The sequence below is a fragment of the Rutidosis leptorrhynchoides genome, chromosome 4 (assembly GCF_046630445.1).
Source record: "Rutidosis leptorrhynchoides isolate AG116_Rl617_1_P2 chromosome 4, CSIRO_AGI_Rlap_v1, whole genome shotgun sequence".
Classification (NCBI taxonomy): domain Eukaryota; kingdom Viridiplantae; phylum Streptophyta; class Magnoliopsida; order Asterales; family Asteraceae; genus Rutidosis; species Rutidosis leptorrhynchoides.
In genome coordinates, this window is record NC_092336.1 from 322,716,315 (window position 1) to 322,788,403 (window position 72,089).

A 72,089-nucleotide genomic window follows, 5' to 3' on the forward strand; every position below is an offset into this window, starting at 1 on the left:
TACCTATCTAGAGCAAGTGGGACAAGACGATGCGTACGCACTACCGTGGCCAGCATTCAAGCACTTGATGAACGAGAAGTACCGTCCCAGAACCGAGGTCAATAAGCTCAAGACAGAACTTAGAGGGTTACGAACCCAAGGATTTGATATTACCACGTACGAAAGACGATTCACAGAATTGTGCTTATTGTGTCCGGGAGCATTCGAAGATGAGGAAGAGAAGATCGACGCGTTTGTGAAAGGATTACCGGAAAGAATCCAAGAAGATATAAGTTCACACGAGCCCGCCTCCATACAACAGGCATGTAGAATGGCTCACAAACTAGTGAACCAGATTGAAGAAAGAATTAAAGAACAGACTGCTGAAGAGACCAATGTGAAGCAAGTCAAAAGAAAGTGGGAGGAAAACGGTGATAAGAATCACCAATACAACAACAACAGCAATTACAACAATAATCGCAACAATTACCCCAACAATCGCAACATCAATCGCAACTACAACAAACGGCCCAACAACAACAACAACAACAACAACAACAACAACAACAACAGCAACTACAACAATCATCCCAACAACAATAATAACCGCAACAACAACAACAATCAAAAGCAGCTATGCCAAAGGTGTGAAAAGTATCACTCGGGGTTCTGCACCAAATTTTGCAACAAGTGTAAAAGAAATGGTCATAGCGCGGCGAAGTGTGAGGTCTACGGACCAGGGGTTAATAGAACGAAAGGAACAAATGGTGTCGGAATGAGTAATGGCGGAGCAAGTAGTGTCGGAGCAAGTTATGCCAATGTAGTTTGTTATAAATGTGGAAAACCGGGCCACATTATTAGAAATTGCCCGAACCAGGAGAACACGAATGGACAAGGCCGCGGAAGAGTTTTCAATATTAATGCGGCAGAGGCACAGGAAGACCCGGAGCTTGTTACGGGTACATTTCTTATTGACAATAAATCTGCTTACGTTTTATTTGATTCGGGTGCGGATAGAAGCTATATGAGTAGAGATTTTTGTGCTAAATTAAGTTGTCCATTGACGCCTTTGGATAGTAAATTTTTACTCGAATTAGCAAATGGTAAATTAATTTCAGCAGATAATATATGTCGGAATCGAAAAATTAAACTGGTTAGCGAAACATTTAAGATTGATTTGATACCAGTAGAGTTAGGGAGTTTTGATGTGATAATCGGTATGGACTGGTTGAAAGAAGTGAAAGCAGAGATCGTTTGTTACAAAAATGCAATTCGCATTATACGAGAAAAAGGAAAACCCTTAATGGTGTACGGAGAAAAGGGTAACACGAAGCTACATCTTATTAGTAATTTGAAGGCACAAAAACTAATAAGAAAAGGTTGCTATGCTGTTCTAGCACACGTCGAGAAAGTACAAACTGAAGAAAAGAGCATCAATGATGTTCCCATTGCAAAAGAATTTCCTGATGTATTTCCGAAAGAATTACCGGGATTACCCCCACATCGATCCGTTGAATTTCAAATAGATCTTGTACCAGGAGCTGCACCAATAGCTCGTGCTCCTTACAGACTCGCACCCAGCGAGATGAAAGAACTGCAAAGCCAATTACAAGAACTTTTAGAGCGTGGTTTCATTCGACCAAGCACATCACCGTGGGGAGTTCCTGTTTTGTTTGTCAAGAAGAAAGATGGTACATTCAGGTTGTGTATCGACTACCGAGAGTTGAACAAACTTACCATCAAGAACCGCTACCCACTACCGAGAATCGACGACTTATTTGATCAACTACAAGGCTCGTCTGTTTATTCAAAGATTGACTTACGTTCCGGGTATCATCAAATGCGGGTGAAAGAAGATGATATTCCAAAGACTGCTTTCAGAACACGTTACGGTCATTACGAGTTTATGGTCATGCCGTTTGGTTTAACTAATGCACCAGCTGTGTTCATGGACCTTATGAACCGAGTGTGTGGACCATACCTTGACAAGTTTGTCATTGTTTTTATTGATGACATACTTATTTACTCAAAGAATGACCAAGAACACGGTGAACATTTGAGAAAGGTGTTAGAAGTATTGAGGAAGGAAGAATTGTACGCTAAGTTTTCAAAGTGTGCATTTTGGTTGGAAGAAGTTCAATTCCTCGGTCACATAGTGAACAAAGAAGGTATTAAGGTGGATCCGGCAAAGATAGAAACTGTTGAAAAGTGGGAAACCCCGAAAACTCCGAAACACATACGCTAGTTTTTAGGACTAGCTGGTTACTACAGAAGGTTCATCCAAGACTTTTCCAGAATAGCAAAACCCTTGACTGCATTAACGCATAAAGGGAAGAAATTTGAATGGAATGATGAACAATAGAAAGCGTTTCAGTTATTGAAGAAAAAGCTAACTACGGCACCTATATTGTCATTGCCTGAAGGGAGTGATGATTTTGTGATTTATTGTGACGCATCAAAGCAAGGTCTTGGTTGTGTATTAATGCAACGAACGAAGGTGATTGCTTATGCGTCTAGACAATTGAAGATTCACGAATAAAATTATACGACGCATGATTTGGAATTAGGCGCGGTTGTTTTTGCATTAAAGACTTGGAGGCACTACTTATATGGGGTCAAAAGTATTATATATACCGGCCACAAAAGTCTTCAACACATATTTAATCAGAAACAACTGAATATGAGGCAGCGTAGGTGGATTGAATTATTGAATGATTACGACTTTGAGATTCGTTACCACCCGGGGAAGGCAAATGTGGTAGCCGATGCCTTGAGCAGGAAGGACAGAGAACCCATTCGAGTAAAATCTATGAATATAATGATTCATAATAACCTTACTACTCAAATAAAGGAGGCGCAACACGGAGTTTTAAAGGAGGGAAATTTAAAGGATGAAATACCCAAAGGATCGGAGAAGCATCTTAATATTCAGGAAGACGGAACCCGGTATAGGGCTGAAAGGATTTGGGTACCAAAATTTGGAGATATGAGAGAAATGGTACTTAGAGAAGCTCATAAAACCAGATACTCAATACATCCTGGAACGGGGAAGATGTACAAGGATCTCAAGAAACATTTTTGGTGGCTGGGTATGAAAGCCGATGTTGCTAAATATGTAGGAGAATGTTTGACGTGTTCTAAGGTCAAAGCTGAGCATCAGAAACCATCAGGTCTACTTCAACAACCCGAAATCCCGGAATGGAAATGGGAAAACATTACCATGGATTTCATCACTAAATTGCCAAGGACTACAAGTGGTTTTGATACTATTTGGGTAATAGTTGATCGTCTCACCAAATCAGCACACTTCCTACCAATAAGAGAAGATGACAAGATGGAGAACTTAGCACGACTGTATTTGAAGGAAGTCGTCTCCAGACATGGAATACCAATCTCTATTATCTCTGATAGGGATGGCAGATTTATTTCAAGATTCTGGCAGACATTACAGCAAGCATTAGGAACTCGTCTAGACATGAGTACTGCCTATCATCCACAAACTGATGGGCAGAGCGAAAGGACGATACAAACGCTTGAAGACATGCTACGAGCATGTGTTATTGATTTCGGAAACAGTTGGGATCGACATCTACCGTTAGCAGAATTTTCCTACAACAACAGCTACCATTCAAGCATTGAGATGGCGCCGTTTGAAGCACTTTATGGTAGAAAGTGCAGGTCTCCGATTTGTTGGAATGAAGTGGGGGATAGACAGATTACAGGTCCAGAGATTATACAAGAAACTACCGAGAAGATCATCCAAATTCAACAACGGTTGAAAACCGCCCAAAGTCGACAAAAGAGCTACGCTGACATTAAAAGAAAAGATATAGAATTTGAAATTGGAGAGATGGTCATGCTTAAAGTTGCACCTTGGAAAGGCGTTGTTCGATTTGGTAAACGAGGGAAATTAAATCCAAGGTATATTGGACCATTCAAGATTATTGATCGTGTCGGACCAGTAGCTTACCGACTTGAGTTACCTCAACAACTCGCGGCTGTACATAACACTTTCCACGTCTCGAATTTGAAGAAATGTTTTGCTAAAGAAGATCTCACTATTCCGTTAGATGAAATCCAAATCAACGAAAAACTTCAATTCATCGAAGAACCCGTCGAAATAATGGATCGTGAGGTTAAAAGACTTAAGCAAAACAAGATACCAATTGTTAAGGTTCGATGGAATGCTCGTAGAGGACCCGAGTTCACCTGGGAGCGTGAAGATCAGATGAAGAAGAAATACCCGCATCTATTTCTAGAAGATTCGTCAACACCTTCAACAGCTTAAAATTTCGGGACGAAATTTATTTAACGGGTAGGTACTGTAGTGACCCGAACTTTTCCATGTTTATATATATTAATTGAGATTGATATTTACATGATTAAATGTTTCCAACATGTTAAGCAATCAAACTTGTTAAGACTTGATTAATTGAAATATGTTTCATATAGACAATTGACCACCCAAGTTGACCGGTGATTCACGAACGTTAAAACTTGTAAAAACTATATGATGACATATATATGGATATATATATATAGTTAACATGATACTATGATAAGTAAACATATCATTAAGTATATTAACAATGAACTACATATGTAAAAACAAGACTACTAACTTAATGATTTTTAAACGAGACATATATGTAACGATTATCGTTGTAAAGACATTTAATGTATATATATCATATTAAGAGATATTCATACATGATAATATCATGATAATATAATAATTTAAAATCTCATTTGATATTATAAACATTGGGTTAACAATATTTAACAAGATCGTTAACCTAAAGGTTTCAAAACAACACTTACATGTAACGACTAACGATGACTTAACGACTCAGTTAAAATGTATATACATGTAGTGCTTTAATATGTATTTATACACTTTTGAAAGACTTCAATACACTTATCAAAATACTTCTACTTAACAAAAATGCTTACAATTACATCCTCGTTCAGTTTCATCAACAATTCTACTCGTATGCACCCGTATTCGTACTCGTACAATACACAGCTTTTAGATGTATGTACTATTGGTATATACACTCCAATGATCAGCTCTTAGCAGCCCATGTGAGTCACCTAACACATGTGGGAACCATCATTTGGCAACTAGCATGAAATATCTCATAAAATTACAAAAATATGAGTAATCATTCATGACTTATTTACATGAAAACAAAATTACATATCCTTTATATCTAATCCATACACCAACGACCAAAAACACCTACAAACACTTTCATTCTTCAATTTTCTTCATCTAATTGATCTCTCTCAAGTTCTATCTTCAAGTTCTAAGTGTTCTTCATATATTCTACAAGTTCTAGTTACATAAAATCAAGAATACTTTCAAGTTTGCTAGCTCACTTCCAATCTTGTAAGGTGATCATCCAACATCAAGAAATCTTTGTTTCTTACAGTAGGTTATCATTCTAATACAAGGTAATAATCATATTCAAACTTTGGTTCAATTTCTATAACTATAACAATCTTATTTCAAGTGATGATCTTACTTGAACTTGTTTTCGTGTCATGATTCTGCTTCAAGAACTTCGAGCCATCCAAGGATCCATTGAAGCTAGATCCATTTTCCTCTTTTCCAGTAGGTTTATCCAAGGAACTTAAGGTAGTAATGATGTTCATAACATCATTCGATTCATATATATAAAGCTATCTTATTCGAAGGTTTAAACTTGTAATCACTAGAACATAGTTTAGTTAATTCTAAACTTGTTCGCAAACAAAAGTTAATCCTTCTAACTTGACTTTTAAAATCAACTAAACACATGTTCTATATCTATATGATATGCTAACTTAATGATTTAAAACCCAGAAACACGAAAAACACCGTAAAACCGGATTTACGCCGTCGTAGTAACACCGCGGGCTGTTTTGGGTTAGTTAATTAAAAACTATGATAAACTTTGATTTAAAAGTTGTTATTCTGAGAAAATGATTTTTATTATGAACATGAAACTATATCCAAAAATTATGGTTAAACTCAAAGTGGAAGTATGTTTTCTAAAATGGTCATCTAGACGTCGTTCTTTCGACTGAAATGACTACCTTTACAAAAATGACTTGTAACTTCTTTTTCCGACTATAAACCTGTACATTTTCTATTTAGATTCATAAAATAGAGTTCAATATGAAACCATAGCAATTTGATTCACTCAAAACGGATTTAAAATGAAGAAGTTATGGGTAAAACAAGATTGGATAATTTTTCTCATTTTAGCTACGTGAAAATTGGTAACAAATCTATTCCAACCATAACTTAATCAACTTGTATTGTATATTATGTAATCTTGAGATACCATAGACACGTATACAATGTTTCGACCTATCATGTCGACACATCTATATATATTTCGGAACAACCATAGACACTCTATATGTGAATGTTGGAGTTAGCTATACAGGGTTGAGGTTGATTCCAAAATATATATAGTTTGAGTTGTGATCAATACTGAGATACGTATACACTGGGTCGTGGATTGATTCAAGATAATATTTATCGATTTATTTCTGTACATCTAACTGTGGACAACTAGTTGTAGGTTACTAACGAGGACAGCTGACTTAATAAACTTAAAACATCAAAATATATTAAAAGTGTTGTAAATATATTTTGAACATACTTTGATATATATGTATATATTGTTATAGGTTCGTGAATCAACCAGTGGCCAAGTCTTACTTCCCGACGAAGTAAAAATCTGTGAAAGTGAGTTATAGTCCCACTTTTAAAATCTAATATTTTTGGGATGAGAATACATGCAGGTTTTATAAATGATTTACAAAATAGACACAAGTACGTGAAACTACATTCTATGGTTGAATTATCGAAATCGAATATGCCCCTTTTTATTAAGTCTGGTAATCTAAGAATTAGGGAACAGACACCCTAATTGACGCGAATCCTAAAGATAGATCTATCGGGCCCAACAAGCCCCATCCAAAGTACCGGATGCTTTAGTACTTCGAAATTTATATCATATCCGAAGGGTGTCCCGGAATGATGGGGATATTCTTATATATGCATCTTGTTAATGTCGGTTACCAGGTGTTCACCATATGAATGATTTTTTATCTCTATGTATGGGATGTGTATTGAAATATGAAATCTTGTGGTCTATTATTATGATTTGATATATATAGGTTAAACCTATAACTCACCAACATTTTTGTTGACGTTTTAAGCATGTTTATTCTCAGGTGATTATTAAGAGCTTCCGCTGTCGCATACTTAAATAAGGACGAGATTTGGAGTCCATGCTTGTATGATATTGTGTAAAAACTGCATTCAAGAAACTTATTTTGTTGTAACATATTTGTATTGTAAACCATTATGTAATGGTCGTGTGTAAACAGGATATTTTAGATTATCATTATTTGATAATCTACGTAAAGCTTTTTAAAACCTTTATCTATGAAATAAAGGTTATGGTTTGTTTTAAAAATGAATGCAGTCTTTGAAAAACGTCTCATATAGAGGTCAAAACCTCGCAACGAAATCAATTAATATGGAACGTTTTTAATCAATAAGAACGGGACATTTCAACCTGCACCGCCGGCACCGCCTGCCCCACCATCTCCCACAGTCGAGGAATTGACAAGGGAGGTGGGAATCCTCCGAGCTCGGGTTACTGAGCTTGAGGAGCAGTTGGCTCAGGTTTTGGACATCCTACACCCACTTCCACCGTAGGACTTTTGTATTAGATTTCATGATGTAATCCAGTTGTAGTTTATTGTATTCCTCATGTATTGTACAGACTTATTCGGATGTATGAAACTTATTATTATTAATGAATGGAACTTTGCGTTATTTAACTTTTGCACGATGTTCTATTTACATTATTGTACGATGATCCTGTGGTATTTGTACCTAGATGCGTTATTTAATCGCATGTGATGTTTTGATTCCATGTTGGTTACTATATACTATATTATTACATATTGAATGCTGAATTTTGACTTGAGTCAAAATGTTTGTTTAGAATACCATGGCCAACGGAAGATCCACCCCTACCGCAGCCCAGATTGAGGACATGATCAACGAACGGGTAGCCGCAGCCCTAGCAGAAAGAAATCTCCAAGCTCCACCGCCGCCACCACCAGTTATCCCACCCGTTCGAAATGGGTGTACTTACAAGGAATTCCAGAGCTGTAAACCACATAACTTCAGTGGAACCGAGGGACCGGTTGGTCTCACCAGATGGTTCGAGAAACTTGAATCAGTATTCCGAGTTAGCAACTGTTCGGAGGACAACATAACCAAGTTTGCATCTTGCACGCTATCTGACGGCGCGCTAACGTGGTGGAGCACGTTAGCTCAAGCGAAAGGTATCGATGAGGCGTATGCTACGCCATGGGAGGAATTCAAAGCGGCAATGATTGATGAGTATTGTCCGAGAACCGAAATTCAGAAGATGGAAATTGAATTTATGCAGTTAAAGGCCGTTGGGAACGACCTTGATGGTTACAACAGGAGATTTTTGGAACTAGCCCTGATGTGTCCGACCATGGTCACCCCGGAATTCAAGCGTATGGAGAGATACTTTTGGGGACTCCCTAAGTCCATCAAAGGAAACGTCACATCGTCCAAACCACCGAATGTTCCCGAAGCAATGCGCATGGCGCATACCCTCATGAATCAGATTCTCATTGATGAGCCGGAGAAGGCTAAGTTTGAAGCTGGAAGTAGTGAAAAGCGAAAGTGGGATAATAACAACAACAACAACAACAACAACAACAACAACAGGGGGAGAACCTATGATCAGACCCCCGCTAAGAGACACAACAACGGTGGAAATCCCAACCCCGGCACAAGCTCCAACCCGAACTACAAAGGTATCCTACCGCAATGCAAGAGGTATTACAAACACCACACTGGGTATTGTAATGTGGTTTGTGAGAAGTGCCAACGGTCTGGACATATAGGCAAGGATTGCAAGGTCACAACTTTGAATGCAAGGGCAAACCCCACCGGGCCGAAGAAGTGCTACGGATGCGGAAAGACAGGTCACTTCAGAAATGAGTGTCCCGACAAGCGAAAAGACGGCGGACCACCGCGAGGTAGAGCTTTTAATGTTAATGCAAGGGATGCAAGCGAGAACCCCGACTTGGTGACAGGTATATTCACTATCAACAATCTTTTAGCTTCTGTCCTATTTGATACTGGTGCCGATAGAAGTTATGTATGTAGACACTTTTGTGATAAGATAAATTGGTCGTTAGTCCCTTTAAAAGAAAGTATGCTTGTCGAGGTAGCCAACGGTAAACTTGAAAAGGTTGACCAAATTGGCCGAGGAGCTATTATTAATATAGCTGGTGCGAATTTCGAAATTGACTTGATACCTATCAAACTGGGAAGTTTTGACGTGATCGTCGGTATGGATTGGTTGACCAAAGTAAGGGCCGATATTATTTGTGGAGATAAAGCTCTTCGTATACCACAAGGAGATGGCGAGCTGCTGGTTATTTATGGAGAGAGATGTACCTCGAAGTTGAACCTCATCAGTTGCGTAAAAGCGCAAAAGATCATGAAGAAGGGACGTCTTGCTGTTCTAGCACATGTGAAAACAGCAGAAACCGAGGTGAAGAGTGTGAATGACGTACGGACTGTGAACGAGTTTCCCGATGTCTTTCCAGAGGAGTTACCTGGATTACCACCACCGAGGGTAGTGGAATTTCAGATCGATTTAGTGCCAGGAGCTGCACCTGTAGCTCGCGCACCGTACCGACTTGCACCTTCCGAGATGCAAGAGTTACAAAGCCAACTACAGGAACTCCTAGATCGAGGGTTTATTCAACCAAGTTCTTCGCCGTGGGGCGCACCTGTTTTGTTTGTGGAGAAGAAGGATGGATCCTTCCGTATGTGTATCGACTACCGTGAACTCAACAAATTGACAATCAAGAATCGGTATCCACTACCACGAATTGATGATCTTTTCGATCAGCTGCAAGGATCGAGCGTTTACTCAAAGATCGATTTGCGATCCGATTATCACCAGTTGAGGGTGAAAGAGAGTGACGTGATGAAGACTGCATTTAGGACTCGCAATGGTCATTATGAGTTTCTCGTGATGCCATTCGGATTAACAAATGCACCTGCCGTGTTCATGGACCTCATGAATCGTGTCTGCAAGCCGTACTTGGATAAGTTTGTTATTGTCTTCATAGATGATATCCTCATCTACTCTAAGAGCGAAGAAGAGCATGAGCAACACCTCCGATTAGTGCTTGAACTCTTGAGACAAGAGCAACTATACGCCAAATTCTCCAAGTGTGAATTTTAGTTGAAGGAAGTCCAGTTTCTGGGTCATGTTGTGAGCGACCAGGGTATCAAAGTCGATCCCGCCAAGATTGAAGCCATCAGCAAGTGGGAAACCCCCACTACTCCAACTCATATTCGCCAATTCCTAGGTCTCGCCGGGTACTACCAAAGATTCATCGAAGGATTTTCTCTGATTGCGCTTCCTTTGACCGCGCTGACTCACAAGGGCAAGAAGTTCATTTGGGAACCCACACACGAATCATCATTTCAAACTTTGAAGAAGAAGTTGACCACCGCACCTATCCTATCACTTCCTGAAGGCAGTGACGACTTTGTTGTTTATTGTGATGCATCGAAGAGTGGTTTTGGTTGTGTACTGATGCAACGATCAAAGGTTATTGCCTATGCCTCCCGCCAATTAAAGATTCATGAATGGAACTACACTACTCATGATCTCGAACTTAGAGCCGTTGTCTTTGCGCTTAAATTATGGAGACACTATTTGTGTGGAACTAAGAGCACTATCTTCACCGATCACAAGAGTCTCCAGCACATCTTCGATCAGAAGCAACTAAATATGAGACAGTGTCGATGGATCGAGACACTCAACGACTACGATTGTGAACTCCGTTATCACCCTGGCAAGGCCAATGTTGTAGCTGACGCTTTGAGTCGAAAGGAGAGGACGGTACCTCTTCGCGTTCGGGCTCTGAACATCACCATCCATTCGAACCTCAACAATAAGATCCGAGTAGCCCAAGATGAGGCTCTCAAGGAGGAGAATATATCTCATGAACATTTGAACATATTTATCTCTTGATTCGAGGTTAGAGATACTGGACTCCGATGTTACGCCGGAAGAATTTGGGTACCTCTTTATCGGGATCTACGGAACCTTATACTTGATGAAGCACACAAATCGAGATATTCGATTCATCCCGGAGCGGGCAAAATGTATCACGACCTTAAAGAACAGTATTGGTGGCCGAATCTTAAGAAAGATGTTGCAACTTATGTTGGTAAATGTTTAACCTACTCGAAAGTTAAGGCCGAGCATCAGAGACCTTCTGGTTTGCTTCAACAGCTAGAAATCCCACAATGGAAATGGGAAGGGATCACAATGGATTTCATTACCAAGCTACCAAAGACGGTGGACAGATACGATACCCTTTGGGTTATCATTGATCGCCTTACTAAATCTGCACACTTTCTAGCGATGAAGGAAACGTATACGATGGAGAGACTTGCTCAATTATACATCAAGGAGGTTGTATCTCGTCATGGTGTACCTTTATTGATCATCTCAGATCGCGATCCCCTTTTTGCTTCTAGATTTTGGCGTTCTTTGCAAGAAGTCATGGGAACTCGTCTCGACATGAGCACTGCTTATCATCCTCAGACTGACGGGAAAAGTGAACGAATGATTCAGACCTTGGAGGACATGTTGCGGGCATGTGTCATTGATTTTGGAAAGGCTTGGGAAAGGCATTTGCCACTCGCCGAATTTTCTTACAACAACTGAAAGGACCCGTTCATATACATTATAAACGATTCACAATAGTTGATTACATTGCAAGGTATTTGACCTCTATATGATACATTTTACAAACATTGCATTCGTTTTTAAAAGACAATCTTTGTTTACATCAAAAATTGACAGGCATGCATACCATTTCATAATATCCACTATCCAACTATAAATTGATTTAATAATAATCTCTATTGAACTCAACGACTTGAATGGAACGTCTTTTGAAATATGCCATGAATGACTCCAAGTAATATCTTTAAAATGAGTAAATGTACAGCGGAAGATTTATTTAACACCTGAGAATAAACATACTTTAAAGTGTCAACCAAAAGGTTGGTGAGTTCATTAGTTTATCATAGTCATTTATTTCCATCATTTGAAAAGACCACAAGAATTTCATTTCCAGTTCTCATAAATATACATCCCATGCATAGAGACAAAAAATAATCATTCATATGGTGAACACCTGGTAACCGACATTAACTAGATACATATAAGAATATCCCCTATCATTCCGGGATCCTCCTTCAGACATGATATAATTTCGAAGTACTAAAGCATCCAGTACTTTGGATGGGGTTTGTTAGGCCCAATAGATCTATCTTTAGGATTCACGTCAATTAGGGTGTCTGTTCCCTAATTCTTAGATTACCAGACTTTAATAAAAAGGGGCATATTCGATTTCGATAATTCAACCATAGAATATAGTTTCAATTACTTGTGTCTATTTCGTCAAACATTTATAAAAATGCATGTATTCTCAGTCCCAAAAATATAAAGGGTAAAAAGGTAAATAAAACTCACCATACTGTATTTCGTAGTAAAAATACATATAACGTCATTGAACAAGTGCAAGGTTGGCCTCGGATTCACGAACCTAAATTAATTATATATATTTATGTGTTGGTCAATATTTGTCTAACAAATTAGGTCAAGTCATAGTGTACCGCAATCCTAATGCTCGAGACTAATATGCAAAAGTCAACAAAAGTAAATTTGACTCAAAATAATTTCCAAAAATCTATACATGATTAATATATAGTTTAAATATCGTCGTTTTATATTTTTAAATATTTTTAAAAGATTTATTAGAGTAAATAATATAATTTATTTATTAATAAATAAAATTTTATATTATATTTATATAATAAAATATACTTTTATATATATTAAGTAATAAAATTTATAGGGTTCATTTAATATTATAAAGATAATATGATAGGTATTATTAAAGTAAGTTATTACACGTAGTAAAATATGTTTGTATCAAATATTTATTTGATAAAATAATATCTATAATGATAGTAAGTAAAAGTTGTATTATTTTGTAATAATAATTATTATTATAAAAATATCAATATTTATAATTACTAAGATGACATTATGATAAAACGATAATTCTAATTATGATAACTTTAATATTTATGATAATTTTTAATATTATCTTTAAAATAATAATTCTATTTAAAATAATAATAATAATGATATTTTATAGTAACAATGACATTTCTATTAAAATGATAATTTTTGTTAAAATGATAGTTTTAATACTAACGATAATTTTAATAATAATAGTAATGATAAAAATAATAAGAACGATAATTTTATCTAAATCAATATCTTATAATATTTTAATTTCATCATGATACTCTTACCCATTATTTACTAATCGTTTCGTTTAATTGCTTTTAATCGTCTTTTATATCGTGTTCGTAATAATGATAATAATAGTAATCAAAATAATTAGGTGTTACAAATATTTATTTTAATTACACTAATATTAATAATGATAGTTACTATAACATTATTAACGATAATACTAATAATTATCTTAATGATAATATAGTAATAATAATATTAACAATAACAATAACCATTTTTAAATAATGATATATATATATATATATATATATATATATATATATATATATTAATAATGATAATAATAATAATAATACCAATAATAATAATAATAATAATAATAATAATAATAATAATAATAATAATAATAATTGGATAATAATAATAATACTAATTATAACTTTAACGATAATAACGATAGTAATAATAAAAAAATAACAATTTTTTAATGATAAATCCTTTTATTGATAAAGATAATAATAATAATAATAAGATAAAACTAGAACGACGATAATAACGACGATAATAATAATCATTTTTAATAATAATACAAAAATTCGATGGACTATAACTTCAAATCCGTTCATCGAAATCATTCGATATCTAAATGAAAAGTTCTTAATTTTTCGCTAGCTTTCCAACGACATGCATATCTTATACCTTATCTCAGTCGCATATATAACTAATTCAGGACTCAACATAACCTAACTAAAGGCAATATCAAAAGTACAAACATGCATAATCCTATATACTCGAGCACTAGTCAGGGATACACTATTAGTATGTAAAAGTTAAATTATGAGTACTCACGTATCAATATTGAGATTCAATATTGCAGGAAAGGTATGTAGACGCAACGGAGATGATAAACACTATATTGACCTCACGAGCATACCAATGAACCATACCCAATCACGTCCATAGCTATAACAAATAATTTTCTTAATCCAATCCCACTCGAAAAACAATTTCGAAATCACTTGGACAGCACTCTGACGTAATATTTTATGTATACTAATAATATCTTGAAATAATACGGAGTAAATATATATATGTAAATCGATTGAGAGAGTTTAGAGAAAAATATTTTCAAGTTTCTATGAAATAATGAAACCTATTGAATTCTATTTATAATAGATTTTTGAATTATTAAAGTGAATTATTAAAGTATGAATTATTAAAGTGAATTATTAAAGTATGAATTATTAAAGTGAATTATTAAAGTATGAATTATTAAAGTGAATTATTAAAGTATAAATTATTAAAGTGAATTATTAAAGTATGAATTATTAAAGTGAATTATTAAAGTATGAATTATTAAAGTATGAATTATTAAAGTGAATTATTAAAGTTAAAGTAAAGTAAAAATAAAGTAAAGGTAAAGTTTAAGTATAGTAAAAGTATAAAATTATGTACGTATAATACGCATATAAATATATATAATATTAATTTAAATCGTTATATATATTTAATAAAATAAAATATAAATATCGTTATCTTTATCATACTGGTTAAGTAATGAGTTGTCAAAAGTGGTTCTAGATATTTATAAAATTATATACGTTTTAATAATAAAGTTCTTTTTAAACTGAAAACATTTTTGTACGTTTGAAACTAAATCAAATAAATATAATAATTTTGTTTTCCAAAACCAAATATATTTTTAATAATCATTTTGTTTAAAGGTTAAAATAATGGAAATCGTTATATCATAAAATGTTTTAGAAAAGTAGAATCATATATATTCATAATAGGTTTCAAGTTTTTAAATTACAGTTTGTTGGTGAAGCATGGGATAAAGTTCAAAGGTTAAATAAACGTATGAAATCATCTTAATGAAAAATGTCGAGTTACTTAACTTGTCAATATCCAACATCTAAGTTATTTACACTTCACGTTCTTACTTATAAACCACTTTACCATTTTCCGAATGTTGTCAAAAAGAATAGATTTCTTAAATCACAGTGGACCTCATAACATAGACCCGTAATGATATCATAATGTATCTGATAAATCAATCATTTGATATTATCTTCTAATTCCATCGATAAACATATTGAAACAAATACGTTCATGTAAAGTATTATACGTTTAATACTTTATTAATATTCTCAAGTTATAATATATATATACATATATATACATATTTATTTATATATAACGGTTCATGAATCGTTGGAATTTGGTCGAGGTTATAATGAATGTATGAACACAATTTAAATTTCTTGAGATTTAACTTAACAAACTTTGCTTATCGTGTCGGAATAATATAAAGATAAAGTTTAAATTTGGTTGGAAATTTCCGGGTTGTCACAACAACAGTTATCACTCGAGCATTAATGCTGCACCTTTTGAAGCATTGTATGGTCGCAAGTGCCGATCTCCTATTTGTTGGGCCGAAGTAGGCGAAAAGCAAATCACCGAACCCGAGGTAGTCCACGAAACCACGGAGAAGATTGCTCAGATCCAAGCTAGACTTAAGACTGCCCGTGATCGTCAAAAGAGTTATGCTGATCTTAAACGTAAAGACTTTGAATTCAACGTTGGTGATCGTGTAATGTTGAAGGTTACACCTTGGAAGGGTGTGATTCGCTTTGGAAAACGTGGAAAGTTAAACCCACGATACATTGGTCCTTTTGAAATCTTGGAACGTGTTGGACCCGTTGCATACCGTTTGGATCTACCAGCACAATTGAGCTCAGTTCATCCTACCTTCCACGTGTCGAACTTGAAGAAGTGTCTTGCTGCACCTGAACTTATCATACCTCTTGAAGAACTTACGATTGATGACAAACTCCACTTTGTGGAGGAACCTGTTGAAATTATGGATCGTGAGATCAAAACTTTGAAACGCAATAAGATTCTGATCGTCCGAGTGCGATGGAATGCCAAATGAGGACCTGAGTTTACTTGGGAGCGGGAGGATCAAATGATGCGGAAGTATCCTCACCTTTTCCCGACTCCTCCATCTACCTCAGCTTAAATTTCGGGACGAAATTTTCTTTAACAGGTGGGTAATGTAACGACCCTGGATTTTCCAATGTTTATTTATTAATAATCATTATTATTAATACGAGTGATTAAACGAATGTATGTCATTACATTTGCATGTTGCCATGATTGCCCGAACTTGACTTTAATTGCCCGAAACGTCTTTGTGACACCCGGAACTTACCCAAATAATATTTTCAAGTATTATATATATTCATGATTAATTTTATTAATCATTTTAATTAACTATGGTGATTAGTTAGTTACTTGGGCTTTAATTGGATTTATTTGTTAAATACTTGAACTTGGGCTTGACAAAGTTAATGGACTCATGATATTGGACATATAAGCCCACCCTACATCTAAATGGATTACTAGAAGCCCAACTTTAGGCTAGTAACTTGTTAATATAAACCTTGGAATAACTAGATTAAACTAAAAACAAAATACTTACAAGCATGCTAGTAACCTTTTCCCCCATGCATTTACTTTTACCATTCAACACTTACACCATGCTCAACACAAGAATTTAGGTAGTTGACCACCCCCATTGGATGGCCTAAAAACCGTCCACTTTACATGGGGAGGGGGGAGGTTCAATTTTTTTTTTTATGTTACTTATTACTTGCATTCATCTCACTCTTGCACACACTTCACTTTGCTACGTCTCTTTCTCACATTTTTCTCTCTACTTGGTAAGTAACAAGGCTTATTTTCTCTTCTTTTTCTTCATCTAAAACCGCCACCATCATCATTCTTTTACTTGGTTGTGTTGTTGTTTAATTACTTGTTCTTGTTGTTGATTACCTTTTTGAAGTTGTTTGTTGTTTTAAAGAATCAAACTTCCTAGTTTGTTCTTCATATTATCTTGTTATTCAAGAACAAGTAAGAACCTAAACTCTCTAGTTTATGGTTCTACAATTGATGTTTTAAAGATTTAAAGTTCATAAGTTCTAAAAATCATACATGCATTCATGTTTGTAAACTTGAGGTTTACTTTCCTTAAGAATCAAAGCCTTGGCTTGAATCTTTAAAGTATGAATAACCATGAACTTATTACTTGTAAATTTATTCATACACTTTTAATTTCGTGACTCTTGTTATAATGGTCAAAGTGTTACTAGTTAACCTTGACCTCATTTATCTTGAACTAAATTTAAAAGTTCAAGAACATGCAAATAAAACTTTTAAATTATAACTTTGTACACTTATGTTTGATCTAGACTTTTGGGTCTTGGATCTTCAAGATCAAACTAACCACTTAAGATCTTGATTAGTTAGTTTATTTTCAAGTTTGTAGTACAATATTACTTTTCTAATTCATGCATGTGTTGAATCTATGATCTTGATGCAACTTTGGTTCATCTAACTTCATACAACTCTTAAGTGAGTTGTGCTTCATATCATAGACTTACACTAGTGTTATGATGGTCAAATCTTGGTTAAGATGATGCAAACACATCAACGAGTTATACACTTGAAGTTATATGCATCAAGGATGAGAACCGTGATAAGCATCAAGTACCAAGACCACCGGAACTCACTTTTAACTTCCTGTTTTCTGTTTACAGCCCTCTGTCCTACTGTTTCTGTAACAGACCAGTAGACCTAGGCTACTGAGACCTTGATTTTCAAATAGATCTTTTCGAATAGATAACTTTTCATATAGGACTCGTCTTAATCCGAGTTACGGTTTAGAACCTATGGCCCTCCGAGCGTCACCATGTCCATTTACTTTCCTGTTTTCTGTTTACAGTTTCTGTTTTTCTGGTTTCTGTAATAGACCATTACACCTGGGCTACTGTAACCATGATTTTCAGATAGCCCAGTTCGTGTAGATAACTTTTCATATAGGACTCGTCTTAATCCGAGTTACAGTTTAGGATTTATGGCCCTCCGATCGTCACTATGTCCTTTAACGTTGTGCAGAAATTTCTGACCTACTCGCACTTAGACCGTCGCCACAGTCAAACGATGATGAGTTCGCTTCTGTAAATTTTACCACACTTAAAGGACTCATATACGGATCCATGGACACTAGTCTCACCTTAATTGAGTAAGGGTAGAGGCCGTGGTGACTGATCAAAGTCAGCCTTTGTTTTAAACTACTTTCATGAACGAAACTTACTTTACGCCTTTTGTTTGTTGATGAATGATGATGACCCTTAAGACCTTAATAACATACTTATAAACCTTTTGAGACGAATTACTGACTTAGTACTATTTAACTTAGGTTGAGGACTTTCGGACCGATTACTTGCACACTTTTTCCGAACCGACTTTACGACTACATTATCATTGTGAGTTATAGCATCCCTTTTTACTTTAACTATTTGGGACTGAGAATACATGCACGTTTTATGTTTTACATACTAGGCACGAGTACTTAAAAACTTATATATGTGTGGGTTATACAGCGGCACAAACATTCCCTTTAGCTCGGTAACGTTTAATCATTGGTTTTTGAACCGTGAACGCGAATCTTAGATATGGATCCATAGAGTTTGACATCCCCACTCGGGCTAGTCGCGCTAGCATTTAACGAGTGATTAATACTTCGAAATCATACGCACTTGCCAAGTGTACTTTCAGGGGGTATAAACGTTAAGTTAGTTACCAAGTGCCCACGGTTAAGCATATACTTTATCATATCGTTTTGAAACGCTCTTTGTAGCACTGAAATCTCATGGCCTACCTTATATTACTATTATACTTAAACTATAGCTCACCAACCATTGTGTTGACATTTTAAGCATGTTTTTCTCAGGTGCCTAAGGTTTGCTTCCGCTGTGTTACTAGACTTGCTGTAGACACCCGCTGCTCTAGAGATGTCAACTGCATGAAACACTTTATTTTGCATTTAAACTTTAATACTTTTAAACTATGTTGTGTAACGACCTAAGGGTCACATTCATTTATTCATGCTTGCTATTTGTAGAAGCATACTGTTGGTGTAAAACATTTGATGTCGGTTATGACGTCACCTTTTTAATCGTGAATGCAACTTCTTTTATTACAGCATATAGTACTTAACCTTGTAATGATCATGTTGTTGATGATTCGTACACGATGGTTTTGTACGGGGCATCACAGAAATGTTGGGAACGCTCGATAGAAAATTTGGTACACTTAAACAGATTGAGCTAACTATGAAGTAGACCAAGGACAAATACAAGGACCAAATCCTATATTCAAAGAATCCAGGAAATTCTGGATCCTATGAAATCTTTAGAGAATATCTTATTCCTAGGTCATGTTAAAATCTTGCGGAAAATTTTTCTTCATCAATCTTCGAACTTAGAAATTCCAAAATATTATCATAAATATCTTCGATATTTCTGAGAATATTTCCATAAATATTCTCGTCCGAAATTATATACCTCTTCGTGCTATCTTTAATACATTATATTGGAAATTGTGTAAAATCTAAGTATAAACTATGAATGAATTTTGAAGTAGTGTTGGAAATTGATGCATGAGTTAGTATAATATAATGACACTTGATCAACGTGATTATATTACAGTAAGTCATGCTGAGTTTCTAATGAAACGTGATGATTCACAGATCATAACGTCATCATGTGCCATGTTACACGACTCTTACATTCTATCTAATCTATAAACATATCAAGAACATATTTTCTTGATAGTTCTATCTTTCTCGAATATTCTGGTAATTTGACAAATCAAGATCGTGCTATTACAATCTCTTTCTTAGAACATTGGCCATGTTAATTCGAAACTCCAAATCTACGAGTTGTGGACCATTACTTGCGAAAAGAAAACAAAAGCATGAAACTCCGAAGTAGAAAGGGAGTATAAATCGCAACAAACAGAAAAGATCATTAACTGTAAAAGTCAATAGTTATAGAAAGACAGAAGCAGAGACTTCCAAAAATAAGGAAAGATATAAAGCTCAACAGCAACACATAAATTACAAACCGTGTATATCAATACGTATTGCAACGTAAAGACACGGGAGAATTAAAAACACTATAACTCCAAGGGCGAAGTAGAAGAAAACATATTCCTCCGGTTGAAGTTGGAAAAGGATAATGATGGTTGCGATAGTCAGGATAAGGACAACGATCAGAATTGGATTAAGCATTTTCACAATCTTTTGAATTTGGAAATTGAGTTTAGGAATGGTGAGAATAATGGAACGAAAGAGTTAAATTTATAATGGAAATATCAGACAGAGTAATCAAGGCAGATCACCGTATTTAATTATAGAGATCCTAATTTCCTTATTCGCCGAAGAATCAAATCTTTTAGATTTTGAATCCCTTGAATTCCGGAAATCCACCATGACTACGTCAAAAGTTAATTCTCTATCTCAATATGTTGTGACAACTTCACTCGTACGCTTCACATAATCGAATCGTTTTATCTATATTAGTCAATAATGATAAAACTCTATATATCAACTCATATCCGTCAGAAAAACATTCTTATTGTTAGCCATGATGATCTCACTCAAATTTCGGGACGAAATTTCTTTAACGGGTAGGTACTGTGACGACCCGGAAATTTCCAATCAAATTTAAACTTAATCTTTATATGATTTCGACATGATAAGCAAAGATTGTAAAGATGAATCTCAAAATTTTTGAACTACTTTCATGTAATCAAATTACCCTTTGACTGTGCTCGACGATTCACGAACAATTGTGTATAACAAATAAGTAAATATATATATATATATATATATATATATATATATATATATATATATATATATATATATATATATAAAATATATTTTGATTTAATAAAATACCTTTAGTCAATTAGAAATAAAAGTGTAAGATAATAAATAGAATAATTAAGTTACTATTAAAAGGAAAATATATATATATATATATATATATATATATATATATATATATATATATATATATATATATATATATATATATATATATATATATATATATATAGTGGTAGGATCAAGAGGGAAGTAACCATTCGGGGGGAAGCAAACACATTTTTTTTCTTTTTCGTTTTTTGAAAAAACTTTATTCACGAACATTATAGATGAGATGAAAATATGAACATTTAGTAGAGACACTTTGTGATAAATGTTTTTATTTTGGCGGAAAAAAGCTCGAAGACGTAATATATAACAATTATCGTGTTTTTCGAGCGTATTTTGAGGTTTTAGCTATTGGGGTTTAGATATTAGGGTTTATAGGGTTTAGATATTAGGGTTTAGAAATTTAGGGTTTAGGGTTTAGATTTAGGATTTAGATTGAGTTTTTAACACGAACGGTTTAGAGTTTAGGGTTTAGGGTTTAGGGTTTAGGGTTTGGTGTTTTGGGTTTATGGAATAAACCCAAAACACCAAACCCTAAACCCTAAACCCTAAACCCTAAACTCTAAATCGGGCTAAATTTTACTTCACAAAACATGAAAAAAAAACGTTCATATTCTTCACGAACAATATTATCTTGAATGTTATTTTTGTCGATCGTTTTCCCGCCTAAATAATAACATTCATCACAAAGTGTCTCTTCTAAATGTTCATACTTTCGTGTGATCTTGATGCCGAAAAAAAAAATTTCAAAAAAAACGATTTTTTTTTTGCTTCCCCCCGATTGGTTACTTCCCCATTGATCCTGCCCATATATATATATATATATATATATATATATATATATATATATATATATATATATATATATATATATATATACATATGATTTCTATCAATAGTTGTTATATTGTAATTAAATAATTAATAAATGTTTTCATTTGTTAATATCATTATAACTAGTAGTAAAATTATAATCTTAGTTATTCAGATTAAATTAGTATTATTATTAGATATTATTATTACCATTATCATTAAGAATTATTATTATTATTATAAATTATTATTAATAATATTATAATTATTAGAAAATAATACAAAATATTATTATCAATAAAATAATTTTTATAATTACTATTACTCTTATTATTATTTATTATTATCAATATAATTATTAATTATATTAGAAATTGTAATATTATTAAAATAATTATTAATCATTAAAATAAATTACATATATAGAAACACTGTTATATAATGTGATAATTCTGTTTCCTGACATATTCATCTTTTTAATTACGTCCTTGTTTGTCCGATTGAGAAATTTGACAACCACTTTTCATGTACAATCGATCAATTCATGACTGTATACCCACGTTCCCTTATTCTGTTTTTCCTAACTTTATAATTGATGATTGAAATGGAATATGGATACTGTACTTGTTTGAGAACTAGAAACTTCCTTTATATACATAAACATAAAACTTTATATAAGATATATACATTCAAAGATGTATGACAACCATCACTTTGATCCTCTCCTGCAACCCATCACTTTGTGATCTTCATTTTGTTCCAACCCATGAACTTTCAATACAAACGGTCACCATCATCTTCACTTCGAGCATCAATTCCTCAACCCATCAAGACCCATCGACTACTACTATTGTCGTTATTATTCTATCCAAACCACCACCACTTAACATCCTTGAACACCTTGTACAACCACGATTAACCCGACCACTTTTCTTTACGGATCATAATCACCACAATCGCCAATCACAACCATTCTCTCTCTCATCTTTTCTCTTTCTCTCACTTGTTACTTCCTGTTTCAGCGTTTTGTTTTCTGTTTGCAGACAACCCCCACGAAGCACCATTTAATTACAGCTGGGTTTACTGTTTTTATTCGAACCAAATATAAAACGAACACCAACACATCTCACCATGATTGCTATCTGTTTCTACCTTGTATGCGAGCTGCAAATGCAGCTATTGTTACTGCTATTTAACTGCCATCTGTTTCTGCTCAATCACCACAAAAGATACCATCACAGACCTATATCACGATCACAGTCGACCATCAATCAAAACGAATTTTATAAAACTCGAACCTGCAGTTTGCAAAAGAGGTTATCAAGTCAAAGTTGTTAATGAGTGCTTTCTCCTTTATGACCGGTATGATTATGATGATACGTGATCAAACTATCACATGCCTTTCAAATTAGTACATGACAATTTAATCTAATAATTAATAGTGCAAATTGTAGTGGGTACCGTTAATCATACTACCAATTTATTCTTTTAGTCGGCAAGCACAAAACAGATACACCCCACCCACTTAAACATTGAAGAAATTAATTAAACTTGTTTTGGCTGGTACCTTACAGTCGCTATACGAAAAATTGTACCAACAAATGGCGCCACCCGTTCTAAAGAATCACTCAACTTTCAAGAAGCACCAAAAGGCGTAATTGTCAGATAGCACCCATTGAAGCAAACATGATACATTCATGGCAAGCCGGACAGCGGAGAAAAGCAGAAACATTAGAGGACTGGAAACAAGAAATGATTGCTTTTCCTTCCATGTTTAACACCAATCCATCTGACGCTCCTGTAGTGATTGAAGCTCGAATAGAAAATTGTGTTGTTGGAGGAATATATACTGATACCGGAGCAGGAGCAGATATCATGTATGAACATTGTTTTATACAACTACCGGACAGAGTTAAGGAAAAGCTAAAGGACACATTTGTTCCCTTAGAAAGTTTTGCTAATGATCCGTCATGGTCAGAAGGAAGCATAGTTTTAGAAGTAGTATTGGGAAAAACGCCATTTAAAAGAACTGCTCATATCGAATTTTTGGTTGTGAAAGCAAATTCACAGTATAATGTCATTTTAGGACGATCAGCCATGATGACATTCGGAGCTGTGATGTCAACGGTACATGGAATGATGAAATTTCCCACACCGGCTGGCATCGCCATGCTATACGCTGAACGGAGAAGACCAATAGAATGTGTACAAATAAACAGAACAGCTGTTAACCCAATCATTCATGAAGATGGGTCAATATCACCAAATCCAGAGTTTCCAGATCAGAAAATCATAATTGGAAACACAATAGCAAAAGAAACAAAAGAAAAGCTTTACAAAATCTTAGCCACAAATTTGGATGTTTTTGCATGGCAAGATTCTGATATGACTGGTGTACCACGTCATGTAGCTGAACATAAGCTTGGTGTAAATCCTAATATCCCACCAGTGTGTCAAAAGAAAAGAGGCATGGCTCCAGATAGAACAAAATTTCTCAGAGAAGAAGTTAAAAAATTGGTGGATGCTGGAATATTGAGGAAAGTAAAATACCATACATGGGTAGCAAACCTGGTTATGGTAAGAAAGCCAAATAATTCATGGAGGATGTGTGTAGACTTCACAGATTTAAATAATGCATGTCAAAAAGAAAATTATCCTTTACCAGAAATCGACTGAAAAGTGGAGTCTGTAAGTGGGTATCAGTTTAAATCCTTTTTGGATGCATTCAAGGGATATCATCAAATTGCAATGGCAATACGTGATCAAGATAAAACAGCATTCCACGCACCAGATGGAATTTTTTGCTATATCATGATGCCTTTCGGATTGAAGAATGTAGGGGCAACTTACCAGCACGTAATTGATAAAGCATTTAAAGATCAAATAGTTAAAAATGTAGAAGCCTATGCTGATGACATTGTTATCAAGAGCCATACAGAAGACAGTATGCTCAGAGATACTCTTGAAACGTTTGAATCATTACGAAAGGTCAATATGAAATTGAATCCTAAGAAGTGCACTTTTGGTGTAGAAGAAGGCAAATTCTTAGGTTATATTGTTACAGAGAGGGGAATCAAGGCTAATCCAAAAAAGATTCCAGCAATTGAAAATATGGTATCTCCTTAAACACAGAAAGAAGTTCAAAGCCTGAATGGAAGATTGGCAGCTTTAACAAGGTTTCTATCAAGACCAGCAGATCGATCACTACCATTTATGAAGGTTTTAAAGAGCTGTTTGAACATAAAAAAGATTTTAAATGGACAGTGTAGTGACCCGAAATTTTCCATGTTTATATATATTAAATGAAATTGATATTTATATGATTAAGTATTTCCAACATGTTAAGCAATCAAACTTGTTAAGACTTGATTAATTGAAATAGGTTTCATGTAGACATTTGACCACCCAAGTTGACCGGTGATTCACGAACGTTAAAACTTGTAAAAACTATATGATGACATATATATGATTATATATATAGTTAACATGATATTATGATAAGTAAGTATCTCATTAGGTATTTTAACAGTGAGTTATATACATAAAATTGAGTTTATTGAATTAAGAAACTCGAAACGATATATATAACGATTATTGTTATAACAATGTCTTACTAAATACATATGAATCATATTAAGATATTAATACACTTTGATTAATCATGATAAATGATAAGTAAACATGTCATTAAGTGTATTAACAATGAACTACATATGTAAAAACAAGACTACTAACTTAATGATTTCAAAACGAGACATATATGTAACCATTATCGTTGTAACGACATTTAAATGTATATATATCATATTAAGATATATTAATATATCATAATATCATGATAATATAATAATTTAACATCTCATTAGATATAATAAACATTGGGTTAACAACATTTAACAAGATCGTTAACTTAAAGGTTTCAAATCAACATTTACATGTAACGACTAACGATGACTTAACGACTCAGTTAAAATGTATATACATGTACTATTTTAATATGTATTCATACACTTTTGAAAGACTTCAAGACACTTATCAAAATACTTCTACTTAACAAAAATGCGTACAATTGCATCCTCGTTCAGTTTCATCAACAATTCTACTCGTATGCACCCGTATTCGTACTCGTACAATACACAGCTTTTAGATGTATGTACTATTGGTATATTGTAATGACCCGCACTTTTTCGATCATTCTATACTTATAAGATTAATATTTACATAAATTAAACCTTACCAACATGACAAGCAATCCAAATTGTTGAGACTTATGTCTTCGAAAAGAGTTTTACACAACGTTTGACCGTCTAGTTTGACCGATGATATCACGAACTATACAATATATGATAATTATACGTTTGTGTATATATATATGTATATATACATATTTAACATGATCTAAGAATGTTTTAATACCTCATTTTGTATTAATAACAATAAGTTACAAGTATATTTTGAAACTACTAACTTAAGTTTTTAAAACGATAACCATACGTAACGTTATTTGACATAAATACTTATGACCTATAATGTTTATACATATATCGTATAAGTAATGTATTTAATCACTTTTTAAGGACTTAAATACATAAAAAATATAAGTGTATTCACAAAAGATAGCTATATTTGAATTCTCATTCCATTTTCACAAAATTTCTATACGTATATCTAGAGTACATGTACTCGTATCATACCTAACCTCTATACGTATTTACTATTGGTATATACACATCAAATCACCACCAACCAGCCCTTGTTCAATGCCTTATGTATAAGGTAACTACTTTTGTTATCTAGTATGACAATTTCACATGATTAAAAGATTTTTTCACAAAATTACAAACTTATACACCTTTTACACCACCATTTATACTCCATTCCATTTTCATTTTACTACACATTTCCTTTAACAAAAACACACTCTTAAGAAACTCCATAACCATTCAGCTAGAATTCATGAAGATCTAGCCATAAAAACATCACTTAAACACCATAAGAAAAACCTTACAAAAACACTTCAAGAATTCTTCCAAGAACACAAACTTACTTCCAATCTTTCATCCAATTCCATCACCCTTTTAGTTCTAGGTTCTTACTCCTCTTTTACAGCAACCTTGTCCAAGGAACTTGAGGTAGTAACTATGTTCATAACCTTATTCAATTCATATATATATAGCTATCTTATTTTGTGGTATAAAATTTTAACAACAAGAACATAGTTTGAATGTTTTCAAACTTGTTTGCAAACTAAATAGATCCTTCTAACTTAACTTTTAAAATACTTCAAGACCTGTAATATATCTTAAATATATGCTAATTTAACAAGGTTTAACTTGGTTTTTCAAAGAACACCTTAAAAACTGTTTTTACGACGTCGGAGTGTAACCGGGGGCTGTTTTGGGTTGGATAATTAAAAACTATTTTGAACTTTGAATTGGAGGCTTATTTTCTGGAAAATTGATATTTACTATGAATATGTTAACACATAAAAATTTCATGATTTAACTCAAAGTATAAGTATTTTTAGAAAAATAATCATTTAAGGTTGTTTACATGATGGAAAATGATCAACTTCATAAGTTTCACTAAAGTTTGACCTATGACCTTTGATTTCGAATACAAACTAAGGTATTTACAGTTCATAGTCTTAAAGAGGGACTCGATCCAAGGAAGTGGCAAGTTGAATCAATGAAAACGGAGTTGTAACGAAGAAACTATGACCAAAACGAGATCGGATATCTAAGACTAGTTTAGCTACGAAAATAATTGGAGAAAATTAAATAAATCACATCTTTTTAAAATAACATGATATTTTATATATATGTACTCATAATTTAATTTTATATGGTTCAGGATCACCCGTAAACAATACGAGAAGATTAATCATAAGATCCCATGATTGTACGCAACACGTCATTTGACAACACCGGTACTTTATGTACGCAACACGTCATTTGACAACACCGGTACCGTGGGTCAATATTAATCTCGACCAATACATATACGATGGGGGTTTTTATTTATTTCATTGGGGGTTTATTAAACACCTAAAAATGAACCATTAAAATTGAATTACTAACATCGGACTGCTAACTACGGACTAAGGAATTATTAAAAGTATTAAAAGTATTATAAGTATATATATGTGACGTTTGTTTAAAAAGAAAAGGTATTGATATATTATATATGGATAGGTTCGTGATATCAATCGGAGACCAAGTCAAAATTACATATCTTCAAGACGAAAGTGAGTATATAGTCCCACTTTTAAACTCTAAGTATTTCGGGATGAGAATACATGTATTTTATGTTTTACGTTATGGACACAAGTAACTGAAAAATATATTCTACGTTGAGTTGTACCACTGGCATACTTCCCTGTAGCTTGGTAACTCTTATTTACAGCGGTATTGTAAACGCGAATCCTGTTGATAGATCTATCGGGCCTGACAACCCCAACCGGACTGGACGACCAGTATTCAACGGTTGCACAGTACTTCGTTTTGTGACTACACTTGGTACGGTGTAGTAAGATTTCATAATAAAGGGAATATGCGACGTGATTAAATGTTAAGTATGGTTACCAAGTGCTCAACCACTTAGAATATTTTTATTAAAACGTTTATATATGAAATCTTGTGGTCTATATATATATATTGCTGCCGGCATTAAACCTATATCTCACCAACTTTATGTTGACGTTTTAAGCATGTCTATTCTCAGGTGATAATTAGAAGATTCCGCTGCAACATGTTGAATTTAAGCAGGATCTTGCGTACTCATATTTGTGTCAAAAACAAAACTGCATATCCGAGGATTTGTATTGTAAAATATGCTAGAAATCGTGTTGTTATCATCATATGTAAAGTTTGTAAGTCTAAGATTATCGCTAAACGATAATCATCTTTTTATTGTCTAAAGCTTGTATCAAAAATAAGAATTATGGTTTGTAATGTAAAATATATGCAGTTGTTCTTTTAAAAATGTCGCATATAGAGGTCAATACCTCGCTATGAAATCATAGGTTATCTAACACGTTCTTATGGTTAAGGACGGGTTATGACATGTGGTATCAGAGCGGTGGTCTTAGCGAACCAGGTTTGCATTAGTGTGTCTAACTAATAAGTCGTTAGGATACATTAGTAAGTCTGGACTTTGACCGGGTCTGATTTAAAAACCATTGCTTATCATTGTTGGTTAAAATTTATATGTAAATATTATGTAGTACTAATGGGTTAGTTGTTGTGTGATAGATGTCGGACTCAAAACTTGTCATCACGTTCAGCGACTCCGAACCAGAATCTTCAGATGGTGTTCCAGTCATTAACCTATCCGATGACGAAAATAATATCTTTGGGGAAGACTAACAAATTCCGGATGAACCGACTATATAGAACCCGGAAAGTGAACCCGAGGAGGAAAGTGAACCTTAGGAGGAAAGTGAACCCGAGGAGGAAAGTGAACCAGAGGAAGAAATACAGGAAATTACAAAAGACGAGTTCGAACTAGGAAAGAAACGAAAGGCTAATGAATTAGAAAATTCAAATCCCGAGTTTAGTAAGGATGATGTGGCACCAACTCCACTAGACACTACCACCCCTATTCCCGCTATTCCTATTCGTTCTATCCCGGCATCCAGTTCTTCAGTCCCACAGCCAAAATATAGGCAGACAGCCAGGATAAGCGTTAAGCGATTCTTTGAACCTAAACGTCCTAGAAAATAGACCAAACGATGCGCTGCCGTATTAAACCATGGGATCATATAATGTTTTGTATAATATTATTAGTGTGGTTTGCTTAATGTTCGATGTAAGATAAGCATATGTAAAATAGTGAAGTGTGAAATGCAATAATTTTCCATGGTTAAGTATTATTTAGATGGTAGTAATTGATTCTGTACTAAGCTATTAAGTATGGACATTAACGGGTAGGTACTACCCTAGATATAATTATAAAACGCTAATAAGAAGAAAAGGCTTTTATAATAATACCTGGTTCATATTATTAATAAGCTATAATGTACTGTAAATATACACTACATCTATAATATTCCATGTGAATAATTATTTTCTTTTCATTCTTATAGAAGAATATGGCGCGATTGAACCGAATGACGGAACAAGAAATCCAGGAACTCATCAATCAGCGAGTGAACGACAGAATGTTATGGGTCGAGACTGCAAGAGCTGCTGCAGTTAACCCAAATCCTCGTGTGGGGTGCACTTACAAAACTTTTCAAGCTTGCAAACCCTCATCATTCAGTGGAACAGAAGGACCGATCGGTTTAACCCGGTGGATAGAAAAGATGGAGACTGTGTTTAAAATAAGTGGTTGTGTTGAAAAGGACATGACCAAGTATGCATCGTGCACTTTACAAGATAGTGCACTCACGTGGTGGAAAAATTATGTGAAGGCTGTAGGAGGAAATGTAGCTTATGATACTCCATGGGAAGAATTCAAAACAATGTTAATCAACGAATATTGTCCAAGGAACGAGGTTAGGAAGTTGGAAGATGAATTACGAAGCCTGAAGGTTGTTGGTACTGAAATCACCAACTACAATCAGTGATTCATGGAATTAGTTTTGCTATGTCCTGAATTGATTCCAACCGAAGAACGGAAGATTGAAATGTACAAAGATGGTTTGCCCAAAAAGGTCAAGGCAAATGTTACAGCATCGAAACCTAAGACAATTCATGAAGCTATAACCATGGCAAACGAGCTAATGGATCAGGTCATCATGGATAAGAAAGTATCCAATACTGATGTGAAGGTATCAGGTAACAAAAGAAAGTGGAATGGAAATTATGATCGAGGTAACCAACAACAATCTTTTAAGAAACAAGAAATCACGCAAGGTGCGGGTAGTGGTTTAAGCTTTGGTTACAAAGGACAAAATCCTTTATGTAACCGATGCCACAAACATCACTCTGGCTACTGTAATGTGGTATGCAACAAATGTAATCGAAAGGGTCATCTTGCTGAAGATTGTAGGGCTCTCGTTACAAATACAAATGGTACCAAGACTCCTGCCACCAATGCAAATAGAACTGCTTTGGCAACCGTTACTTGTTTTGGGTGTGGAAAACAAGGTCACTATAAGAGCCAGTGTCCGAATCCAGAGAAGAATAATGGAGCTGCACGTGGAAGAGCATTTGTTATTAATGCTAGAGAGGCGTGTGAAGACCCGGAGCTTGTTACGGGTACGTTTACCATTAATAACTTATCCGCATCTATTATATTTGATACTGGTGCTGATAGAAGTTACGTGTGTAGAGACTTTCACGCTAAATTGAATTGTTCATCATTACCTCTAGATGCTAAGTACATGATTGAGTTAGCTAATGGTAAACTAATTAAAGCCGATAAAATTTGCCGTGATTGTAAAATAAATTTAGCCGGAGAAACATTTAAGATTGATTAGATACCTGTAGAATTAGGAAGTTTTGATGTAATAGTCGGCATGGACTGGATGTCCAAAATAGGAGCTGAAGTTGTGTGCGCCAAGATGGCAATTCGCATTCCTCGTAAGGATAAAACGCTAGTAATGATTTATGGAGAGAAGGGTAACTCAAAGCTAAAACTCATTAGTTATTTGAAAGCTCAAAAGTGCTTGAAGAAAGGGTGCTATGCTATCTTAGCACATGTTAATAAAGTCGAAAAGAAAGAAAAAGAGAAGTGCATCAATGACGTGCCTGTGGCAAGAGATTTTCCTGAAGTATTTCCGGAAGAGTTGCCGGGATTACCTCCATTTAGATCTGTAGAATTTCAAATAGATCTTGTACCAGGAGCTGCACCGGTTGCCCGTGCTCCATATAGACTTGCACCGTCCGAGTTAAAAGAACTTCAGAGTCAGTTAAAAGAATTACTGGATCGTGGATTCATACGACCAAGTACTTCACCGTGGGGAGCTCCGATTTTATTTGTTAAAAAGAAAGATGGATCTTTTAGGATGTGTATAGATTATCGTGAATTAAATAAGTTAACTATCAAAAATCGGTATCCACTACCGAGAATTGACGACTTATTTGATCAACTCCAAGGATCATGTGTGTACTCAAAAATTGACCTAAGGTCGGGCTATCATCAATTACGTGTCAAAGAAGAGGACATTCCGAAAACTGCTTTTCGGACACGTTATGGTCATTATGAATTTTTGGTCATGCCGTTTGGATTGACGAATGCGCCAGCTGTATTCATGGACCTCATGAATCGAGTTTGTAGTCCATATTTAGATAAGTTTGTTATTGTTTTCATTGATGATATTCTTATCTATTCTAAGAGTGAGCAAGAGCATGAGCAGCATTTAAGGTTGATATTAGAGTTGTTAAGAAAAGAACAGCTATATGCTAAATTTTCTAAATGTGCTTTCTGGTTGAAAGAAGTGCAATTTCTTGGCCACGTTGTTAGTAGCAAAGGAATTCAGGTTGATCCAGCAAAAATTGAAGCCATTGAAAAATGGGAGACTCCTAAAACACCAACGCAGATACGCCAATTTTTGGGTTTAGCCGGTTATTATAGAAGGTTTATTCAAGATTTTTCCCGAATAGCTAAGCCGTTGACAGCATTAACGCAAAAAGGGAAGAAATACGAATGGACCTCGGAACAGGAGAACGCATTTCAATTACTGAAGAAGAAGTTAACTACGGCGCCTATTTTATCGTTACCAGAAGGGAATGACGATTTTGAAATATATTGTGACGCTTCGCGACAAGGTTTTGGTTGCGTTCTTATGCAACGGAAGAAAGTTATTGCATACGCATCCCGACAATTGAAGATTCACGAGCGGAATTATACGACGCATGATCTAGAACTGGGAGCAGTCGTGTTTGCATTGAAGATATGGAGACACTACTTTTATGGGGTTAAATGCACTGTGTTTACTGATCATAAAAGCCTTCAACATATTTTTGATCAGAAACAGCTGAACATGAGGCAACGTAGGTGGGTCGAGTTAATAAACGACTATGATTGTGAAATTCGTTATCATCCCGGGAAAGCGAATGTGGTGGCTGACGCATTAAGCAGAAAGGAACGAGAACCAATTCGAGTACGAGCGATGAACATAAAAATTCGCATGAATCTCAACTCACAAATCAAAGAAGTTCAACGAGAAGCACTTACTAAAGAAAACATAAGAAATGAAATAATGAAGAAGTATGAGAAGCAACTCGTTATACGGGAAGATGGAATTCGATATTTTGCAAATCGTATTTGGGTACCAAAGTTGGGTGGATTAAGGAAGTTAATATTGAATGAGGCACATAAGACAAGATACTCGATACATCATGGAGTTGGAAAGATGTATCAAGATCTTAAGACGCATTATTGGTGGCCTAATTTGAAGACAGACGTTGCAACATATGTTGGGGAATGTTTAACTTGTTCCAAAGTCAAAGCAGAACACCAGAAGCCGTCAGGATTACTTCAACAACCAGAAATCCCAGAATGGAAATGGGACGGTATTACCATGGATTTCATAACGAAGTTACCAAAGACTGCCTGGGGATACGACACCATTTGGGTAATTGTTGATCGTCTTACCAAATCTGCACATTTCTTGCCTATAAAGGAAACGGATAGAATGGAGAAATTATTACGATTATATATAAAGGAAATAGTTTCAAGGCATGGAATACCTATTTCCATTATATCTGATCGTGATAGTAGATTTACCTCAAAGTTCTGGCAATCACTACAGGAGGCACTAGGAACTCGTTTGGATATGAGCACCGCATATCATCCGCAAACTGACGGGCAGAGTGAAAGAACAATTCAGACTCTTGAAGACATGCTCAGGGCATGTGTGATCGATTTTGGAAACGGATGGGATAAGTATTTACCGTTAGCAGAATTCTCGTATAATAATAGTTATCATGCGAGCATTAAAGCTGCGCCATTTGAAGCACTGTATGGGAGGAAGTGTAGATCTCCTATCTGTTGGAATGAAGTAGGAGATCGACAATTAACTGGTCCCGAGATCATACATGAAACTACTGAAAAGATAGTACAAATCAAGGAGAGATTGAAAACAGCCCGTAGTTGCCAAAAGAGCTACGCCGATGTCCGAAGGAAACCATTAGAGTTTCAGATCGGTGACATGGTTATGTTAAAGGTGTCACCTTGGAAAGGTGTAATACGTTTTGAAAAAAGGGGTAAACTAAACCCAAGGTATGTAGGCCCGTTCAAGATCATCGAACGCATTGGACCGGTAGCTTATCGACTCGAGTTACCGCAACAACTCGCTGGAGTACATAATACCTTTCACGTCTCGAACCTTAAGAAGTGTCTTGCAAAGGAAGACCTCACCATTCCTCTTGAAGAAATCCATGTCGACGAGAAACTACAATTCATCGAAGAACCAATCGAAATCATGGATCGTGAAGTTAAACGGCTCAAGCAGAGCAACATACCGATCGTTAAGGTTCGTTGGAATGCTCGAAGAGGTCCTGAGTTTACTTGGGAACGAGAGGATCAAATGAAACAAAAGTATCCACACTTGTTTCCCGATGACGCAAAATAGGTACAATTTTAAAATTTCGGGACGAAATTTATTTAACGGGTAGGTACTGTAATGACCCGCACTTTTTCGATCATTCTATACTTATAAGATTAATATTTACATAAATTAAACCTTACCAACATGACAAGCAATCCAAATTGTTGAGACTTATGTCTTCGAAAAGAGTTTTACACAACGTTTGACCGTCTAGTTTGACCGATGATATCACGAACTATACAATATATGATAATTATACGTTTGTGTATATATATGTATATATACATATTTAACATGATCTAAGAATGTTTTAATACCTCATTTTGTATTAATAACAATAAGTTACAAGTATATTTTGAAACTACTAACTTAAGTTTTTAAAACGATAACCATACGTAACGTTATTTGACATAAATACTTATGACCTATAATGTTTATACATATATCGTATAAGTAATGTATTTAATCACTTTTTAAGGACTTAAATACATAAAACAATATAAGTGTATTCACAAAAGATAGCTATATTTGAATTCTCATTCCATTTTTCACAAAATTTCTATACGTATATCTAGAGTACATGTACTCGTATCATACCTAACCTCTATACGTATTTACTATTGGTATATACACATCAAATCACCACCAACCAGCCCTTGTTCAATGCCTTATGTATAAGGTAACTACTTTTGTTATCTAGTATGACAATTTCACATGATTAAAAGATTTTTTCACAAAATTACAAACTTATACACCTTTTACACCACCATTTATACTCCATTCCATTTTCATTTTACTACACATTTCCTTTAACAAAAACACACTCTTAAGAAACTCCATAACCATTCAGCTAGAATCCATGAAGATCTAGCCATAAAAACATCACTTAAACACCATAAGAAAAACCTTACAAAAACACTTCAAGAATTCTTCCAAGAACACAAACTTACTTCCAATCTTTCATCCAATTCCATCACCCTTTTGGTTCTAGGTTCTTACTCCTCTTTTACAGCAACCTTGTCCAAGGAACTTGAGGTAGTAACTATGTTCATAACCTCATTCGATTCATATATATATAGCTATCTTATTTTGTGGTATAAAATTTTAACAACAAGAACATAGTTTGAATGTTTTCAAACTTGTTTGCAAACTAAATAGATCCTTCTAACTTAACTTTTAAAATACTTCAAGACCTGTAATATATCTTAAATATATGCTAATTTAATAAGGTTTAACTTGGTTTTTCAAAGAATACCTTAAAAACTGTTTTTACGACGTCGGAGTGTAACCGAGAGCTGTTTTGGGTTGGATAATTAAAAACTATTTTGAACTTTGAATTGGAGGCTTATTTTCTGGAAAATTGATATTTACTATGAATATGTTAACACATAAAAATTTCATGATTTAACTCAAAGTATAAGTATTTTTAGAAAAATAATCATTTAAGGTTGTTTACATGATGGAAAATGATCAACTTCATAAGTTTCACTAAAGTTTGACCTATGACCTGTGATTTCGAATACAAACTAAGGTATTTACAGTTCATAGTCTTAAAGAGGGACTCGATCCAAGGAAGTGGCAAGTTGAATCAACGAAAACGGAGTTGTAACGAAGAAACTATGACCAAAACGAGATCGGATATCTAAGACTAGTTTAGCTACGAAAATAATTGGAGAAAATTAAATAAATCACATCTTTTTAAAATAACATGATATTTTATATATATGTACTCATAATTTAATTTTATATGGTTCAGGATCACCCGTAAACAATACGAGAAGATTAATCATAAGATCCCATGATTGTACGCAACACGTCATTTGACAACACTGGTACTTTATGTACGCAACACGTCATTTGACAACACCGGTACCGTGGGTCAAGATTAATCTCGACCAATACATATACGATGGGGGTTTTTATTTATTTCATTGGGGGTTTATTAAACACCTAAAAATGAACCATTAAAATTGAATTACTAACATCGGACTGCTAACTACGGACTAAGGAATTATTAAAAGTATTAAAAGTATTATAAGTATATATATGTGACGTTTGTTTAAAAAGAAAAGGTATTGATATATTATATATGGATAGGTTCGTGATATCAATCGGAGACCAAGTCAAAATTACATATCTTCAAGACGAAAGTGAGTATATAGTCCCACTTTTAAACTCTAAGTATTTCGGGATGAGAATACATGTATTTTATGTTTTACGTTATGGACACAAGTAACTGAAAAATATATTCTACGTTGAGTTGTACCACTGGCATACTTCCCTGTAGCTTGGTAACTCTTATTTACAGCGGTATTGTAAACGCGAATCCTGTTGATAGATCTATCGGGCCTGACAACCCCAACCAGACTGGACGACCAGTATTCAACGGTTGCACAGTACTTCGTTTTGTGACTACACTTGGTACGGTGTAGTAAGATTTCATAATAAAGGGAATATGCGACGTGATTAAATGTTAAGTATCGTTACCAAGTGCTCAACCACTTAGAATATTTTTATTAAAACGTTTATATATGAAATCTTGTGGTCTATATATATATATATTGCAGCCGGCATTAAACCTATATCTCACCAACTTTATGTTGACGTTTTAAGCATGTCTATTCTCAGGTGATAATTAGAAGCTTCCGCTGCAACATGTTGAATTTAAGCAGGATCTTGCGTACTCATATTTGTGTCAAAAACAAAACTGCATATCCGAGGATTTGTATTGTAAAATATGCTAGAAATCGTGTTGTTATCATCATATGTAAAGTTTGTAAGTCTAAGATTATCGCTAAACGATAATCATCTTTTTATTGTCTAAAGCTTGTATCAAAAATAAGAATTATGGTTTGTAATGTAAAATATATGCAGTTGTTCTTTTAAAAATGTCGCATATAGAGGTCAATACCTCGCTATGAAATCATACGTTATCTAACACGTTCTTATGGTTAAGGACGGGTTATGACATATATACACTCCAATGATCAGCTCTTAGCAGCCCATGTGAGTCACCTAACACATGTGGGAACCATCATTTGGCAACTAGCATGAAATATCTCATAAAATTACAAAAATATGAGTAATCATTCATGACTTATTTACATGTAAACAAAATTACACATCCTTTATATCTAATCCATATACCAATGACCAAAAACACCTACAAACACTTTCAATCTTCAATTTTCTTCATCTAATTGATCTCTCTCAAGTTCTATCTTCAAGTTCTAAGTGTTCTTCATAAATTCTACAAGTTCTAGTTTCATAAAATCAAGAATACTTCCAAGTTTGCTAGCTTACTTCCAATCTTGTAGAGTGATCATCCAACCTCAAGAAATCTTTCTTATTTACAGTAAGATATCTTTCTAATACAAGATAATACTCATATTCAAACTTTGATTCAATTTCTATTACTATAACAATCTTATTTCGAGTAGAAATCTTACTTGAACTTGTTTTCGTGTCATGATTCTACTTCAAGAACTTTCAAGCCATCCAAGATCCTTTGAAGCTAGATCATTTCTTGTCACTTCTAGTAGGTTTACCTACTAAACTTGAGGTAGTAATGATGTTCATAACATCATTCGATTCATACATATAAAACTATCTTATTCGAAGATTTGAACATGTAATCACTAGAACATAGTTTAGTTAATTCTAAACTTGTTCGTAAACAAAAGTTAATCCTTCTAACTTGACTTTTAAAATCAACTTAACACATGTTATATATCTATATGATATGCTAACTTAATGATTTAAAACCTGAAAACACGAAAAACACCGTAAAACCGGATATACGCCGTCGTAGTAACACTGCGGACTGTTTTGGGTTAGTTAATTAAAAACTATGATAAACTTTGATTTAAAAGTTTTTCTTCTGGGAAAATGATTTTTCTTATGAACATGAAACTATATCCAAAAATTATGGTTAAACTCAAAGTGGAAGTATGTTTTCCAAAATGGTCATCTAGACGTCGTTCTTTCGACTGAAATGAATACCTTTACAAAAATGACTTGTAACTTATATTTATGACTATAAACCTATACTTTTTCTGTCTAGATTCATAAAATAGAGTTCAATATGAAACCATAGCAATTTGATTCACTCAAAACGGATTTAAAACGAATAGGTTATAGGTAAAACAAGATTGGATATTTTTGCTTGTTGTAGCTACGTGAAAATTGGTAACAAATCTATATTAATCATATCCTAGCTAACTTATAATGTATTATACATGTATTCTAATATATAATGTAATCTTGGGATACCATAGACACATATGCAAATGTTTTGACATATCATATCGACCCATGTATATATATTATTTGGAACAACCATAGACACTCTATATGCAGTAATGTTTTAGTTAGCTATACAGGGTTGAGGTTGATTCCAAAAATATATATGCTTTGAGTTTTGATCTAGCCTGAGACGTGTATACACTGGGTCGTGGATTGATTCAAGATAATATATATTGATTTATTTTTGTACATCTAACTGTGGACAACTAGTTGTAGGTTACTAACGAGGACAGCTGACTTAATAAACTTAAAACATCAAAATGTATTAAAAGTGTTGTAAATATATTTTGAACATACTTTGATATATATGTACATATTTGTTATAGGTTCGTGAATCGACTAGTGGCCAAGTCTTACTTCCCGACGAAGTAAAAATCTGTGAAAGTGAGTTATAGTCTCACTTTTAAAATCTAATATTTTGGGATGAGAATACATACAGTTTTATAAATGTTTTACGAAATAGACACAAGTAAATGAAACTACATTATATGGGTGAATGATCGAAGCCGAATATGCCCCTTTTTCTTGGTAACCTAAGAATTAGTAAACCGATCTACTAATTTACGCGAATCCTAAAGATAGATCTATTGGGCCTAACAAAACCCATCCAAAGTACCGGATGCTTTAGTACTTCGAATTCGTTTTTATCATGTCCGAAGGATTTCCCGAAATGATAGGGGATATTCTTATATGCATCTTGTTAATGTTGGTTACCAGGTGTTCACCATATAAATGAATTTTATCTTTATGTATGGGATGTATATTGAAATATGAAATCTTGTGGTCTATTATTATGATTTGATAATATATAGGTTAAACCTATAACTCACCAACATTTTTTGTTGACGTTTTAAGCATGTTTATTCTCAGGTGATTATTAAGAGCTTCCGCTATTGCATACTAAAATAAGGACAAGATTTGGAGTCAATGCTTGTATGATATTATGTAAAAACGGCATTCAAGAAACTTATTTTTGATGTAATATATTCTTATTATAAACCATTATGTAATGGTCGTGTGTAAACGGTATATTTTAGATTATCATTACCTGATAATCTACGTAATGCTTTTTAAACCTTTATCGATAAAATAAAGGTTATGGTTGTTTTAAAAATGAATACAGTCTTTGAAAAACGTCTCATATAGAGGTCAAAACCTCGCGACGAAATCAATTAATATAGAACGTTTATAATCCATATGAACGGGACATTTCAGTTGGTATCCGAGCGTTGGTCTTAGAGAACCAGAAAATTGCATTAGTGTGTCTTACCGAGTTTGTTAGGATGCATTAGTGAGTCTGGACTTCGACCGTGTTTTTCTTCAAAAACGATTGCTTAACATTTTTGTTGTTGTTGGAAACTATATATTATTAACATGTAAATATTATGTGATATATTAATCTCTTAACGTGTTTAATATTGTGTGATAGATGTCTACATCTAGTACAAATCCCATTGATTCACCTAATAATAATGAAGAGTCAAATATATATTGGGAAGATTCACAAATTCCCGAAGAGGAACCGGAAGAGGAGGAACCGGAAGAGGAGGAACCGGAAGAGGAGGAACCAGAAGAGGAGGAATCGGAAGAGGAGGAGGTTTCGGAGGAAGAAATATTGATACCTATAGTAAATCGATTAAATAAAAGAAAATCCTCAACCAACGGACCAAAGTTAATAATGGTCAATGGTGTTTCCACCGAGGAAGCAAAATATTGGGAAGATTACCAATTTTCCGATGAATCGGATCTCTATGAAGATTCCGATGATGTTATAGAAATTACCTCGACCCAATTTAATAAAGCGAAAGAAAATAATAAGGGAAAAGGTATAAAAATAGAGAAACCCGATTCCAACCCCGATGAACTTTATATGTATCGGCAACATCCGTATTTCCTAAAATGTAACAATGACCCGGGAACCTCTAAACCACTGGGTTTTTCTAAAACATTATAGAAAACGACGGCTCGTATTAGAGGAACATCTTATATTCCTAGAAAATTAGGAAAACGAACCAAGTACGAAGAAGAAGAAACCAGTGATTCATATTAGAGGGTTGTAATCATGTTGTGTATTATATATGTATTGTAGTGTGCTTATACTTTTATGTTCTATGTAAAAATTGCTTGTATTGTTTGTTAATTATCTTTTACGAATCTAATCCTTCTCTATTTTACAGTATAAAAACAAAATGGACGTTAAGGGTAGACAATCGAATATTTTAGAAGACCTACCAGAGGATATGATTGAGGAAATCTTGTCTAGAGTCGGTCAGAATTCATCAGCACATTTAGTTATGGCGAAATTAACTTGTCAAACATTTGAAAGACTTTCCAGAAATGCCTTAGTTTATAAAAGGCTTTCCTTTGATAGGTGGGGTATATCACATTGGATAGACCGTAAGTTATGTCGTGTTTTCTTTAGAGCATTAAATGCGGGGAACCCAAATGTAATTTTACGCTACGGGTTAAGAACCTATTTTGACTCAACATATCCCAACATAGGATTTTGTGAATTAGAAAGAGCTTCTAACATGCAACATAAAGAAGCATGTTATGCTTATGGGTTAGTGATGTTCGCTTCTTACCAAAGTGAGAAAAAGAACATCGAATTGCAACTTTTAAATACAACCTTCCCACAAGTGACGGATTCAGTAGTTGGGGTGAGAAACAAGGTTTTTAGATTATTACGGGGCTGTTGGACATTACGAAACCCTCGTCCTTTTGACGACGTTACAACATGCTGCCTAGCCAATGGTCATAACAATTATTTTCCACAAGACCAAGGATGGGAAGTCGTCTTAGTAAAACCAGAATGCATGACTTGTTTCTGGACTTATGAATTACGTGTCTTTATTTCCTTTGCTGAACAACTTTCGTATTAACTAGGTTTATCTTCAAAACTGTCATGTATCAAAGTGTACTATATTTCATGTTATATGTAATATAGCGAAGTTGTAAGTTTGAATAATATTTGTATGTGATATATTATTATAATCAGTTTTTCATATGGAATTGTAGTAGTTGAATTGTATATTAGCTACTAAGTATGAACTTAACGGGTAGGTAGTACCCGAATTTAAACTTATAAAATGCTAATATGAAGAAAAAGCTTTTATAAATGAGTTCATATTATGCTACGAAATACTATTGACTACTCTTAATATTCTGTATGATTAACTCGATTCAGTTGTCTATTTTGAAGGAAATGGCACCGACTACTCGACACACCATGAATATGAACGAAGAGGAATTTCGTACCTTTCTTGCTGCAAACATAGCCGCAGTACAGGCTGCGCTACATACCAACAATAATGCTGAATCTAGCAATGCAGCTAATGGCGCAAGAAATCGTGTAGGATGCACCTACAAAGAATTCAATGCCTGCAAACCTTTGGAATTTAATGGAACCGAAGGACCAATTAGATTGAAACGGTGGACCGAGAAAGTCGAATCGGTGTTTTCCATAAGTAAGTGTACTGAAGAGGACAAAGTTAAGTACGCTACGCATACCTTCACAGGTACTGCGTTAACGTGGTGGAACACCTATCTTGAATAGGTAGGACAAAATGCCGTTTACGCACTACCGTGGTCGGCATTCAAGCAATTGATGAACGAGCAGTACCGTCCTAGAAACGAAGTCAATAAACTCAAGGCAGAACTTAGAGAGTTACGAACATAAGGGTTCGACGTTACCACATATGAACGACGATTCACAGAGTTGTGCCTATTGTGTCCGGGAGCATTCGAAGATGAAGAAGAGAAGATCGACGCGTTTGTAAAAGGGTTACCAGTAAGGATTCAAGAATATGTAAGTTCACACGAGCCCGCTTCTATACAGAAGGCAAGTCGAATGGCTCATAAACTCATAAATCAGATTGTGGGAATAATTAAAGAGCAGGCGGCCGAAGAAGCCAACACGAAACAACTCAAGAGGAAGTAGGAGGAAAATGGCGACAAGAGTCACCAGTACAACAACAATAACAATTACAACTACAATCGCAACAACTATCCCAACAATCGCAACAACAATCGCAACAATAACCGCAATCCTAACAATAACTACAACAAACATCCCAACAACAACAACAACTACAACAACCGTTTCAACAACAATAACAATCCCAACAACAACCTCAATAACAACAACGACAACAAAAACCAAAAACAGCCATGTCATAGGTGTGAAGAAAATCACCAGGGGTTTTGCATGACATGTTGCAACAGGTGTAAAAGAAATAGTCATAGCGCGACAAAGTGTGAGGTCTATGGACCAAAGTTTAACAGAACTAAGGGAGCAAATAATGCCGGAACAAGTAATGCCGAAACGAATAGTGTCGGAGCAAGTAATACCAATGCTGTTTGTTATAAATGTGGAAAACTGGGCCACATTATTAGAAATTGCCCGAATCAGGGGAATACTAATGGGCAGGGCCGTGGAAGACTTTTCAATATTAATGCGGCAGAAGCACAGGAAGATCCGGAGCTTGTTACGGGTACGTTTCTTATTGACGATAAATCTGCTTATCTTTTATTTGATTCGGGTGCGGATAGAAGCTATATGAGTAGAGAATTTTGTGCTAAATTAAGTTGCCCATTTACGTCTTTGGATAGTAAATTTTTACTCGTATTAGCAAATGGTAAATTAATTTCAGCAGATAATATATGTCGGAATCGAGAAATTAAACTGGTTAGCGAAACATTTAAGATTGACTTGATACCAGTAGAGTTAGGGAGTTTTGATGTAATAATCGGTATGGACTGGTTGAAAGAAGTGAAAGCAGAGATCGTTTGTTACAAAAATGCAATTCGCATTATACGAAAAAAAGGAAAACCCTTAATGGTGTACGGAGAAAAGAGCAACGCGAAGTTAAATCTTATTAGTAACCTAAAGGTACAAAAACTAATAAGAAAAGGTTGCTATGCTGTGCTAGCACACGTCGAGAAAGTCAATTCCCAAGAAAAGAACATCAATGATATTCCCGTCGCAAAAGAATTTCCCGATGTATTTCCGAAAGAATTACCGGGACTACCTCCACACCGATCCGTTGAATTTCAAGTAGACCTTGTACCGGGAGCTGTATCAATAGCTCTTGCTCTATACAGACTCGCACCTAGCGAAATGAAGGAACTTCAGAGCCAATTACAAGAACTTTTAGAGCGTGGTTTCATTCGACCAAGCACATCACCGTGGGGAGCTCCTGTTTTGTTTATCAAGAAGAAAGATGGTACATTCAGGTTGTGTATCGACTACCGAGAGTTGAACAAACTTACCATCAAGAACGCTACCCACTACCGAGAATCGTCGACTTATTTGATCAACTACAAGGCTCGTCTGTTTATTCGAAGATCGATTTACGTTCTGGATATCATCAAATGCGGGTGAAGGAGGATGATATTCCAAAGACTGCTTTTAGGACGCGTTACGGTCATTACGAGTTTATGGTTATGCCATTTGGATTGACTAACGCACCAGCTGTGTTCATGGACCTCATGAACCGAGTGTGTGGGCCATATTTTGACAAGTTTGTCATTGTTTTCATCGATGACATACTTATTTACTCAAAGAATTATCAAGAGCACGAAGAACACTTGAGAAAAGTGCTAGAGTTGTTAAGGAAAGAAAAACTGTACGCTAAGTTTTCAAAGTGTGCATTTTGGTTGGAAGAAGTTCAATTCCTCGGTCACATAGTGAACAAAGAAGGTATTCAGGTGGATCCAGCAAAGATTGAAACCGTTGAAAATTGGGAAACCCCGAAAACTCCGAAACACATACGCCAATTTTTAGGGCTAGCTGGTTATTACAGGAGATTCATCCAAGATTTTTCCAAAATAGCAAAACCCTTGACTGCATTAACGCATAAAGGGTGGAAATTTGAATGGAAGGATGAAGAAGAAAAAGTGTTTCAATTGTTGAAGAAAAAGTTAACTACGACACCTATATTGTCATTACCTAAAGGGAATGAGGATTTTGTGATATATTGTGACGCCTCAAAGCAAGGTCTCGGTTGTGTATTAATGCAACGAACGAAGGTAATTGCTTATGCGTCTAGACAATTGAAGATTCACGAGCAAAATTATACGACGCATGACTTGGAATTAGGCGCAGTTGTTTTTGCATTAAAGACTTGGAGGCACTACTTATATGGGGTCAAAAGTATTATATATACCGACCACAAAAGTTTTCAACACATATTTAATCAGAAACAATTGAACATGAGGCAGCGTAGGTGGATTGAATTGTTGAATGATTACGACTTTGAGATTTGTTACCACCCGGGGAAGGCAAATGTGGTAGCCAACGCCTTGAGCAGGAAGGACAGAGAACCCATTCGAGTAAAATCTATGAATATAATGATTCACAATAACCTTACTACTCAAATAAAGGAGGCGCAACAAGGAGTTTTAAAAGAGGGAAATTTAAAGGATGAAATACCCAAAGGATCGGAGAAGCATCTTAATATTCGGGAAGACGGAACCCGGTATAGGGCTGAAAGGATTTGGGTACCAAAATTTGGAGATATGAGAGAAATGGTACTTAGAGAAGCTCATAAAACCAGATACTCAATACATCCTGGAACGGGGAAGATGTACAAGGATCTCAAGAAATATTTTTGGTGGCCGGGTATGAAAGCCGATGTTGCTAAATACGTAAGAGAATGTTTGACGTGTTCTATGGTCAAAGCTGAGCATCAAAAACCATCAGGTCTACTTCAACAACCCGAAATCCCGGAATGGAAATGGGAAAACATTACCATAGATTTCATCACTAAATTGCCAAGGACTGCAAGTAGTTTTGATACTATTTGGGTAATAGTTGATCGTCTCACCAAATCAGCACACTTCCTGCCAATAAGAGAAGATGACAAAATGGAGAAGTTAGCACGACTGTATTTGAAGGAAGTCATCTCCAGACATGGAATACCAAACTCTATTATCTCTGATAGGGATGGAAGATTTATTTCACGATTCTGGCAGACATTACAGCAAGCATTAAGAACTCGTCTAGACATGAGTACTGCCTATAATCTACAAACTGATGGGTAGAGCGAAAGGACGATACAAACACTTGAAGACATGCTACGAGCATGTGTTATTGATTTCGAAAACAGTTGGGATCGACACCTTCCGTTAGCAGTATTTTCCTACAACAATAGCTACCATTCAAGCATTGAGATGGCACCATTTGAAGCACTTTATGGTAGAAAGTGCAGGTCTCCGATTTGTTGGAGTGAAGTGGGGGATAGACAGATTGCGGGTCCGGAAATAATAAAAGAAACTACCGAGAAGATCATCCAAATTCAACAACGGTTGAAAATCGCCCAAAGTCGACAAAAGAGCTACGCCAACATTAAAAGAAAAGATATAGAATTTGAAATTGGAGAGATGGTTATGCTTAAGGTTTCACCTTGGAAAGACATTGTTCGATTTGGTAAACGAGGGAAATTAAATCCAAGGTATATTGGACCATTCAAGATTATTGATCGTGTCGGACCAGTAGCTTACCGACTTGAGTTACCTCAACAACTCGCGGCTGTACATAACACTTTCCACATCTCGAATTTGAAGAAATGTTTTGCTAAAGAAGATCTCACTATTTCGTTAGACGAAATCCAAATCAACGAAAAACTTCAATTCATCGAAGAATCCGTCGAAATAATGGATCGTGAGGTTAAAAGACTTAAACAAAACAAGATACCAATTGTTAAGGTTCGTTGGAATGCTCGTAGAGGACCCGAGTTCACCTGGGAATGAGAAGATTAGATGAATAAGAAATACCCGCATCTATTTCCAGAAGAGTTATATATATAAAATTGAGTTTATTGAATTAAGAAACTCGAAACGATATATATAACGATTATTGTTATAACAATGTCTTACTAAATACATATGAATCATATTAAGATATTGATACACTATGTTTAATCATGATAAATGATAAGTAAACATGTCATTAAGTGTATTAACAATGAACTACATATGTAAAAACAAGACTACTAACTTAATGATTTCGAAACAAGACATATATGTAACGATTATCGTTGTAACGACATTTAAATGTATATATATCATATTAAGATATATTAATATATCATAATATCAAGATAATATAATAATTTAACATCTCATTAGATATAATAAACATTGGGTTAACAACATTTAACATGATCGTTAACTTAACGGTTTCAAATCAACATTTACATTTAACGACTAACGATGACTTAACGACCCAGTTAAAATGTATATACATGTAGTGTTTTAATATGTATTCATACACTTTTGAAAGACTTCAAGACACTTATCAAAATACTTCTAATTAACAAAAATGCTTACAATTACATCCTCGTTCAGTTTCATCAACAATTCTACTCGTATGCACCCGTATTCGTACTCGTATAATACACAGCTTTCAGATGTATGTACTATTGGTATATACACTCCAATGATCAGCTCTTAGCAGCCCATGTGAGTCACCTAACACATGTGAGAACCATCATTTGGCAACTAGCATGAAATATCTCATAAAATTACAAAAATATAAGTAATCATTCATGACTTATTTACATGTAAACAAAATTACACATCCTTTATATCTAATCCATATACCAATGACCAAAAACACCTACAAACACTTTCATTCTTCAATTTTCTTCATCTAATTGATCTCTCTCAAGTTCTATCTTCAAGTTCTAAGTGTTCTTCATAAATTCTACAAGTTCTAGTTTCATAAAATCAAGAATATTTCCAAGTTTGCTAGCTTACTTCCAATCTTGTAGAGTGATCATCCAACCTCAAGAAATCTTTCTTATTTACAGTAAGATATCTTTCTAATACAAGGTAACACTCATATTCAAACTTTAATTCAATTTCTATAACTATAACAATCTTATTTCGAGTAGAAATCTTACTTGAACTTGTTTTCGTGTCATGATTCTACTTCAAGAACTTTCAAGCCATCCAAGATCCTTTGAAGCTAGATCATTTCTTGTCACTTCCAGTAGGTTTATCTACTAAACTTGAGGTAGTAATGATGTTCATAACATCATTCGATTCATACATATAAAACTATCTTATTCGAAGATTTGAACATGTAATCACTAGAACATAGTTTAGTTAATTCTAAACTTGTTCGTAAATAAAAGTTAATCCTTCTAACTTGACTTTTAAAATCAACTTAACACATGTTATATATCTATATGATATGCTAACTTAATGATTTAAAACCTGAAAACACGAAAAACACCGTAAAACCGGATATACGCCGTCGTAGTAACATCGCGGGCTGTTTTGGGTTAGTTAATTAAACACTATGAAAAACTTTGATTTAAAAGTTGTTCTTCTGGGAAAATGATTTTTCTTATGAACATGAAACTATATCCAAAAATTATGGTTAAACTCAAAGTGGAAGTATGTTTTCCAAAATGGTAATCTAGACGTCGTTCTTTCAACTGAAATGACCACCTTTACAAAAATGACTTATAACTTATATTTCTGACTATAAACCTATACTTTTTCTGTCTAGATTCATAAAATAGAGTTCAATATGAAACCATAGCAATTTGATTCACTCAAAATGGATTTAAAACGAATAGGTTATGGGTAAAACAAGATTGGATATTTTTGCTTGTTGTAGCTACGTGAAAATTGGTAACAAATCTATATTAATCATATCCTAGCTAACTTATAATGTATCATACATGTATTCTAATATATTATGTAATCTTGGGTTACCATAGACACGTATGCAAATGTTTTGACATATCATATCGACCCATGTATATATATTATTTGGAACAACCATAGACACTCTATATGCAGTAATGTTGGAGTTAGCTATACAGGGTTGAGGTTGATTCCAAAAATATATATATGCTTTGAGTTGTGATCTAGCCTGAGATGTGTATACACTGGGTCATGGATTGATTCAAGATAATATATATTGATTTATTTCTGTACATCTAACTGTGGACAACTAGTTGTAGGTTACTAACAAGGACAGCTGACTTAATAAACTTAAAACATCAAAATGTATTAAAAGTGTTGTAAATATATTTTGAACATACTTTGATATATATGTACATATTTGTTATAGGTTCGTGAATCGACTAGTGGCCAAGTCTTACTTCCCGACGAAGTAAAAATATGTGAAAGTGAGTTATAGTCCCACTTTTAAAATCTAACATTTTGGGATGAGAATACATGCAGTTTTATAAATGTTTTACGAAATAGACACAAGTAAATGAAACTACATTATATGGGTGAATGATCGAAGCCGAATATGCCCATTTTGCTTGGTAACCTAAGAATTAGTAAACCGATCTACTAATTGACACGAATCCTAAAGATAGATCTATTGGGCCTAACGAACCCCATCCAAAGTACCGCATGCTTTCGTACTTCGAATTCGTTTTTATCATGTCCGAAGGATTTCTCGGAATGATAGGGGATATTCTTATATGCATCTTGTTAATGTCAGTTAGTTATCAGGTGTTCACCATATAAATGAATTTTATCTTTATGTATGGGATGTATATTGAAATATGAAATCTTGTGGTCTATTTTTATGATTTGATAATATATAGGTTAAACCTATAACTCACCAACATTTTTTGTTGACGTTTTAAGCATGTTTATTCTCAGGTGTTTATTAAGAGCTTCCGCTGTTGCATACTAAAATAAGGACAAGATTTGGAGTCCATGCTTGTATGATATTATGTAAAAACTGCATTCAAGAAACTTATTTTTGATGTAATATATTCTTTATGTAAATCTTTATGTAATGGTCGTGTGTAAACGGTATATTTTAGATTATCATTACTTGATAATCTACGTAATGCTTTTTAAACCTTTATCGATAAAATAAAGGTTATGGTTGTTTTAAAAATGAATGCAGTCTTTGAAAAACGTCTCATATAGAGGTCAAAACCTCGCGACGAAATCAATTAATATGGAACGTTTATAATCCATATGAACGGGACATTTCAGACAGATGAAGCAGAAAAAGCTTTTCAGGATATTAAGCAACTCTTGAAAGAGTTACCTACTTTAACTGCACCAATAGAGGGAGAAACGTTAATTTTGTATTTGGCTGCTTCCACAGAGGCCATCAGTTCGTCTTGATCGCAGAACGGAAGGGAATACAAATGCCTATATACTTTGTCAGTAAAATATTGCAACAAAGTGAAGTTAATTATCCACCCATTGAAAAATTGGTGTATGCTTTAACACACACAGCTAGGCGACTCAGATAATATTTTCAAGCACATTCAATCCTGGTAATGACAGACCAGCCGATAAAACATATTTTGAAAAATCCAGAGTCATCAGGACGACTAGCAAAATGGGCAATTGAATTGGGAGAATATGAAATAAATTTTTCGCCTCGACATGCAGTTAAAGGTCAAATTTTGGCAGATTTTTTATTAGAAACAATAGAAAAGGTCGATCATTTGCAAAACGTTAAAGCTAGCAATCATGTTTGGGAGTTGCACACTGATGGTGCATCAAGTGAGGAAGGTGTTGGTGCAGGGTTAGTACTTACTAGTCCAGAAGGAGAAGAGCATACGTACGCATTGAGGTTTTGTTTCTATGCATCTAACAATGAAGCATAATATGAAGCATTGCTTTCCGGCCTCAGAATAAAACATTTGCGTGCATATGTTGATTCTCAAATTATAGCACAGCAGGTTAATGGAGGGTTTGAAGCTAAAGATGTCTCTATGAAACAGTATTTGCAATTAGTTGAGAAAATATCAAAAAATTTTGAGACCTTAGAGGTTGTGCAGATACCAAGAAATAAAAACAAAAAGGTAGGTGTTTTGAGCAAATTAGCAACATTAACATTTGATCATTTGCACAAGAAAGTTTTAGTGGAGGTCTTAAAACATAAATCGGTTGATGAAAAGGTAGTGGTTGCAACAGTTGAAGAAAGGGAACCATGTTAGATAACCCCCTATGTGAAATATTTGCAGGACGGGACACTGCCAACAGATGCCATGGAAGCAAGACGGATAAGAGTTAGTGCCCCACTTTGCGTTCTGGAAAACGGAATACTTTATAGAAAATCCTTCAGTGGACCAAATTTAAGGTGTTTAACACCACATCAAGCAATTGATGTAGTCAAGGAAATGCATGAAGGATTATGTGCACAGCATTCCGGTTATAGAACTATAGTTGGACGGATTATGCGACAAGGGTATTATTGGCAATCAATTTACAAAGATACAACAGACGTAATTAAGACATGTGATGCCTGCCAGTGGCATGGAACCGTACAACGCTTACCCAAGTATGATTTAATTTCAGTATAATCGGCAGGGCCATTTTGTAATTGGGCAATTGACATAGTAGGCCCATTTCAAAGAAGTGTGGGAAATGCAAAATTCTTGGTTGTTGCAATTGATTTCTTCAGTAAGTGGGTTGAAGCGAAGGTATTGGCAAAATTAACTGGTGAGAATATAAAGAAATTCGTGTGGAACGATATTGTGTGCAGATATGGATTACCAAATGAAATTGTCAGTGACAACGGAAAACAGTTTGCAGATAACCCCTTCAGAAGTTGGTGTGAAGAGCTAAACATCATGCAAACATTTACCTCAGTGGCTCACCCACAAGCCAATGGGCAAGTTGAGGTAACAAACAAAGAAATTGTAGCCGGCATAAAGGCTAGGTTGGGTTTGAGTCAGACTAAGTGGGTAGATGAAGTGCCATATGTATTGTGGGCTCACCGCACAATGCCAAAACGGAGCACGGGTGAAACACCATTCAGTTTGGTATATGGCACCGAGGCAATGATACTAGCTGAAATCCGTGTTCCAATACAAAGGATTTTGGCATTTGATACAGAAAATAATTCATCCATCTTACGTGAAAACTTGAATTTATTTGAAGAAAGGCGAATCATGGCCGCCATCCGTCAAGCGAATGCAAAACAGAAAATGGCAAAATATTATAACAAATGAGTCAGATATGTGCAATTCAAGGAGGGGGATTTAGTGTTAAGAGATAATGAGGCGAGTAGGCAGGAAAAACAAGGGAAGTTAGGACCACGCTGGGAAGGCCCATATAAAGTTGTAAAGGCACATCCTAATGGGTCATATACCCTCTCAGCGCCCTCCGGCGAAGAAATTCCATGAACATGGAATGCAATGAGTTTAAAGAAATTTTATGCGTAGTATTGCATGTTCGAATAGCTTGATCAACTATTTAGAGCATGAGATGCAATCATAAATGTAAAAATTTCTTTAAAGAAATAAGAATTCAGAAAAATTTCTTATGACATATTATTCATAATTTTTATCCGGCCAAGGATTTTAATCAGATGTCACAAAGCTGTGTCATCCCTGCCCGCAAAAGAGAAGTTTTTTCCTCGGTGGCAGAAGTTTAATCATAAACAAAAGGTTGAAATGGCAACGGATAACGTAGAACTCCGCTGAACATCCAGGTAATAGAATGTATCTACGACCGTCATGACGTAAAAATTATACAAACAGTATATGACTAGTCATAATTTTGATTGTTCAAATCAAACATATAAAGCTTTGACAAAATCATCAGCAAAGTAAAAAACATTTATATACATTACATAATTAACAGATAACACAAGCAATACAGATTACAACTTCAAATTTAGAACATCGTCTACCGATGTAGCAGCATTATTACACAAATTCTCTAATTCAGGAAAAGACAGATGTTCTATTTCATCACCAAGCACTTTAAGTCTATCTTCTGCATTTGGCTTCAACTGAGATATAAGAGACTCCAGCAATGACTTTGGAAAGTTAGGTATATCATTTTTCAACCTCTCAAGAAATCGTATCCGGTCAGCGTCCAGCGCAACAGTTATAAATTCATTGAACGGCTTATTTAACTTCTCAGAAGTGAAAGCACTCTTCACAATTTTCGGAACACCTTCAATCAGATGCCTGGTTTCATTCTGGCTTGATTCCAATTGTTCTCTTAATGATGATTCAGATTGAGTTAATGTCCCAATCTTGTGAAGATACAATTTTTCTTTAGTGGCCAATTCAATATAACGAGCCTCAGCAGCATTCTTTGCAGCAATAGCAGCATCTAACTTAAGCTCTGCAGCTTTCAGGGCCTCTGTTTTTTTCTCAATTTTTTCAGACTTGTCACGATGCACTTGGTCAGAACGCTCTAAACGCCTTAGATTATTGAATTCAGATGCAATATTCCAAATAATGCCTTGTGCTTGACATTTTCAAGCGTCACCATCAGATAAACTCTTAAAGAATTTAATAAGTGAAGGCGACAGCATCGCTTCAAGATACTTCATAAAATCCTCATAATTACCAGGAGGACCAGCTAAGAGAGTTATTAAGCCAGTAGTATCTAAATTGGGAATGCTAATTTGTGAACTGCTTTCCCCTATTCTGCTACGCTGAGCGGGAGGCGGAAGAGAAAGTTTCTTCTGTGCTTCTTGTTTCGCTGCCAGGGCTGAATTAAAATAACAGTTGTTACTCAAGAAGTTTTTCCAATCCAGAAAAGAAGATTCACAATTCAATATTGCATATTTATCAGAATCAATATTATAATAGCCACCATTGCTAGGCATATGGAAAAAGCAATAAATGTTTTCTTCTGCTATTGATTCAAAAGAGAGGTTACCAGCAGCACGACGTTTCCTCGAATTTGCTCGATTTAAAGGAACATCATCATCATCCTCAAGCTCATTTTCACATAAACTATTCTCGAGCATCTCATCAACCAATTTTTCAGATCTAAATTGCAGTTCATTAAATCTGGTGTAACGCAGAGCGGCGAGCTGAGTAATCACTAAAAAGTATAAGCATACAGTAATTATTATACAGATAATAACAATAGATAACCAAATTCTAATCAGATTATACCTTTGTTTTTCACCATAACAATGGCACAGCCACGTGTTTCTGCATCCCATTGAGCATTAAGGGAGCATAGAGAGAGCATATGCTCTGGATAATGATGATTTGGAATCCTATCTTTTTTAATTACATTTAATACTTTTCGTTCCTCAGATGTTAACCTTGGATGAATAACTTTGGGAGGATCAAGCAATGTACGCCAATAACTAGCTTGCAGGCAATCATTGGGATAACTTCGCTATTAATAAAGAAGAACGTACTCTGCCAATTCTCATTTGTGTCACCAGAATTAAGCAAAAACCCATCCAGAGTAAGACAAAACCATCCTTTATCATAATGTTTTATGGTTTCAAGATTAGAAAAAAGACGAATAGAGGGGGTAATATTTCGAGCCATACAATACATCTCGAACAGCATGATTTTACGAATGGACATAGGCTCAAATTGCCCAACGCTAACACCATAAAAACAGCAAACGTCTAGGTAAAATTTTGTAAAAGGAATACGAAGGTGAGAAAAGTATAAAGCACGACCGTAAATATAACCTTTCCAGAAGGAGGGTGATAGGCACGATCATGTGGGCCTGGAACAACAGCATCGGCACCAAAAGTTTTGGGAAAAGCGACTCTGACACGATCGAGGTAGATTGAGGAAATTCTGCTTGGAATATCTTCAACATTAAAAATAGCCATTGATTGGGAAGTTAAGAAAGGAATTTTGTGACAGAAGTTTAAGGTAGATGAAGGAAATAAATCCAGATTAAAGTAAATATGACACAGTAAAAATTGGGTATTAAATAGCAAGCAGAAGATGAACAACTGATGGTTAATCGCATGGTTGATATGCTACCACGTGTCGGGTGTACAAAAATGCGGGAGAAGTAAATTTAATTGAAAATGAAATTCAAATTTCAAAAAGGTACTTTCTGCAGGTCATGATCAAAAAGTAACTGACATGGCAGAAAAAGTTCGGCTACAGCAGATTCTTGTTCCCGAGGAAAAGACATTACTTATTTTTTAGTTTAATGACTTTATTTTTTTACAAAAATAAAGATATTAAACTGGGGGGACTTAATGGTTTATCCTAGAGGATACACGCATAAAGGTATCATTTTTGTACAGAAAAATGGATCAGGCAACATAAAACATAATGAAATTTGGCAGCTTTCAGTGATGGCCGCTCAACGTTTAGCAGGTCGCCCAGCGTCAAGTGTAAGCCCTGCAGGCAGCTTCTATGCATAAGCCCTTTATCTCAGTGCATGAACGGCACTCAGCCACGTCAGCACACGCCATCGACATTCCGGATACTTCACATAACAGAACGATTCAGTGATTGACACGTGCATCCCGTGAATTTCGGACATTCAACGCCTATAAATAGACCCCCTGGGTCACCACATTTCACATCATAATTCTGATCTGAACTTCAGTTAGAGAGAAGTACACTTTCTCTCTCACACAGTTCTTTTTCACTCTAAAATAACATTAGCCGCTTAGCAGCAATACGCTAGATGGATCATTATAGATTGATCTACAGATTGATTGAGGCCACCCCACCGATCTTACATCTGTGTTCCGGGTCTGCAGAGATTATTTCTCGAGGGAAAACAACAATCAACAGTATACGCCACACGCTGAGCAGGTATTGTCTTGTACTGGTACCTTACAGCCGGTATACAGAAAATCGTACCAACACTGTCAAGAATGTTTAACAAAATTGTGTTCCAATTCCTTGTAACTCTCCTTTTTTCATAGAAAACCTTATCTTAATTCAATCGAGTAATCAAAGATGACAAATATACAAAATTAATTAACATATATATGTAAGGATACAAAATGCCAACACTTTTTAGGTATCAATATCAAGTGGAACTCACCATCTGTTCGGTGACAGAGCTCCATGAATGCGCTCTTCTACTATTTAAACATTTCATCAACATTGCACTTTATATCTCGTTGAGAGTCCTCACTCGTCACCCCGTATTATCAAATAAATGCTTAATTTACCAAATAGTGAAAGTTGGGATGGAAATAAAAAAGAAATTTATGAGGATTCAAAATGTAACATAACATATATATGATCCATTGGAAATTATTCATTAACCCAATAACGGTAACATTTTTGCTAATTGTTACAACACTTTTGGTTGACCAGTTTTAACTGTAACTATGAAATTAAAACTCCCCTCTCATCAGTAAGTACATAACACTTTTGCATACCAAACTATGCCACATTTCATTTATAAAGTGGTCATTTTGACCCAGGTCATTAACGGAGTTGTACCTTCGACCCAAAACAGACTCATAGTAGTAATGTTGAGTCAAGTAGAATCTAACTAGATACATTTGACCCATATCATAGATAAAAAAGTTCAAACTGACCCATAAAAGTTGCACAATAGTAAAGTTGACCCAAACCTTGAGTTGTGTAGCAGTCTTGACTCAGTTCCTTGATGTAGTGGCAGTTTCAAACCAAACCATCTCTGCATTGGTAATTTTGACCCAGATAAGGACTAATACAGAATTTTCAAACCATATCACTACTATAGCATCAATTCCAACCCATATCAACATTCAAACCTCACCTAAAGCCCCCACAGTCACCATATATATATATTATGTAATTTCATAGTAACAATGATAACGTACATAGACAAACTCTAACCCTAAAGTCAGAGGGTAACTAAATTGAAAAAAAAATGGCCTTATGACATTGAGCATAAAGATAACCCATTTGACCATTTTATCATTATAATTTACCGATATGATTTGACACATTTATAATAAAACATAAGTGTTGTCAAGTTTGGTTTCAATAAAACATACCCATTTGACTTTTTATCAATAAAACATACTCGTTACCCATCTTCTATTAGGGAGAGGAATCCTTGCCATCTGATTGGTTCACGTGGCACTCTCACTCACATAGATGTACTATTCACGATATTTACACTTTTTTATACATATATTTTTTTTTACATTTTTTTATATTGTATACTTTTTTTTATTTATTTTACATAAACATATAATAAAATAAATGTGTGGAGAGTTGTTGGATCTGAACTGTAGTGTATTGTTGTTCACCACACCCTGTTGCGTCCTCTTCTGTCCATCCGCCATTCTCTTCTTTCTAACCCTATCTTTTCCCTCACCCTCTTGCTTTCTCCATTTACGTTCCTCCTTTCAGTTGCTTAAGTTGGATTATTCAGAGTTAAATCAGGTATGCTTGATCGATTTCTTTTCAATGAAGCGAATTTTTTCTTTAATTTTGTTTGCTATTGCAGTCTGAAAATCGAATTACTTTTGAAGTTGAACGATTTCATTACAGGTACGATTAATCGATTTCATTGCAGGCGTGTTTAATCACTCTTACTTTCTCCATTTAGGTTCCTCCTTTCAGTTAAGCGAATTTTTTCTTTAATTTTGTTTGCTATTGCAGTCTTAAAATCGAATTATTTTTGAAGTTGAACGATTTCATTACAGGTGTGATTAATCGACTTCATTACAGGTGTGCTTAATCGTTTTCGTTACAGGTATGCTTAACCGATTTCATCTCGATTGAGATTTTTTTTTTGTCTTTCACTTTGCCTTTCAGGTTAACACGGATAGTTGTTTCTGTGTTGTTTAAAGCTTTGTTGCGCCTTTAATCGTTCATGCCGGTGAAAAACCTTTTACATAATTAGTATAAGAGATAAATAATAAATAATTTGTATTTTAATCTTTTTTTGGTTTGTTTTTATTGCTGTTAATAGATGAAATAAATAATTGTGCTGTATTTTTTCCTTTTTTTCCTTTGTTTTGATTGCTGTGAATACATGAAAAATAATTTGTATTTTAATCTTTTTTCTATTTTTTTAATTGCTGTGAATAGATGAAATAAATAATTGTGCTGTATTTTTATTTTTTTTCCTTTGTTTTAGTTGCTGTGAATACATGAAAAAATAGTTCTTATATGAATGAGGTTTTATGATTTTTTATTTCTTCTAATACACTTGAAGTATGTATGGTTCTTTATTGTTAATTTTGTGTGGGGTATATTTTTATGTCATTAACAATGTATACTTTTGTGGCATATATTTTTATATCTTTTTTTTGGGATGAGCAGACGAAGAAGAGAGGCTGAGCAGGGGTTGGTCGAGTACTATTTCTGCCACTCCAACCGTTACCAGTTAAAAATAAAAATAAGGATACCTTGGCGTGGCAACACTTATGCAACTGTTGATGTTTGCAGCCATGGTGGATTTTGAATCCCATTTTCTCCTGAATTGTCAATGTCAGGTATGTGCTTATTAAGCTTTTAAAAACAAAATGTTCGTTACAGTGTTCGCTTGTATTTAAAAAAAAACTATAGTTTTTTTTAAGTTTTTCGTGAGTGTTATGTTACATGTTGTTGATAGCGCAGGCGACGTTGATGCTTATATTCGTGGTACTTGGCGTGGCAACACTCAGATGGCATTTAATTTATGCAACTGCTGATGTCTGCAGCCAGGGTGGATTTTTAATCGCTTTAAACCGACCCGCGTTAATATGGGGTTTGGAAAAGAATTTGTTCGAATCTTGGCATGGCAATATCTGGATTGCAGCCATGACGATTCGTTTTTCCTTGTGTGACTTTATGTACATAAATGAGCTTCGCGGTTTGTCATTTTTTAGTTACATTTCCTTAACTGTTATGGTTGTTCGTTATTTCAGATATATTATATGGAAAGCTACAAAAGACAATGATGATCAATTTTGTATGATATGGAAGCGTTCATAAAAGTTGTAACCATATACTGGTGGGGCAATATGCAAATTGCTGTGACGACCCGGAAATTTCCGAACAAATTTAAACTTAATCTTTATATGATTTTTGACACTATAAGCAGAGTCTGTAATGTTGAAATCTTAAAAACTTTGAACTGTGTTTAATATATTCATTTGACCTTCGACTGTTCCCGACGATTCACGAACAATTGTGTGTAAATAAATATGTAAATAAAGATATACGTAAATATAAAAATAAAGTGTATATATTAATTAGAAATTAATATAATACCAATTAAACAATTGAATTAAATATGTAGAGTAATATACAAAATAAATAAGATGTTATAAATATATATATATATATATATATATATATATATATATATATATATATATATATATATATATATATATATATATATATATATATATATATATATATATATATGATTTCTATACAATATTAATATGTAAGTTGTAATATAATATATATAAATATTAAGTATTCAATTTTGTTATATTATAATATAAGTATTACATAATTAATAATATGTAATATTACTATAGTAAATTTAATTACAAGTTAGAATATAGTTATTATATTAGTTTCATTAATAATATTGATATCAGTATTATTAATATTATTAATAATATATATGGGATTTGATAAGCATAAATTGTTATATCAATATTATTAGTGTTACTCTCATTATTATTATTAATATTAATATTAATATTACTATTTGAAATTTTAATTTTATTGTATTATATAATATATAGATATAAAAATTTAAAAATGTAACTTAATATTACTAGTGTTATTATCAAGTATTATCATTAAGAATCATTATTATTATTATTATAAAAATAATACAACTTAATAATATTATTTAAATATATAACATGTAAATATGAAATTTGATCAATTGTTACATTTTTATTATCACTAATATTATGATCCTTATTATTAATATAACCAGTATTACTATTACCAATAATAATGTTATTAGTATCATTTACATTATTGATTGTTACTTATTATTATTATTTTTAGTACTATTATTATTAGTATTTTTGATAATATTAATAATATTAATAATATTATTATTAGATAATACAGTTATTAATTATAATACTCTGTATGATATGTAAGCAGATAGATAAAGATAAAACGCATAGGATCTGTTTTCAGTTCCTATCATGTATCATCTTTAGACTTTTTATTCCTTTTCTATTTCTCTCGTGATAAACTGTCGATCCCTATAGCCACACAACAACTTTCATCAATTATAATTAGGAGATTAATCATTCAGATTACTGGATGAAATCCCTTACTCGATTCCATTCAGAACAGAAGCAAAACAGAAAATTAAAGAAAACCCGTTTACTCTCTTCACGACCGGTTTAATCAGAAGCTCGAATTCGAATGAGTTATCAAAATCCATAAATGTCATTGTGTTAGGAATCATCAAATCGACCTATCTGCAAAATCTGAGATTTTAAATCGCGAAATCAAAGGTGAATTTACGAGTCAAAGTTTTAGTTTTAAAAAGTCAAACATTTATCTTCAAACAAATTCTTGTAATCTGTTATAATTCAGATTAAATTGATGTTTGATAAAGTTTATAGGAGTAATTTACCACCTATTTCGTATAGAAATTTTTGTCTAAAACATTCTAAAATTCGAAATCAATATTTATGTTTTTCTTTTTTTTACGCGACACAGCAGATAGGTATCTGTTCTTTATTTTTTTTTTTTCGTTTTCTAATAATTCCATCACTTAAATTAGTTAGTTCTGTTTTACTTATGAATTCTAAAATTAATTAAGCACCTGGTTGTTATTATGGTAAATATCTATGGTCTCCGAGTGATTGGTTCTGTGAAAATGAAGAAGGGGGAAGAAGAACACAGGAAGATAGGGCTAAATATATTTAAGGTATAGAATTAATCAGAAAAGTGTCACGGCTTGGATGGTTGAGGGTGTGTTCGGGTTAACTAGAGGTCTCTGGTTCGATTCCTGGATGGAGCATATTTATTTTTTAAAAGCCTTTTTCCTTAAGGTAGTCTTCTAGTTTTATTAAAATTATTATTATTATTATTATTATTATTATCATTTTCATTATTATTATTATTAATACTATTATTATTATTATTATTATTATTATTATTATTATTATTATTATTATTATTATTATTATTATTATTATTATTATTATTATTATTATTATTATTATTATTATTGTTGTTGATAAGTATTATTATTAGTGCTAAGTTAATCATTATTATTACTATCATTATTATGATTACTTATAGGATTATGATTTTAGGTATTATTATGATTGTTATTATTATTATTGTTAATAATATTATTATTATTATTATCATTATTATTAATAATATTACTAATATAATTAGTATTGTTATTATTAGCATTAACATTATTATCGCTACAATTATTACCAAGGTTATAAATATTGATACTAATATCATTTTACTTATTTATTTATTACTAATACTAAAATATTTTAATTTAACACATTAACAATTATAAATCACCTTTTTAATTTAATATTAAGTATTTACTTCAAATTATTGAAAATAAATATATTTAATTTATAATGAGTTATAAATCATTCTTAATACCATTATATTAACAATATAATTTGTATTATCATTATTATTATCACTGTTGTTATTATTATCGCAAATAAATATTGCAAATATAGTAAGTTTTAATACACGATATGATATTTCTAAACATCAATATAGGATATATATATATATATATATATATATATATATATATATATATATATATATATATATATATATATATATATATAATAAATGACATATCGTATACTTTAAATCTAATATATACATAAATATTAAGTATTTATATATATAAGATGAATATAAATAATTATTACAAGAAGTATATTAATAATATTAATATATATAAACTGATTAATTGTCATTATATGTTTTAATATATATATGAATGATATAGGTTCGTGAATCCGAGGCCAACCCTGCATTGTTCAATATCGTCATACGTATTTTTACTACAAAATACATTATGTGAGTTTCATTTGCTCCCTTTTTAAATGCTTTTGCAATATATATTTTTGGGACTGAGAATACATGCGCTGTTTTTATAAATGCTTTACGAAATAGACACAAGTAATCGAAACTACATTCTATGGTTGGATTATCGAATCGAATATCACCCCTTTCAGCTTGGTAACCTAAGAATTAGGGAACAGACACCCTAATTGACGCGAATCCTAAAGGTAGATCTACGGGCACTAACTCCCCCCATACTGGAAAATGGTATGCTTTAGTACTTCGAAATTATCATGTCCGATGGGTGTCCCGGAATAATAGGGATATTCTATATGCATCTTGTTAATGTCGGTTACCAAGTGTTCAATCCAAATGAATGATTTTTGTCTCCCTGTATGGGACGTATATTTATGAGAAATGGAAATGAAAATCTTGTGGTCTATTAAAATGATGAAAATGATCGATTATAATAAACTAATGAACTCACCAACCTTTTGGTTGACACTTGAAAGCATGTTTATTTTCAGGTATGAAAGAAATCTTCCGCGGTGCATTTGCTCATATTAGAGATATTACTTGGAGTCATTCATGACATATTTCAAACGACGTTGCATTCGAGTCGTTGAGTTCATCAAGATTATTACTAAGTCAATTATAGTTGGATATATTATGAAACGGGATGCATGCCGTCAACTGTCGATGTAATGAAAGTTTGTCTTTTAAAAACAAATTCAATGTTTGTAAAATGTATCATATAGAGGTCAAGTACCTCGCGATGTAACCAAATGTAATGTATTCGTCCAGATGGATTAGGACGGGTCATGAAAATTGCAGCCATATGATTCAGGCTTAATTAGTTGAGTTTATGCATCAATTTGAGTCTCGATTTATTAGCCAGTTTTTAAGCGGTTCTTGGTTTTCGAAAATGGATGCTCAATTCGAACACTATTGATTGAGTGTTAATAAAAAATAAAATCGTATACTGGCGGGGCAAAATGCAGATTGCAGCCATACGGTTTGATACTTTCTTAGTTGACTTTATACATCGATCTGAGCCTCGGTTCATTGTTATATTTACTTTTTTACTTTATCCATTGATCAAAGTTGTTAATAGCTGCATGTCATTATTCAGTTATTTGTGTTAACAGTCTGATTTGCTTAACTGTTATAGTTGTTCGTTATTTCAGATGTATTCTATGGAAAGATACAAAAGGCAATGATGATCATTTTTGTATGATATGGAAGTGTTCATAAAAGTTGAGATCATATGCTGGCGGGGCAATCTGCAGGTTGCAGCCATACGATTCAGGATTAATTAGTTGACTTTATGCATCAATTTGAGACTCGGTTTCTTAGCCCGTTTTTTTTGGTTCTTCGTCTTCGATGATCTATATTATTCGATCTATTGTTTGAAAAGATAGAAAATGGATGCTCAATTCGAATGCTATTGGTTGACTGTTAATAAAAAATAAAATCGTATACTGGCAGGGCAAAATGCAGATTGCAGCCATACATTTTGATGCTTTCTTAGTTGACTTTATACATCGATCTGAGCCTCAGTTCATTGTTATATTTACTTATACTATACTTTATCCATCGATCATAGTTGTTGATAGCTGCATGTCATTATTCAGTTATTTGTGTTAACAATCTGATTTGCTTAACTGTTATGGTTGTTCGTTCTTTCAGATGTATTATATGGAAAGATACAAAAGGCAATGATGATCATTTTTTGTATGATATGGAAGTTTTCATAAAAGTTGTAACTGTATGCCGGCGGGGTAATCCGCAGATTGCAGCCATACGATTCAGGATTAATTAGTTAACTTTATACATCAATTTGAGGCTCGGTTTCTTAGCCGGTTTTTTTTCGATTCTTCGTCTTCGATGATCTCTATTGTTCGCTCTATTGTTTGAAAAGATAGAAAATGGATGCTTAATTCGAATGCTATTGGTTGACTGTTAATAAAAAATAAAATCGTATACTGGCAGGGCAAAATGCAGATTGCCGCCATACGGTTTGATGCTTTCTTAGTTGACTTTATACATCGATCTGAGCCTCGGGTCATTGTTATATTTACTTACTTTACTTTATCCATCGATCATAGTTGTTGATAGCTGCATATCATTATTCAGTTATTTGTGTTAACAGTTTGCAGATTTTCTTAAGACAGACAAGATATTCAATAGAGAAAATTGCTTTACATGGGCTATCCTGTGGAATAACAACAAAGAAGATGAATTGCTAGGGTTTAGGGTTTAGTGACGTTGAAGATTCTGAGTTAAGAGCTCTATTTAAGGTAAATAATAATATTTATTGAAACTTTTTAAATTAGTTGACTTTAGATTATGGTTTAAAGTTATGCTTTGTCAGTCGTATTCTTGATAATTATATTTAGTGACTTTAAAAAAAAAGAAAAAAAACTATATTTAGTGACCTAACATATTTATTTATTATGTTTTTTGTACCAATGCGGTGATATTAGGACGCCTTGCACACGCTGGTAAACATAGGGTTTTTTCGTGATGATATCGTACTCCGATATTCGTGCTGCTCGAACTGCCATGCGTGCGTTGCGAAATAAGCATTTGTGGAGAAGGTAACCATACATCCATTACTCAATTCCAAAGGTTAATTCCCCTCCATAGCTAATTCCTCTCCAAGTAATACTTTTTAAAAATGTTTGATATTTGACATAAGTTATCATGTGTCTCCCGTTAGTTAGATTGATTATTTAAACGCTTTGTGCAGTTTCAGCTCGATCTTGATAGAATTGCCAGTGGGGAAGATATTCGAACAACTTTAATGATTAAAAGGAGCTCTAATAAGTAAATAACAACTCCTTTATTTTTATTATCAAACAAATTAGTAATTAAAGTGTTACTAATTTGAAATGTTTTATTAATCTTTTAGGTATACTTCAAAGATATCGCTAAATGCCATTGGAAGCCATCAGAGAGTTACGCCTAACTTCTGAAGATATCAGACCAGTCCTTACAAATATTCTGAATCTGTATAATGGCAATTAGGAACGGTTAACACCTATTTCCTTATGAGGTAAGGCTTAGTATGTCAAAAAGAGACTAGAAGTGATCTAGCTTTTAGGAGGGCGGAGTGTTGCTGATTGATTTTTACCCTCGGGAAATAATCCCTGCAGACCCGGTTCACAAGTGTAGAAACTTGTGGGGTAACTTAATCAATCTGTCATCCGTAGAGCGTAAGAGTGCTAGCCGGATGACTTCTAGTAAGAGAAGGTAGAGAGAGAAAGAGAAGTGAAGTCTCAGCTCTCAAAGTTGTCAGAATATCTGAACTTGTATAAAATGACGACCCAAGGGGTCTATTTATAGTGTCAGATCTACCAGATTTGTTTGGGGACACGTGTCGAATGATGATACGTTCTGTTACATGTGCTCCAAAATTTATGCTAAATGCGGCGCTCTCCGGCCAGGGCTTATGCGCTAGGCGGCCTTCAGGGCTTACGCATGACGGAGCAGCCTGTACAGCAGAGAACGCTGGACGGACAATCTCCACAAAACTATTGTTTCCAGCCTTCCTGATGCTACTTTTATGCAACCGTTATGCCTTTTATGCGTGTATACGATAGGATACACCATTAAGTCCCCCCAGTTTAAGGACTTAAGCATTTGAAAAATGATTAAGTTGTTAAACTTTTGATAACGCATGCCAAACCAGCCTGTTCATTGCCCACTTGCATCGGGGAAAACATTTTAGGCATTAAATGCAGACGAATTTTACTGACACTATTATGATTGTCTTCTTACGGCTGAGATCATCCACGCGCCTCCAGTTGTAAAAAGTATTATCTTGCACCCTTCGTTTAAACTCACCCATACACGTGTCTCAATCATGACCATAAAAATTGCACCGATGAACCCTTATAAAAACCATCATAACCCTGTTACCATCACTTTTTTACCTTTGCCAAGATCCAAAAAGCATATTTCTCCCAAATCTTCATCGCCTTCTTCAATCTTCAACTTTTTAAGGTTCACCGTCTTCCAAGGTCAGTACACTTCATCTTACTGCTATTTTCTTGTTGTTGATATCTGTTACTGTATTATCATGGCTTCTTCACGGAGTACTGGCCAAGAACACGCCAAGCCTTCTTCATCAAATACTGCTAACATTCCAGAAGTTAGCACGATGGCTTCATCATTGACTAGTGAATACTTAGATGGATTAAAGATTGCCTTTCGCCATCTCAATCAATACAACCCTGTTCTTCCCGCTATCAGATAAACTACTGACAATCCTCCTGAGGGAAAAATTACTTTATACGCTTTACAAATTACCCACGGCAACCTCCGTGTTCCCCTTACTAACTTTCTTCTTCGCCTTCTTAGATATTACGGGGCCTGTCTTAGTCAGATACATCCCCATGGTCTTCAAAAAATCATCCTTTTTGAAATGTACTGCAATGCTATTAATATAAAGCCTCGCATTAATGTTTTTATCTCTTTGTTTAGAATCCGCACAATTAGTGATTGCTGGCTTACTATTGATAGTAAGAAAAATAATCATTTTGTTGGTCTAAATAAAGTTTCAAACTTGAAGGACTTGAAAAGTCCATTTTTCTTTGTTGATGAAACTGTTATTCCGGAAGAATACTCCGTTGTCCGGGAGTGGGGTGCTATTGATGCTGGCATAGGAAAGGGTGTTAAAATTTCTCCCGCAGAACAGCGAATAGTAAATAGCTTGAAAGGACTCCGTATTCCACCCAGATCATACGAAAGGTATGAGGGAATCCTTGTGCTGTGCAAAATGAGCCAAGAATGGCCAAGCAATTCTGTGCCAGTACTTCGTGAGAAAAAACATGGTAGGATGTGATATGATCATCCTATTATATATATATAGATTTTTGTCCACTGTTTGTCATGTGTACTTATATTGCTATTAATGTGTAATCTTTGCAGGCAACTCCGTGATGCAGGTCCGCTCTGCTCTTTTATCCCCTGATCTTGATGATGATGTGGAGGTCACTGCTCGTGACAAAACTGTTGAAGAGCTTGAGGCAGAGAGAGTTGCAGCTGAAGCTAAAGCTGCTGCTGATGCTGAAAAGGGGAAAGAAATTGCTGTGAGCAGCTCTAACAGCGAATCCGGGTCTGATCATACAGACACTGAGCGGACAACGGATGACACCACCACCGCCGATCAGCAAACATCGGCATCAATTGACATCATGGGTGAAACCAACCCTACTCCTCCTCCAACCCAAAAGACAAGAAAGAAGAGCATAGGCTCTAAAAGGGTGAAGAGTACTGAGGAGGGAAAAAAGCAAAAACGCAGGAGAAGTATGTCCATTCTGCTTTCTTTTAAAAATGCACATGTTTTTGCATATAACTGTTATGTTTGTTCATAATACTAATTTATTTTTGTTAGTAATTTTAGCAGAGTCGGATGATAGCCAAGGGAAGGCTACGGAGGGCGGTGACCGGAGGCCAGAGAGGAATCTTGAAAGTGAAGGAGAGAAGGGCCTGAAAATGCCTGACCCAGACTTTGCTCCCTTCGATGAATCTGAATTTCATGAAGATAGGCCGGAAGGCAACTCTGCTTATGATTCTCCTCTTCCTAATATCACTAACCCTGCTGTCACCTCTTCCAATGTTCAAGAGCCAACTCTTCCTACTCATGTGAGGGTTTTGCAGGCCATCATTGCAAACCCTGCCACTAAGGATAAAGAATTTGCAACTCTTCTTCAGGTATGAATGATAAGACCATCTACATGTATATGCTTGTAATTTATTGATGTGAGCTGTTTGAAATAACTCATAAAATTTTATTGATGTACAGGGTTGTGTTATCCCCGACCTGAAACCCCAATTCTCTGCTCTCCGTTCTCATCAACTCAGGGAATCAACTATGGCAGCTCATGTACTACTAACCAACCACCTGGAATCTGTGCTGAAACTGCAGGAACATCAACAGTCTATTCTTGCCTTTGCTCGTAAAGACATAGCTGAAAGTGCAAATGCTCGTAAAAGAGCTAATGTAGTGACCCGAACTTTTCCATGTTTATATATATTAATTGAGATTGATATTTACATGATTAAATGTTTCCAATATGTTAAGCAATCAAACTTGTTAAGACTTGATTAATTGAAATATGTTTCATATAGACAATTGACCACCCAAGTTGACCGGTGATTCACGAACGTTAAAACTTGTAAAAACTATATGATGACATATATATGGATATATATAGTTAACATGATACTATGATAAGTAAACATATCATTAAGTATATTAACAATGAACTACATATGTAAAAACAAGACTACTAACTTAATGATTTTTAAACGAGACATATATGTAACGATTATCGTTGTAAAGACATTTAATGTATATATATATATATCATATTAAGAGATATTCATACATGATAATATCATGATAATATAATAATTTAAAATCTCATTTGATATTATAAACATTGGGTTAACAACATTTAACAAAATCGTTAACCTAAAGGTTTCAAAACAACACTTACATGTAACGACTAACGATGACTTAACGACTCAGTTAAAATGTATATACATGTAGTGTTTTAATATGTATTTATACACTTTTGAAAGACTTCAATACACTTATCAAAATACTTCTACTTAACAAAAATGCTTACAATTACATCCTCGTTCAGTTTCATCAACAATTCTACTCGTATGCACCCGTATTCGTACTCGTACAATACACAGCTTTTAGATGTATGTACTATTGGTATATACACTCCAATGATCAGTTATTAGCAGCCCATGTGAGTCACCTAACACATGTGGGAACCATCATTTGGCAACTAGCATGAAATATCTCATAAAATTACAAAAATATGAGTAATCATTCATGACTTATTTATATGAAAACAAAATTACATATCCTTTATATCTAATCCATACACCAACGACCAAAAACACCTACAAACACTTTCATTCTTCAATTTTATTCATCTAATTGATCTCTCTCAAGTTCTATCTTCAAGTTCTAAGTGTTCTTCATATATTCTACAAGTTCTAGTTACATAAAATCAAGAATACTTTCAAGTTTGCTAGCTCACTTCCAATCTTGTAAGGTGATCATCCAACCTCAAGAAATCTTTGTTTCTTACAGTAGGTTATCATTCTAATACAAGTTAATAATCATATTCAAACTTTGGTTCAAATTCTATAACTATAACAATCTTATTTCAAGTGATGATCTTACTTGAACTTGTTTTCGTGTCATGATTCTGCTTCAAGAACTTCGAGCCATCCAAGGATCCGTTGAAGCTAGATCCATTTTTCACTTTTCCAGTAGGTTTATCCAAGGAACATAAGTTAGTAATGATGTTCATAACATCATTCGATTCATACATATAAAGCTATCTTATTCGAAGGTTTAACCTTGTAATCACTAGAACATAGTTTAGTTAATTCTAAACTTGTTCGCAAACAAAAGTTAATCCTTCTAACTTGACTTTTAAAATCAACTAAACACATGTCTATATCTATATGATATGCTAACTTAATGATTTAAAACCTGGAGACACGAAAAACACCGTAAAACCGGATTTACGCCGTCGTAGTAACACCGCGGGCTGTTTTGGGTTAGTTAATTAAAAATTATGATAAACTTTGATTTAAAATTTGTTATTCTGAGAAAATGATTTTTATTATGAACATGAAACTATATCCAAAAATTATGGTTAAACTCAAAGTGAAAGTATGTTTTCTAAAATGGTCATCTAGACGTCGTTCTTTCGACTGAAATGACTACCTTTACAAAAACGACTTGTAACTTATTTTTCCGACTATAAACCAATAATTTTTCTGTTTAGATTCATATAATAGAGTTCAATATGAAACCATAGCAATTTGATTCACTCAAAACGGATTTAAAATGAAGAAGTTATGGGTAAAACAAGATTGGATAATTTTTCTCATTTCAGCTACGTGAAAATTGGTAACAAATCTATTCCAACCATAACTTAATCAACTTGTATTGTATATTATGTAATCTTGAGATACCATAGACACGTATACATTGTTTCGACCTATCATGTCGACACATCTATATATATTTCGGAACAACCATAGACACTCTATATGTGAATGTTGGAGTTAGCTATACAGGGTTGAGGTTGATTCCAAAATATATATAGTTTGAGTTGTGATCAATACTGAGATACGTATACACTGGGTCGTGGATTGATTCAAGATAATATTTATCGATTTATTTCTGTACATCTAACTGTGGACAACTAGTTGTAGGTTACTAACGAGGACAGCTGACTTAATAAACTTAAAACATCAAAATATATTAAAAGTGTTGTAAATATATTTTGAACATACTTTGATATATATGTATATATTGTTATAGGTTCGTGAATCAACCAGTGGCCAAGTCTTACTTCCCGACGAAGTAAAAATCTGTGAAAGTGAGTTATAGTCCCACTTTTAAAATCTAATATTTTTGGGATGAGAATACATGCAGGTTTTATAAATGATTTACAAAATAGACACAAGTATGTGAAACTACATTCTATGGTTGAATTATCAAAATCGAATATGCCCCTTTTTAGTAAGTCTGGTAATCTAAGAATTAGGGAACAGACACCCTAATTGACGCGAATCCTAAAGATAGATCTATTGGGCCTAACGAACCCCATCCAAAGTACCGGATGCTTTAGTACTTCGAAATTTATATCATATCCGAAGGGTGTCCCGGAATGATGGGTATATTCTTATATATGCATCTTGTTAATGTCGGTTACCAGGTGTTCACCATATGAATGATTTTTATCTCTATGTATAGGATGTGTATTGAAATATGAAATCTTGTGGTCTATTATTATGATTTGATATATATAGGTTAAACCTATAACTCACCAACATTTTTGTTGACGTTTTAAGCATGTTTATTCTCCGGTGATTATTAAGAGCTTCCGCTGTTGCATACTTAAATAAAGATGAGATTTGGAGTCCATGCTTGTATGATATTGTGTAAAAACTGCATTCAAGAAACTTATTTTGTTGTAACATATTTGTATTGTAAACCATTATGTAATGGTCGTGTGTAAACAAGATATTTTAGATTATCATTATTTGATAATCTACGTAAAGCTTTTTAAACCTTTATTGATGAAATAAAGGTTATGGTTTGTTTTAAAATGAATGCAGTCTTTGAAAAACGTCTCATATAGAGGTCAAAACCTCGCAACGAAATCAATTAATATGGAACGTTTTTAATCAATAAGAACGGGACATTTCAGTTGGTATCCGAGCGTTGGTCTTAGAGAACCAGAATTTTGCATTAGTGTGTCTTATCGAGTTTGTTAGGATGCATTAGTGAGTCTGGACTTCGACCGTGTTTACTTGAAAAATGATTGCTTAACAAATTTTGTTGGAAACTATATATTTTTAACATGTGAATATTATGTGATATATTAATCTCTTAACGCGTTTGATATTATGTGATAGATGTCTACCTCTAGAACAAGTCCCATTGACTCACCTAATAATAATGAAGAGTCAAATGTAAATTGGAATGATTTGTGGACTGATTCACAAGTTCCCGAAGAGGAACCGGAAGAAGAGTCGGAACCGGAAGAAGAATCGGAACCGGAAGAAGAATCGGAACCGGATGAAGAAATTGAACCGGTGGGGGAAATAATGAAACGGTTAAGTAAAAGAAAATCCTCAACCAACCGACCAAGGTTAATTATGGTCAATGGTGTTTCCGCCAAGGAAGCAAAATATTGGGAGGATTACCAATTCTCCGATGAATCGGATTCCGACGAGAATTCCGATGATGTTATAGAAATTACCCCAACTGAATTTAAAAAGGCAAAAGAAAATAATAAGGGAAAGGGCATAAAAATAGAGAAATCTAATTCCAACCCCGATGAACTTTATATGTATCGTCAACCCCCGAAGTCCTTAAGTTGTAACAATGACCCGGGAACCTCTAAACCACCAGGTTTTTCTAAACCAATGTGGAAAACGACGGCTCGTATTAGGGGAACATCATATATCCCTAGAAACTTGGCAAAACGAACCAAAACCGAAGAAGAAGAAACAAGCGAGTCGGAATAAGATAGTTGTATTCGTGTGGTGTAATATATGTAATATAGTGTGCTTATGCTTTATGATATATGTAAAAATTTCTTGTATTAATAAGTATTTTTTTTATGAATCTAACTCTTGTCTATTTTACAGTATAAAAACACAAAATGGATAGACAACCCAATATTTTAAGAGACCTACCCGGAGACATGATTGATGAAATCTTGTCTAGAGTCAGTCAGAATTCTTCGGCACAACTATTTAAGGCGAGATCAGTTTGTAAGACATTCGAAGAACGTTCCAAGAATGCCTTGGTTTATAAAAGGCTTTCATTCGAAAGATGGGGGATATCACATCGGGAAATCCATAAGTTACGATGTGTTTACTTTGACGCATATATTGCGGGGAACCCAAATGCTATTTTACGCAATGGGTTAAGAAATTATTTTGACTCAATATATCCGAATATTGGACTTCGTGATTTA

General features: G+C 34.1%; 2 protein-coding genes across 2 annotated transcripts; both read left to right on the top strand.

Annotated features, from left to right (window-relative positions):
• Positions 1-23,751: 23,751 nt before the first annotated feature.
• On the top strand, positions 23,752-24,741 carry LOC139841703 (uncharacterized). The gene has a single exon (XM_071831907.1). The coding sequence runs from the start codon at positions 23,752-23,754 to the stop codon at positions 24,739-24,741; it is 990 nt and encodes a 329-aa protein (XP_071688008.1).
• Positions 24,742-50,145: 25,404 nt separating this feature from the next.
• LOC139841705 (uncharacterized) lies at positions 50,146-51,828 on the top strand. Its single transcript, XM_071831908.1, has 4 exons — positions 50,146-50,396; positions 50,505-50,772; positions 50,839-51,112; positions 51,185-51,828. The coding sequence occupies exons 1-4, from the start codon at positions 50,146-50,148 to the stop codon at positions 51,826-51,828; spliced, it is 1,437 nt and encodes a 478-aa protein (XP_071688009.1).
• Positions 51,829-72,089: the final 20,261 nt, after the last annotated feature.

Excerpts from the sequence above, each read along its gene's own strand:
- LOC139841703 (XM_071831907.1), top strand. The coding sequence starts at position 23,752 with ATGATACATTCATGGCAAGCCGGACAGCGGAGAAAAGCAGAAACATTA.
- LOC139841705 (XM_071831908.1), top strand. The coding sequence starts at position 50,146 with ATGACAGACCAGCCGATAAAACATATTTTGAAAAATCCAGAGTCATCA. Across the intron at positions 50,773-50,838 it reads ATAAATCGGTTGATGAAAAG|GACGGGACACTGCCAACAGA; the intron begins GTAGTGGTTGCA and ends AAATATTTGCAG. Across the intron at positions 51,113-51,184 it reads AACAGACGTAATTAAGACAT|GGCCATTTTGTAATTGGGCA; the intron begins GTGATGCCTGCC and ends TATAATCGGCAG.